The sequence below is a fragment of the Ahaetulla prasina genome, chromosome 11, assembly GCF_028640845.1.
Source record: "Ahaetulla prasina isolate Xishuangbanna chromosome 11, ASM2864084v1, whole genome shotgun sequence".
Classification (NCBI taxonomy): Eukaryota; Metazoa; Chordata; class Lepidosauria; order Squamata; family Colubridae; genus Ahaetulla; species Ahaetulla prasina.
The window spans coordinates 4,548,230-4,618,618 of record NC_080549.1 but is presented as its reverse complement, the minus strand read 5'-3'; the positions used below and the strand labels follow the sequence as shown (position 1 = coordinate 4,618,618).

Genomic DNA, 70,389 nt, shown 5'->3' with positions numbered 1-70,389 from the left:
GATGAATAATGAGGAAAAGAGAGAAGGAGAGGAACAGAGGAAGAAGAAGCTGCAAGCAAGAAACATAAGATCACGTAACTTCTAAGAATCTTCCAGAGCGAACAGGTTGCTGGGCTGGAAGATATTAACCTCCCCCCATTTCCGATCTTTTTCCCAAGTGCCTATCTAGTGTACCGACCCCTCACCCCAACCACCTTCTTAAAACCCCTCTTGATTCCCCCCCCCCTGAAAATACGAACCGAGATGCTGGATGCTAAAAGAAGCTCTCCCCTTTCTGAACTCCCCCCCCGAACTCCCCCATAAAAATCAGCCCAGCTCGCTTGAGTCGCTCCAAAAGCCTCAGAATAAAGAAAAAAGAAAAAAAAAGGAAGAAAAACCCACCAGGATTCTTATTAGCAAGTCATATGGAAATCCAGGCGCCCAGAAATGGATCCATTTATTCAGCCTAATCAGCCAATTCCTGAGCTGCGTGTCTAGTTTTATAATAAATCTCATTATCTGCCAACGTGAAGAGTCTGGAGTTTATATTATATATTGTATGATGCGGTTCTTGCAGTCGGCCGCTTTGAACACTTACAGGAAATGCGGGGGGGGGGATATTTACTATTCTAAATATGTACATCACTGCCACGCATCTGTATTTAGGAGGAATGAGAAAACTGTAAATGGATATGTTTAGCACCGAAGGCTCCTTTATTTAAACAAAAAACAAAAAACCAGCAAGCCACTGCAGGAAATTAGCACCCATCCTTTCTCCTAGAAAAATGAAATATTCTAGGAAACATTAAAAAGGCAGAATATTATACCTCCCTGGATGAGAAACATGTTTTTTTGGAGGCAGGAAGCAGGCTCACTCTTAATGGCCCGCACCCTCCTCAACATCCCACATGCAGATGTCAGCACTTAAAAGAGATAAAGAGATAGCTAGGTCTATTCATAAGCCAAGGCCCTCACCCAAGAGCCAACGAAGATAGGATTAGCTCTCTACCCATCTAGCAACAGAACTCACCTGGGGAGATTGCATCACCCGGCAAGGCTCAACCAAACCTGGGACTTAAAAGACAATTTACAGAGTTATCCCTGCATGGCCCCATGGGAGTCTGACAACCAATCAGAATGCAAGCTCAAATTCAAAGCCTCCCCCCTCTCTCTCTCCCTCTCTCTCCATCCTTCTCTCTCTCCCTCCCTCTCTCCGACCCTCTCTCTCTCTCCCCCACCTCCAATCCCAGATAAAACGTTCATCCAGGTTTAATAGTTTGATAAAACCTAATCACCTTTCCCCAAATCCACCATTTAAATCTTTTAAAAATCTTTTTTAATAGAGGAGGAGGAGGAGGAGAAGGAGGAGGAGGAGGAGGAGGAGGAGGAGAAGGAGGAGGAGGAGGAGGAGGAGGAGGAGGAGGAAGAAAGTAAAAAGCCTGATGTTAAAAAGAAAGGTGGGAAGATAGGGGGTCAAAGATCCCATCGCCTGCAACCCACTGACCGACGCTGTCGGCCTCGATACTATTCCAGTCTCATCTTCATCTCTTGGATGTTCCAAGAGCCAAGCAGATGCTAAGCTATCGTATCACGCAGACCGAGGCTGAGAAGGAGAGACAGCTGTGTCACTCCACAATGTTCCTCACAATAATCGCAAGAATACAAACACTCAACTCCTCAGCCCCTTTGAGTGGAGCTGACAATGGCAACAATGACAGGATTCTTACAATGCTGAGAACACCCTGCTGGATTTAAGAGTTTACCAACATAGAAGATGGATCCTTATCTGAATCTAAATGAATTGGAAGGGAAAAGAATAGCATCGCATCGCATCGCATCGCATCGAGTAGAGTAGAATAGAATAGAGTAGAATAGAATAGAATAGAATAGAATAGAATAGAATAGAATAGAGTAGAATAGAATAGAGTAGAATAGAATAGAATAGAATAGAATAGAATAGAATATGAAAGTAAAGAATAGAATAGAATAGAATAGAATAGAATAGAATAGAATAGAATAGAATAGAAATTGGAATAAATAGAGAATAGAGTAGAGTAGAGTAGAATAGAATAGAATAGAATAGAATTAGAATAGAATAGAAATAAAATTAATAGAAATAGACGGTAGAATAGAATAGAATAGAATAGATGGTAGAATAGAATAGAATAGAATAGAAATTGGAATAAATAGAGAATAGAGTAGAGTAGAATAGAATAGAATAGAATAGAATATGAAAGTAAAGAATAGAATAGAATAGAATAGAATAGAAATTGGAATAAATAGAGAGTAGAGTAGAGTAGAGTGTAGAGTAGAGTAGAGTAGAGTAGAATAGAACAGAACAGAACAGAACAGAACAGAATAGAATAGAATAGAATAGAATAGAAATAGAATTAATAGAAATAGACGGTAGAATAGAATAGAATAGAATAGAATAGATGGTAGAATAGAATAGAATAGAATAGAATAGAATAGAATAGAATAGCAGAGCTGGGAGGGCCCTTGGAGGTCATCTAGCCCAACCCCCCTGCTGAAGCAGGAGACCCTTCACCACTTCAGACGAATGGTTGTCCAACCTCTTCTTAAAAACTTCCAGTGTTGGAGCATTGATAACTTCTGGAGGCAAGTAGTTCCACTGATTAATTGTTCTAACTGTCAGGAAATTCGTCCTTAGTTTTAAGTTGCTTCTCTCCTTGATGAGTTTCCATCTGTTACTTCTTGTCCTGCCCTGAGTGGGAAAAGTAAAAGCAAAAAGAGACACAAACTGAGATTGTTAGAGGGATCGCGTTTTCACCCTCCCCAGGCTCCGGATGCTTTCTGTGAGCCTCCAGGAGGGCGAAAACAGACTCCCCTGGGCTCCGGCTGGGGAATTCTGGGAGTTGAAGTCCTCCAGGCTTAAAGTTGCCAAGGTTGGAGACCCCAGCTTTGGAGGCCGGAAACAGACCTGATTCCAGACTTCTGAAACTTCCGGGCGGCCTGTTTTTCGCCCTCCCAGAGCCTCCACGCGGGCCCTGCGCTTACCTGGCATCCAAAATGGACCGCGTGGAGACTCCTGGGAGGGGACGGGTGGGTGGGGCCAGCCAATCCTTGCAACTACCGGTTCAACGAACCAGGTGTAAAATTAGCATCCGGTTCGCCTGAACCGGTCAGAACTGGCTGAATCCCTCCAGTTTGTAGTTCTCTATGATTCTTCATTTTGGTTCTCTATGGTTCTTCATCTCATGTAACAAGCATATTTGCCCCAAATCTGGAAACTAGCAAATTGTTTTCATTATATACAATGATTAGAGCAGTGATTCCCAAACTGTGAGCCGCGGCTCCCCAGGGAGCCGCGCTATCGTCATGGGGGCGCCGCGGAATATCTGCGCCCGCTGGGTCCGGCGCTGATGCGCCATTTCTGGGGCGTCTGGTGCGCATGCGCAGTTGCAGGTCGGATTTCCGGGGAGCCGCGGGCGCGTCTGGTGCGCATGCGCAGTTGCAGGTCAGATTTCCGGGGGAGCCGCGGGCGAAAAAGATTGGGAACCTCTGGATTAGAGGAACAGTAAGCCAGGATGCAAACTAATCTGTAGTCTCTTGTAAACGAGTCTGGTATCTCACACTTGCGGTCACTGAAAAGGAAGGTGTGCATTTCACATCCTTAGTTCACTTGTTCCCAGTAATGTGAGGGTGGTGCCCTAATGAGTAGAGCTGAGCAGCTTTTCGGGAACGGAGGAGAAGAAGCTGAGCGGTTGAAGGACAAGCCAGATAGGAGACCTCTAGGCTTAAATCCCAACCAAAAAGTACAGCTAACAGAAGGGCACCATCTAATGGTTTGAGACTTTAACTGCAGGACCGGGAACCAAGTCAAATTGCTTTAAGACCCTGTTCCTAAGGATTGGCAGACTAGAGATTTTCCTTTTGGCTTTCTGAAATGGGAAAAAAAAATCATCTCTATAATCTTATTTGTGGTGATGATGATGATGATGATGTTATCCGTTCAGTTGTGTCTTGATTCTGTGGTCAAGGTCCACCCACATCTTTCGATCTTCCAATAGAATAGAATAAAATAGAATGGAATGGAATGGAATAGAGTAGAGTAGAGTAGAGTAGAATAGAATAGAATAGAATAGAATAGAATAGAATAGGATAGGAATAGGAATAGGAACAGGACAGGACAGGACAGGACAGGAATAGGAATAGGAATAGGAATAGAAATAGAAATAGAAATAGAAATAGAAATAGAAATAGAAATAGAATTAATGCAAATAGTGGGTGGAATTGAATGGAATGGAATTAGAAATAGAAATAGAAATAATAGAAATAATAGAAATAGAGGGTAGAACGGAACGGAACAGAACAGAATAACAGAGTTGGAAGGGACCGTGGAGGTCTTCTAGTCCAACCCCCTGCTTAAGCAGGAAACTCTACATCACTTCAGACAAATGGTTATAGATGGGGGCGCCGCCAGTCAGAGGTGGTATTTATCGGTTCTCCGAACTACTCAAAATTTCTGCTACAGGTTTTCCGGAACTGGTCAGAACCTGCTGAAACCCACTTCTGTGGCACAGTCACTTAACGGCAAGGAGAAAGGCTTAAAATCTCCCCGTTGCTCTTGACCCATCACTTTAATCTTCATCATCCACCTTACTGCTTCCGTCCACCAGCTGCTACTCCAAGTAGCAGCGCAACAGTGAATCAAAACTCAAATATTGAAAGGTAGTCATATCTGCGGCCTTAAAACCATCTATATCTCCAAACAAGGTACCCAGAAGGAAAAAATAATAACTGTTTTAAAACCAAAATAAAGAAAATGTGCGCACAAGGTGGGAAGATTACTGTTTTGTGCCTTCTTTTGAAGGCTTCAGTGACTAACGCTAACATTAAGTTGTCAATAATCCAGCAGGCCTTCCAAAGAGGCGACATGTTTGTGAGCAAACACATTTTCCTCTTACAGAATGTGAGGGTTGGCCTGAAGAGATTCAAAAAAACAGGCAAATTTCATGTTTATTATGACTGTGGTAGACCTGTGTTCCGAATAGAATGTAGTAGAACAGAATAGAATAGGAATTGTAATAAATAAAGGATAGGATAGGATAGGATAGGATAGGATAGGATAGGATAGGATAGGATAGGATAGGATAGGATAGGATAGGACAGGATAGGATAGGATAGGATATAAATTGGAACAAATATAGAATAAAATAAAATAGAACAGAACAGAATAGAAATTGGAATAAAGACTAGATTAGACTAGACTAGACTAGACTAGACTAGACTAGACTAGACTAGACTAGACTAAACTAGAATAGAATAGAATAGAATAGAATAGATATTGGAATGGAGACTAGAGTAGAGTAGAGTAGAGTAGAATAGAATAGAATAGAATAGAATAGAATAGAATAGAATAGAATAGAATAGAATAGAATAGAATTCTTTATTGGCCAAGTGTGATTGGACACACAAGGAATTTGTCTTAGGTGTATATGTTGTCAGTGTACATAAGGAGAATAAACAAAATTTAGATTTTTAGATTAGATTAGATTAGATTCTTAGATGTTTCTCTCTTAGATTCAATGTTCAATTCAGCTGGGAAAGGAGGAATAGAATTTACCAGTTAGAGGAATAAAAAGGGAAATTTTTTTTAGCAGAGATTAGAAGGTCCCACTGCAAGTCCATTTTAAGTTTTCCAAGGTCTCACCTTACTTTATGCAATCCTGTTTATTGATGGAGCTAAATTTTAACTCCCCTTTCATCCAGGAGATATAAATTTGCCCAGATGTTGGCTTTTTGGTGGCATCTGAGCTTAGTTATTTTCCTGCAGATATTTCACCACCAGGTTAATATGAACATCATTAATACAATCGTCCTAGATACCTCTATGGACTTTTGTCTGAATGGGCAGGATTCTCTTGAAACTGAATACCATCATCTATGGTATCTATCACTTCTGTTTCCTGGATAAATGTGTGTGATGCGATCTAGATAAAAATACAAGAAGTCCCAGATTCAAGACTCATCCAAACCCATCGTCTTTCTCCAATGACGGTCAACCAAAGATCTCAGAAAGTCCTCAAGAAGAACATGTGTAACCATCTTCTATTTGGCTTCCTGGACAGTGGTACTGAAAGATTTACTGTCTCCAACAGGAGAAATATTATTTTAGAACTACAACTAATGGTAGCCACATCCTCACCAATGAATCTGATCTTTTGAAGTCATTCAAGTTAGTAACCTTCATTAATTCTTGGTGGATGGAACAGTTGCTCCATAAAATATACTTTCTTCTCCATCCCGAATTCAGTTCTTAATCTCTTGTAGCATTGGATGGACACCTTCTTAAATTTGAGTGAAAATTAGCAGCGCCACAGATTTTCCAAAATGTATTTAAGAACATCACTTAAAAGTCAAACTTTAACGGCAACATGTGGAAAGAATGAGCAATTTTTGCCCTGTAACGTACATTGGATTATATTACTATATAAAAAAGAACTAACACTTTAAGCTTAACTATTCAGAGGTTATACTGTATTGAATTCAATAGGGCTTATTCTCAAGTCAGTATCATACGACATATCGCAAGGCAAAACTAGTTTACATTTGCTCATCTATTCATTTAGCTAAATAATTACCAATTACCATTTAGCTAAATAATATACCATTCCTGGGGGGAAAAATTACATATTTTGCACAAAAGGATCAAAGAGGTATTCGGTTCAAAAAACGCAACCCAGATTGAAATGTGGGTTGGGCCCAAAATGTGGCTGTTTTTTTTTTGTTTTTTTTTAAGAAGCAAGGTTTGGATTACATGGCCTTAATAAACCACTTACAATCTGTCTTCCCTTTGCTTGTATCTAAAATGTAAAATCAATTAAGGGCTAGTTGAATAAGGAGCGACGTTTCCTCTAGGTTAACAGCCCTCCTCCGTCATAACCTAAGATGAAGAGAAAAAGATATACAATAACCTTTTTAAAAAAATAGGTTTTGTAATGTGGCTCTCTATATCATAGAGTTACGATTCGGTATATGTTTCAACCGAAATCCCCAATAAACAAAAAACATTATTACAACCTATGCTGCGGTTTTAATATATTCCATCTTGCCCCCCGAGGAAGAGTTCCTTTGAGGATGCAGTAACACAAAGTGGAGAATATGGTTACTATGAGTGGTTATTACAAGTCCTAACCAAACAAAGGAACTTCAGAAAATATCTTGTTTCCTACTTGCATAAGAATACTATTGTACATTCATAATGCTGACAATGTATTCCAGATTTCTTAAGAGACAGACAGAAGATCAGTATGGATAAAAATGGTTGTTGTTGTGTTGTTGTTTTTTTGTCTCACCAAGAATGTAATCTTTGAAATATAGTACTTTATATTATGCTGGTGAGATCAAACTTGGAATAGTTCACAGTCCACCACGATAAACAAAAGTTGTTGAGGGGCTAGGAAGGGTGCAGAGAAGAGCAACAAAGATGAATAATAGAATAGAATAGAATTTTTTTTTTATTGGCCAAGTGTGATTGGACAAACAAGGAATTTGTCTTTGGTGCATATGCTCTCAGTGTACATAAAAGAAAAGATACCTTCATCAAGAATCATAAGGTACAACACTTGATGATAGTCATAGGGTACAAATAAGCAATCAGGAAATAATATCAATATCAATATAAATTGTAAGGATACAAGCAACAAAGTTACAGTCATACAGTCATAAGTGGAAGGAGATGGGTGACGGGAACGATGAGAAGATTAATAGTAGTGTAGATTTAGTAAATAGTTTGACAGTGTTGAGGGAATTATTTGTTTAGCAGAGTGATGGCGTTCTGGAAAAAACTATTCTTGTGTCTAGTTCGGAAAGAAACTGTCCTTGTGGGGGAAGGATACTGCAAAATCCCCATCCCCACCCCATCCCTGGGGGAAGGATATTGCAAAATCTCCATTCCCATCCCACCTCTGCGGGAAGGATATTGCAAAATCTCCATTCCTATCCCACTTTGAAGCCAGCCAGAGGTGTTATTTTCCAGTTCTCCAAACTACTCAAAATTTCCGCTACAGGTTCTCCAGAAACCTGCTGGATTTCACCCCTGATATAGGGCTTCCTGCTTGAGCAGGGGTTCGACTAGAAGACCACCCAAGGTCCCTCCCAATACGACCGTGTTTCCCCCGAAAATAAGATCCTGCCTTATATTTTTTTGAACCCTGAAATAAGTGCTTGGCCTTATTGCCATGCACTCAGAAGCCTGATTGGGGTTTATTATCAGGGGATGTCTTATTTGGGGGGAAATTCTATATTCTGTATTTGGAATAGCCCCCAGAGTAAGAACTGCATCTGGAAGGTGCCCAGATAGTGGTGTTGACTCTAAAAAGATTTATCTAACATGAAGGAACCCCTTTCTCCAAACGCTCTGATAATATCTGCCCCCAGCTCAAAAATAGGATAAACAATCATCTACTAAACTGCCAGGATTCTCTTAGGAATTTGCGTCTTTGCAACAGAGAAATAAGTTTATTAGGTTTCTTTGGCCCTGAGGAATTTGTCATTAGAATTCAAAAGAATCCCATTGCTTTTAACATGCGTAAAGAAAAGTGTTGTTGAACGGTATTGGCATTTGCATCTACTAATACTGTAGACACTTACAAGCTGTAGCAGGAAGTATGCTAATGTAATACATGTTTAAACCGGTGCGATTTTAATTATGGATGAATTGCATTTTGTTTGTACGTTGATTTGCAAAGGACGCACTCTCTCTTTCTTTCAGTGTTAGTAATTTTTAAAAAGCTTGCCTTGAGATTTGGTACAGATCAGTGGGGAAATCCAAATTTTTTTACTACCGGTTCTGTGGGCGTGGTGTGGCTTGGTGGGCATGGCAGGGGAAGGATATTGCAAAATCCCCACTCCTGGGGGAAGGATATTGCAAAATCTCCATTCCTACCCCACTTTGGGGCCAGCCAGAGGTGGTATTTGCCAGTTCTCCGAACTGCCCAAAATCAGAATCCGCTGGATTCCACCCCTGGTACAAATATGGAACAAGACAATGAAGGATGTACATAAAAAAGATACGTTTATGAAGAATCATAAGGTACAACACTTAATGATAGTCATAGCATACAAATAAGCAATCAGGAGACAATATCAATATAAATCGTAAGGATACAAGTAACAAAGTTATAGTCATACAGTCATAAGTGGGAGAAGATGGGTGATGGGAACGGTGAGAAGATTAATAGTAACACAGAGTTAGTGAATAGTTTGACAGTGTTGAGGGAATTATTTGTTTAGCAGAGTGATGGCCTTCGGGAAAAAGCTGTTCTTGTGTCTAGTTGTTCTGGTGTGCAGCGCTCTGTAGTGTCGTTTTGAGGGTAGGAGTTGAAACAGTTTATGTCCAGGATGCGAGGGGTCTGTAAATATATTTGAAGTACCTAACATTTAGAGATTTGCTCTTTGCGTGTGTGTGTGTTTGTCATTCCACAAAAGCAAACCCTTTCTGAAAATGTCAAGTGCCCGTTGGTGCAAAAACAGAAAACTAGAAAAGAAAAGAAAAAGACGTTTGCGAAAATGTGTGTACATACAATGAGTTTTGAGATCTAGTTTAAATGGACATTTTCGGAGCGGGGGGGGGGAGTCGCTTTGCTAATCCTCTACCGACCCTCAACCCCTATTTGAAAGAATATCCTAGGTGGCTCAGTGGCTCTGAGCTTGTCGATCAGAAAGGTCGGCGGTTCGGCGGTTCGAATCCCTAGTACAGGTCTCCTGCGTGAGCAGGGGATTGGATTAGATGATCTCCAAGGTCTCTTCGAACTCACTGCTATTGAACCCAAGCCACCTGAACCGTAACCGTTTCCTGGCCCTCTTATCTGCCTATGTAAATGGATTCCCCATGATTAAAAAATCTCGCGCTCGGCCATGGTTATTGCGCGCACACAAGTATACATTACACACCCTGTCACAGCAGGCTGTCATTATGCAGTCGGAGGCTAGGAAAAATAAATGCCTCATTGAACAAGGTGGAAGGCAGAGATTTTTCACTGGCTGGGCGGAAAAACAACCAGAGACCAGAGAAAAGGTTGGCTCGCCGCGACCCTGTTCCTTTTTAAATTCCCTGTTTCCAGAATATTTACAGAGGGAGAAAAATAGAATAGATTTTTTTTTTTTTAGAATAGAATAGAATTTTTATTGGCCAAGTGTGATTGGACACACAAGGAATTTGTCTTGGTGCATATGCTCTTAGTGTACATAAAAAAATAAATACTTTAGGGCAGGGGTGAAATGTAAAATTTGTTACTACCAGTTCTGTGGGCATGGCTTGGTGGGGGTGGGGTAATGTGACTGGTGGGCGTAGCCAACTTTTTTTTTTTTTTACTTGTAAAAGCATTTTTTCTACAACACCCGTCAAAAGAAAACTTTCCCACCTTCCGCGAAGTTGAAGGACATCTTCAAGATCAACCGACATTTCTAATTCCTGTACATGTATTGTACGCAGGTCTCATGACACGAGAACAATGCTTCTCTCTACCCGCCCCCCCACCCCCTGACAATACAATATGATAAATAGAATTAATAACGTTGCTAAAATAAGATCCAGCCCAACAGGGCTAAAAATACAATCTCTTGCCATAAAATGTTCTTGGCTCCCGAACAATGTGGAGCAACGGAGTACAAATTGAAATGGTTTATTTGTGTCTATTCAGAGACGTTCCTGCCATCACAAATGGGTTTGTCAAACGTCATTAGCTTTGCCCTTTCAATCCAAAAGCAATAAAACTTGTATTTGATTCAGTGGCCGTATATTCTTGGACGCTCACGAAAGCACACTTGTCGAACAGAGTTACGAGAAGTGGTGGGTTTCAAAACTTTTTGCTACAGGTTCTGTGGCTGTGACTTGGTGGGTGTGGCGTGGCTTTGTGGGCGTGGCTTTGTGGGCGTGGTAATGGAAGGATACTGTAAAATCTCCATTCCCACCCCACTCCAGGGGAAGGAGACTGCAAAATCCCCATTTCCTCCCGATCAGCTGGGACTTGGGAGGCAGAGGGAGTGGGGCCAGTCAGAATTTTTACTACCGGTTCTCCAAACTACTCAAAATTTCCACTATTGGTTCTCTAGAATTGGTCCGAACCTGCTGAAACCCACTTCTGGTTACGAGTTTTTCGGAAATTGCCGTTTGGATATTATTACGGTTTCCTTGTGTTTGTCTCTCCTGATGTTGACCAGGGTCTCCATATTGGACAACTTTAAGACTTGTGGACTTCAACTCCCAGAATTCCTCAGCCGGCTTGGGGAGTTCTAGGAGTTGAAGTCCACAAGTCTTAAAGTCACCAACGTTGGAGATTCCTACTTTATGGTCATCGATGGTCCAGCTCCTTGTTGATGAGCCGGCATTCCATCTACAAACTTAGATCCCAAGATTGAGGCCTTTCTTCAGGATGTGTCCATACAGACAGCCCTGGACTTACGACCGCAATTCGGCCCAAACTTCATGTTGCTAAGCAAGACGGTCGTTAAGTGAGTTTTGCTCCGCTTCACAGTTGTTAAGTGAATCACTGAGGGTATTAAGTTAGTAAGGCGATTGTTAAGTGAAACCTGGCTTCATCCTTTGGTTTTGCTTGTCAGAAGGTCGCAAAAGGGAATCACATGACTCCGGGACACTGTGACCATCATAAATACGAGTCAATTGCCAAGCGTTTTGAATTTTGATCATGTGACCATGGGGATGCTGCAACGGTCGTAAGTATGAAAAAGGGTCATAAGCAGTGGTGGGATTCAGCCAGTTCGCACCACTTCGGGAGAACCGGTTGTTAACTTTCTGGGCAGTTTGGCAACCTGGTTGTTGGAAGAAAACATTAGGGCAGAGAACCGGTTGTTAAATTACTTGAATCCCACCCCTGGTCGTAAGTCACTTTTTTCAGGGCTATTGTAATTTCAGACGGTCACTAAACAAACTGTTGTAGGCCGAGGACTAAAGTCAGGATGGTTCCCCCAATGGGATGATCAAAGTTCCTTCCGTTTTGCATCTGTACCTTTTGATCACTCCAGTAAAGAGACATCATTCTTTGGCTTCTGTGCGAAATCTCAAAAGTGCTTTTTTATTATTATTATTATTCTCCAACATACCAGAGATAATTTCCCCCCCTTTTTCTTTTCAAAGAACAAGTTTATCTGTTTAACACAAACAGATACAACAGGGAGTAAGTTAATCCTATTAGTCCTGAAGATTGCCAGCTACAATGGAAGATTAGGGCTAATCTTGGTGATTGGCACTAATGTTATTGTTTTATTGTATTGGCTTTTATGCCTATCTTTTACATCTGTCTATTTTGTATGTATCTTCTTTCTTTCTTTCTTTCTTTCTTTCTTTCTTTCTTTCTTTCTTTCTTTTCTTTCTTTCTTTTCTTTCTTTCTATCTATCTATCTATCTATCTATCTATCTATCTATCTATCTATCTATCTATCTATCTATCATCTCTTTCTCTCTGTGTCTCTATTTATCTATCTATCATCTATCATCATCTATCTATCTATCTATCTATCTATCTATCTATCTATCTATCATCTATCTATATCTATCATCACTTTCTCTCTGTGTGTCTCTGTCTATTTATCTATCATTTATCTATCCATCCATCCATCTCTCTCTCTCTCTCTCTCTATCTATCTATCTCTATCTATCTATTTCTCTATCTATATAGCTATCTCTCTCTCTCTACCTATCTACCTACCTACCTACCTACCTACCTATCTATCTATCATCTATCTATATCTATCATCACTTTCTCTGTGTGTGTCTCTGTCTATTTATCTATCATCTATCTATCCATCCATCCATCCATCTCTCTCTCTCTCTATCTATATAGCTATCTATTTCTATCTCTATCTATCTATCTATCTATCTATCTATCTATCTATCTATCTATCTATCTATCTATCTATCTATCTCTATCTCTATATATCATCTCTTTTTCTCTGTGTCTGTCTGTCTGTCTGTCTGTCTGTCTGTCTGTCTATCTATCTATCTATCTATCTATCTATCTATCTATCTATCTATCTATCTATCTCTATCCTTGACTTACAATCATTCGTTTAGTGTCCATTCGAAGTTACAACAGCACTGAAAAAAGGTGATTTAAGGACAACCGCCTCAGCATCCCCATGGTCACGTGATCAAAATTTGGGCAACAACAGTTGCCGTATCCAGGAGTCACATGATCACCATTTGTGACCTTCCCAGCTTCAGGCAATCAAAGTCCACGGAGGGAAGTCCACCACATTGGCTGGGGAATTCTGGGAGCCGAAGTCTCCAGGCTGCAAAGTTAGAAAATCTGTGTTTAAACAACGAAGCGGAGCGCCATTAATTTTTGACTTAAGACCTTTCCCCCTTCCCCCACCAAAAAAAAATACTTTAAAGCATCTTTACTTTCTTTCAAGCCCAGAATTTCAACATCCAGATCCCATTCGTAGGATTCTCACAGAGGTTTTATGCTCCACGTGTTTTTTTTTTTTTCCAAGGATACATCACCCGTTATCCTCTCTCTCGGCAGATGAAGTCCTGCTGTGGATCCTTTCATGTGCTCACCAATCCTCTGCAGGCCTTTTGCCCGGAGGAAAGGTAAAAAGTTCACCTGCCAGCTCTGCTTTTTTTGCATCGGCAAGCAGCTTTTCAGCTACCGAAGGTGGTGAATCTTTCTCGGGGCAGGTCAGCAACAGAAATCTTCCCAGAGAAAGTGGGATGGGGGATGAGGGTGTATGTATTTTTAAAAGATAAGAACGTGGCTGGACGGATGGAGAATTTAGTCGTCTGCCCAGTGTAAACTTCAAGTGCAGCCCAGTGGTTTGTTCTTTCTCCAAAGGTTACGGCTGAGACGACGACCTTGAAGGGCAACACTAATGTAATCAATATAAAAAGGAGGAGGAGGAAGAGGAGGAGGAGAAGAGGGTGGAGGAAGAGGAGGTGGGCCTTTTGTGGCTCAACAGGCTAATGCAGTCTGTTATTAACACAGCTGCCCGCAATTACAATTACTGCAGGTTCGAGTCCCACCAGGCCCAAGGTTGACTCAGCCTTCCAGCCTTTATAAGGTAGGTAAAATGAGGACCCAGATTGTTGGGGGCAATAAAAGTTGACTTTGTATATAATATACAAATGGATGAAGACTATTGCTTAACATAGTGTAAGCCGCCCTGAGTCTTTGGAGAAGGGCGGGATATAAATTCAAATAAAAAAAAAAAAGAGGAGGAGGAGGAGGAGGGAGGCGGAGGAGGCAAAGGAGTGGGAGAAGAAGGAGGAGGAGGAAGAAGAAGAGGAGGAGGAATAGGAGGTGGGAGAGGAGGAGGAGGAGGGAGGTGGAGGAGGAGAAGGAGAGGGAGAAGAAGAAGGAAGAAGAAGAAGAGGAGGAGAAGAAGGGGAGGGAGGGAGGGAGAGGAGATGGGAGAGGAGGAGGAGATGGAGGAAGAGGAGGAAAGGAGAGGGAGAAAAGGAGGAGGAAGAAGAAGAGGAGAAGGGAGGAGGAGGAGGAAGAGGAGGAGAAGGAGAAGGAGGAGGAGGAAGAAGAAGAGGAGGAGGGAGGTGGAGGAAGAGGAGGAGAAGGAGAGGAAGAAGAAGAAGGAGGAGGAAGAAAAAGAGGAGGAGAAGGGGAGGGAGGAGGAGGAGGAGAAGGAGATAACATGGATAGATTCCATCAGAGGGGGCGATGGGGATGTTACTGGAAGGCCTGAAGGACCAAGCTAGTGGAGATTGTCCTGGGGAGGGAAAAATATCTAGATGGCTGACACTGACTTGATGGCACAAAACCAACCGTTCTTTCCCCTTTCTGAAAAGCACTTAATCAAAATACAATTATGCCCATCTTCAAAGCAAGTGCAAACACCACCGCTTCTGTCCAAAGATGATGGAGAGGAATTCGGCCGTTCAAAATAAGGAGGATCTTCGCACTAAGTTTGCACAACTGATCCCCTGATAATATCGAAATATATATATATTTTTGGTCCCTTTGATGTGGAAAATAGTTCATTTAGTATCTGAGTGCAGAATGACACCCCTGTTGTTTGCAAATAAAATAAAATGAAATAAAATAAAATAAAATAAAATAATCTTCCACTGGAAATGCAATCTACCAAAATGTAAAAAAAAAAAGGAAAGAAAAGAAGGGTGGGAAAGACAGAGTGAGAGAGAGAAAAACATAAAATCTTTTTGCTGGGGCTGCCTGAGGCATATTTTAGTATTTGGTTGGTTGCCAAGCTCAATTTATTTCACTGTTTCACTTTTAATCGCTCACTTAGTTGAAGGTAAGTAAAAACACTCACAGTGTTTGTTTTCTGGGTAGTTTCTTTGCCACTGCTTTAGTCTAAATATATTGCCAACAGCCTCAAAAGCTGTAATAATTTGCTTTGTATTTTGCAGGAGCGAAAAAAAAAATATTCCTTGTTCATTTTCAAAGAACCGGGGTACCACAGTGTGGCTCAGAATTACAGCCTAAGACAAGTTTTATTTCTATGAAACAAGAACAACAACAACAATAATAATAATCAACCGAAGTATACAATTAATTGATATTGCGGTACCAGGAGATGCCAGAATTGAAGAAAAAGAACTGGAAAAAATCATGAAATATCGCAACTTGGCCATCGAAACTCCACGGCTATGGATGAAACATGTAACAGTGATACCCATTGTCATCGGGGCACTTGGTACCATGTCCAAGAATTTTATAAGATACATCAACAAATTGCAGCTTCCTGCAATAAACACCAGCGGAACTGCAAAAACCTGCACTACTTGGAACATCGTACATCTTAAGAAGGTACTTGGTTGATACCTAGGACGCTGGCAGAATAGAATAGAATAGAATTTTTTATTGGCCAAGTGTGATTGGACACACAAGGAATTTGTCTTGGTGCATATGCTCTCAGTGTACATAAAAGAAAAGATACGTTCATCAAGGTAACAACATTTACAACACAAATGATGGTCAATATATCAATATAAATCATAAGGATTGCCAGCAACAAAGTCACAGTCATACAGTCATAAGTGGAAAGAGATGGGTGATGGGAACTATGAGAAGATTAATAGTAGTGCAGATTTAGTAAATACTTTGACAGTGTTGATGGAATTACTTGTTTAGCAGAGTGATGGCCTTCGGGAAAAAACTGTTCTTGTGTCTAGTTGTTCTGGTGTGCAGTGCTCTATAGTGTCGTTTTGAGGGTAGGAGTTGAAACAGTTTATGTCCAGGATGTGAGGGATCTGTAAATATTTTCACGGCCCTCTTTTTGACTCGTGCAGTATACAGGTCTTCAAAGCAACCCGTATCAACCATTAGCACCAGTCAATGGTATTTATGATGCCTTTTTGAATGTTCAGTTGACCGAGTTTCACGTTTAATGAATCAAATAAATAATAATAATAATAATAATAATTCGGGCAAATCTATGCCTAGGCAGCGGGAGGACGGGAGTTCTAGTTCTGCCTTAGCCATGAAAGATGTCTGGGGGACCTTGAGCTGGTCATTCTCTCTCAGCCCAACTCACCTCACAGGGTTGTTGTTGCGTGGGGGGAGTGGGAAATGGGAGGAGGAAGGCGTATTAGAGATGTTCGCTGCCTTTAGCTATTTGCAAAAAATAAATAAATAGATAGGTAGATAGATAGATAGATAGATAGATAGAATGGATAGATGATGATAGATAGATAGATAGATAGATAGATAGATAGATAGATAGATGATAGATAGATAAGATAGAATGGATAGATGATAGATAGATAGATAGATAGATAGATAGATAGATAGATAGATAGATAGATAGATAGATAGATAGATAGATAGATAGATAGATAGAAAGAAAAATAGATAGATAGATAGATAGAAAGATAGATAGATAGATAGATAGATAGATAGATAGATAGATAGATAGATAGATGCGAAGGTCAATTGGAAAAGGGGTTTCTCCTCTTTTTAAAAAAGATGTTTGCAAAGCACTTCCAAGCCTTTTTTTCCCTCCGTCTCTCTCTCTCTCTCTCTCTCTCTCTCTCTCTCATGGTCTGCCTTGCAGGGTGGGCGTTCTGTTTTGCCTTCCCTTCCATAGGCAGATTGCTGGAAGGAGGAAGAAAGGGGAGGGCCCCTTCTGTCTTCCTCAGCCTGCTTGCATGGGACGACGGCCAGTCCCATCCTCCTCCACCTGGCGCAGCATTGATGCTCCGCGAAGGACCAGGCGGGGAGGAAAAAAGGGTGGTTCGCCCGGCGGAGCTTTCGAAACTACAACTCCCGGCATGCCGCCGTGTCGACGTCCTGCGACGCAAAGGTTTCTGGGAGTTGTAGTTCGCGTGCAAGCTGGAGGCCGCCCGCAGGACGGGAAGACGGGAAGGATCTTCTTCTGGCTTCTTTTCAAGGTAGACTGCCTCTAAGTCAAACGGGAAGGATCACGTTAAGTCACTTTGACTAGGTGGCTCAGTGGCTAAGACGCTGGGCTTTGTCGCTCAGCAAAAGGTCGGCAGTTCGGCGGTTCGAATCCCTAGCACGGGTCTCTCCTGCGTGAGCAAGGGGGTTGGGCTAGATGACCTCCAAGGTTCCCCTTCCAGTGCTGTCGCTGTTAAAGCTCCTCTTTGGCATTTCGAGCCTCTTGCTTTTTGCAAAACAATGCAAATCGCCTTCCTTTCTCTGCCCGCCCCCCAAAATGGCTTTTTGGGTTTTTTTTTGCTTGTTGCAGGGACGGAAACATTTAATAGGAATTTTTTTCCCCATCAGGAAAGGACCCCACCTCCCACCCCAAGAGACCTGTGGGACGTGGCAAACTACTATTTTATTATTATTATTATTTATTATTATTATTATTATTATTTTGCATCTGGTAAAAAGACTCGGGATATACTGGACGGCTGAGAGCAAAATAGAGCAAGTAAATTGTAAATCTCTCTTATCATCTGTGATTTTATTTTATTTTATTTATTTTGCAAGGATGTGGCCTTGCATCTCTCCTTTTGTAGATTTGGTGTCCGGAGTTGTATTTAGGCTGGGTTGTGGTGGGCCTGGAATACAGAAGCGGAAAGGGTCAGATAGATTGCTAAAAAAAAAAAAAAAATGGAAACTGAGCGATACAATGCAAAAAAATGGAATCTAATAAGGTTCTAATGGATTTTATTTGCAAAGGAAACCGCTTTTTTGCCTCCCTAAAGTGATCAATGTATCAATAAGTTACAAACCGTGCTGGACATCCAATTGATTTTAATGTTTTGGGTTTTGTTGCTATTACCCATCTTCCTTCTACTTAGGACTGAAACTTTGTTGCTTGTATCTTTTGCGATTTATGTAGTTTTATTCAGTTTCCTAGTATGATTTCATTGCTTATTTAGAATCCTATGACTATCACTAAGTGTTGTGTCTCATGGTTCTTGAGGAATGTATTTTTTATGTACACTTATGTCCATATTCTTATTTCTATTTCTATTATTATTTTATGCTATGCTATGCTAATTCCATTCCATTCCATGTGACGCAGTGGTTAGAGTGCAGTACTGCAAGATACTTCTGGTGACTGCTGGCTGCTTGTAAATTGGCAGATCAAATCTCACCAGGCTCAAGGCTGACTCAGCCTTCCGTCCTTCCGAAGTTGGTAAAATGAGGACCCAGATTGTTGAGGCAAGAAGTTGACTCTGTAAACCGCTTAGAGAGGGGCTGTAATGCACTGTAAAGCGGTATAGAAGTCTAAGTGCTATTGCTACTTAATTCTACTTTTATTCTCTTTGGGTTTATGTAGCAGATGACAGGAGAGGAGAGGTTATCGGGAGAGGATAACCCCGCAGGAAAATGAAGTTCGCCTGCCTCTCCTTCCGACAACCGTACGCCGGGCTGGTATTAAACAACGTCAAGACCATCGAGAGCCGTTGGCGTCCAGTGCTGGCCAACCACCAAGATGGGACTCTTGCTGTCCACATCGCTTATAGAGACTGGGAAGATGACAGCTGGAGAGACGTTCTCTTGAACAGACTCGGTTGGACTTCGGCTCAGGTTGAAGATCTGTTAGCGGAGGGAGAGAAGTTTGGCCGAGGGGTGGTTGCTGGTAAGTCTAAACGAGACCTGTTTCTTAAGCCAGCAGCCCCCACAAACCTTTGGGCACCAGGAACCGGTTCCGTGGGAAGAGGTTTTTTTCCATGGACTGGAGAGTGTGTGGTTTTGTGGGCTGCCTGCATCCCACGGATGAAGTTTTGCTTGTTTGCATGGCCCGGTTGCTGGTGTGCTGCATGTTGTGGCCCACCAGACGATGAGGAGGCTGGAGAAGAACTTGGGCCAGTTCTGGAGCCTGGGGAAGGTTCTGATGGATGCGCAGCGTCAGACACAGAGACAGAGCCAGGATGTCCAGCTAGAGAGCCAGCTGCCTTTGGAATCAGAGATGAGTGAGGAGGGGGAGAAGGAACAGCTGGGGCCTGTTCCAGATGCATGTATTTGCAGAGTAGATAGGAGAGGTGAACAACGGAGGACAATGAGCCAGCTCTCAGGAAGCAAAACAAACTTGGACGCTCACTGACCCCTTTCCTGGCTGGAGAATAAATAGGAGGAAAAGGGAGTGGTTTGGGTTGTCGTAGGAGACAACCGTTCGTATTTCTGGAAAGTTTGCTCCCGGTGTGTTTTGTGCAACAAAGACTGCCTTGACAGAACTGAGGTTTGCCTATTTCTCTGTTTGAACTGAACTAATTTCTGTTGGTGAAGGCAGTTAATTCCCAAGGGTGTAAATAAAGAGGATTTTTTTTCTCTGCGGGGGAGTTTCTTGTGGGGGGGTGGAATTAAATTCATGACTTTGGCTCTTCAAATACAGGTCTCATCGACATCGGAGAAACTTTTCAGTGTGCTGACCGTTTGCCTCCTGAAGACGTTTTACAGTTGGAAAATAAAGCTGTTCTCCGGGATCTGGAAGGAAAATACTTGACGGTGGTTTCCAATCCCAGATGGCTGCAGAGACCTATTCCTGCACGAGGACACAAGGACATCTGGGAGGTGGACATCCCAGAAGATCTGATTCCCGCCCGTTAAATCCGATCAAACGTTTTCCTTCGAACTCGCTCCCCTGCTTGAGATGGGATTGAACAGAACAACAGTTTCGATCCCAGCAGATTTAACTCTACCTTCAGAACTGCTTGTGTGATTCCTCATCATTGGACTTGGGATAAATTCAGTCTCCAGGGAATTCCGAACTATTCCAAAGGCGTTATGATTAGATGACTATAAAGCTGAAGTTCATTTAAATTAGAAGCAGTAATTTATTTTTTTATTTTAAAGCATCTTTTCTCGCGTACATTATACAGTTAACTTACATCTCGTAACATAAATGAGCGGCTCAGCTTTGAAGCGTTTGTTACCCACATTTTAGACTTCAAATCATTAGTGCACAATGTTATTAAAGGATGTCCCAAAGTTCCTTTTTTAAGGAAGCAACTGGACTTTCTTGGTTTTCCTTTGAAGACGTTTCACTTCCCACCCAAGAAGCTTCTTTAAGTTCCGAGAGAAGCTGAAGAAGCTTCTGAGAGTAGCTGAAAAAGTTTTTTGGATAGGAAGTGAAATGTCTTCAAAGAAAAACCAGAAAGTCCAGTTGCCTCTTAGGACAACCAGGACCTGGATGACCAAGAATCTCCATACATATTACTACAGGATTTCCTTTGCCCAATTTAATGGTCCTTGACTTAAGACCAATCCCTGAGCAATGTTACGACGGATCCGCCTCAAAAAGATATTTACCATCCAATTCTGAAGTTCTGAAGCTTGCCTTGCCAGAGAAACCTACAAACCAAATCACATTTTTTTTTCAAAAAAAGTTTTTATTTTTGTTTCTCATAAACATATTTAAATGCACATTCTTTTTTACTGTAAAAATGTACATAAATGATGAAATAATACATTGAAATGAGAATAGATGTAAATAGAAAATCGGGGCTGCTCAAATACCATTCCAGATGGAGTTGAAAAGGGAAACAACAAAGGAGAAGCAAAGGAGTAGAGAGAGAGGAAGGGAGAAGAGAAGAGAGGGAGAGATAGAAGAGAGGGAAAAGGAGAGGAAGAAAAGGGAGGGGAAAGAAGAGTAGAAGAGAAGGTAAGAAAGAGGGGAAGAAGAGAGGAGTTGGGGAAGGGAAGGGGAAGTAGGAAAGAGAAGGAGAGGAAGAACAAAGAAAGTAGGAAGAGATAGAGGAAGGAAGAGAAGGGGAGGAGAAGAAGAAAAGTTGTGGCAAAATAAAGAAGGGTAAATGGTAAAAGAGCAGTCCCGAACAATTAAAAATAAAAATGAAAGTTAAAAGATAAGACAAATGGAAATGATGGAAACCTTCCTCAAGGAGGAGGAATGTGTTGCCTTTCAGAATTGTTGACATTCCAACTCTTCAGGCTACATCATCTGGGAAGTCAAGTTCCCCACCATTGGTCCTAGGCACATTTAGGATAGAAGAGTCAATTTTTTTCCCCATACATTAAGACAAGCAATGGAGTCTCCAAAACTTATGGAATTAATGCTGTTCGTGTACTATTTTTTTTTATCTAATGGAACTCTATTCTTCAAAATGCTAGGTGTTTAAATATCTTTCTTTCTCTCTCCATCCCTCCGTCTCTCTCTCTCTCTCTCTCTCTGCGATTTCATGTCCTATTTTTAATCCAAACTTCTATAGTGTCTATGTAAACACTTGAAAGCAATGGGAGAATTTGGCAGCGCTGAGGGAATTCTTCAAGTCTGAACAAATTAGTCTGAACCCACACTTTTTAAAATATTCCCCCCAGTGCCTTAAATTACAGTGCTCTGCAGCTCTCAAATCGGTGAGCTAGAAAGGAAGTTTCAGCAAGTTAAGCAATTCAAATGTAAATATGATCATTTGACTCTTCCCCCCCCCCTCCTTAGAACTTGTGAAGGATTTAGCAGAACAATGGTTCTCAATTTAGATCACGATAAATTGAAAGGGCGCATTTAGGCTGTGACTCATCATTGGACGTGAAATAAATACGGTTATCCAGGGAATTCTGGGGGGGGAAAAAAGAAGCTTTAGATGGCATAAAGCTGAAGTTCATTTAATTAAAAGCACCGATTTATTAATTTTTTAAAAAAATTCAAAACATATTTTTTCTTCCTCCGTGCGTACATTATCCACTATCCTACATTCTTGTAACATTGGTTGGGTCATCTGCTTGGAAGCATTTCTTTATTCACATTTTAGATTTCAAATCATCAGCACAATATTGCTACAGGATTCTTTTTTTGTCAAATCTAATATTATTAGCCACCATGTCAAGTAAAAGCAAATATTTTTACTGCTGATAAAATGAACTCCTGCTTTATTAATACGTAGCTGAAAAATTCTGAAAGTAAGTTGAAGTCATGTCTCTTTTAAGGGGACAAATGTTAATTGGAGAATGGCCCCATAGTTTATAAATAAAGCGTCCGAGGTGACTTCCCATCCAAACTAAATATTTGCTAGGATTACACTCTTTGCTCACAGCCTGCAACTCTTGATATTAATTTTTGCCTAGCATTTTTATTAAAGAAGGTTTAATTTTGTAATATCCATGGATATCGAAAGAAATGCGTTTCAGGGAAAGCAAACTAAACTCAGAATCTTTTTAAATGTTCTATTTAAATGTTAAATACATTTAAAGTGTGCTTCTGGCTGCTCAAAATATTAATTTGCTGTATTAAAAAAATAAAGAAACCACCCCACCCCAGTAAACTGAATAGAAAAAAAAAGGATGAGCATTATTAAAATCAATCACTACTTCAGCCAAGAAGTAATTTGTCCTGTTTGACTTCACCAGATCTTCAAACATAATTAAGCCCAGATCCAAGCTGAGAATTTATAAATTCTGTACAGGAAGGTCACAATAGCAACAAGTTAAAATATATTGAGAAATTCACTGTTGGCGCTTTGACTGCCTATCTGCCCACTGTCTTGTACTTCACCAGATGTTCTGATCTAGGCTTCCTTAGAAATTAAACAGCACAAACTTAGTCCCGGCAAACCTCTTTAATTCATACGGCTGTAAATTACTTTCATCTACACTCTGCAAGGCTTGATAAACAGTCTTTCAGAGGAAGACCCACCTATCTCTCACGGAATGCTGCCAAAGAGCTAATTTCCAGATGCAGGGCAAGGCCAAACTTGGCACAGAGTCACAAACAGAAGTTTCAAATCTTGAATCGGCCAGATGAACTAATTGCTTCCTGCAAAAGCTCACGTCCTGTTCGCTTCTCTTTTATGTCTTATGGGAGAGGCCAACCATCTCCAAGCCTTACTCCTAAGTCGACCCTCTTTCCTTAATTGTTCCTATCTCCTGGCAGCTCTGCGCATGCGCACACTGGGAACAGGCTCCAGCTGTTCTTCTGCCTCACTAATGTCAGACTCTGGAAACCCTGGAGGCAGCAAAAAACTACCAGATGGTCTTGGCCCCTTCTCTGCCTCCAACTCAGAGCCCTCATCTGAGCCTTCCCCAGACTCCAGGACTGGCCCACCTTCCTCCCCAACCTCCTCACTATCTGAATCTGTTGCCAGCTCTGCTGGGCCGCTGGCGAGCCACACCACCAGATTCAATAAACTTTCCCCCCACCACCTTTTAGAAAATGTGAACAAGATCTAGGTACACAGTAAAAATCTCACAATTAAGCCAATGTTTCATTTAACAAATCACTCTCCCTTAAGCATTGAATTATACCATTATAATAATAGGTGTATTATAATAATAACCTTAAGGTAAAAATCTATTCTGGTGATTGTTTTATCGTTCCATAAACCCATCCGATCTCAGTAGATTGAAAAGATTCGTAGTAAGAACTTAGGAAGTGGTTAATGTGTTTCTTCTCAACCTTGGGCACTTGAAGATATGTGGACTTCAATATCCAGAATTCCCCAGCCACAGAGAATACTGGAAGTTGAAGTCCACATGTCTTCAAGTGGCCAAGATTGAGAAATACTGTTTTCTTCCCTAGGATACTTACCTTGAGAATCAGGAGGGCAATGTTCCCCCAACAAACAACAATGCCAACACACAGGTAATTGTGATTCAACCACCATAACATCAAGTCACATATTGTTCCCAGAATCATCCTTTGCAAGTATCCTTCACATTTCTTTCCAAGTTCTGATGATGCTGCCAATTCTCTACATTTTATAACCGGTCAAATTATTAATGGATCTCATCGCAGATTTTTAAAACCTTTGGTGGCTGGGAGCTATTTTACATCTAATGTACCTAAACCACAATCGGCCAACTTGAAAATGCTGCCTGCACAGGCCAGGAACTCTGAAATGAAATGAAATGAAATGAATAGAATAGAATAGAATAGAATAGAATAGAATAGAATAACAGAGTTGGAAGGGACCTTGGAGGTCTTCTAGTCCAACCCCCTGCTTAGGCAGGAAACCCTACACCACTTCAAGCAAATGACTATCCAACATTTTCTTAACACCTTCCAGTGTTGGAGGATTCACAACTTCTGGAGGCAAGTTGTTCCACTGATTAATTGTTCTCACTGTCAGGAAATTTCTCCTTAGTTCTAGGTTGCTTCTCTCCTTAATTAGTTTCCACCCCAAAAAAAATAAATATGTTTTTTGTTTAGACTGCAGCTTTTAAAAACAAAACAAAACCCATGGCAACAACAGAAGTGGAAACCTATCAATGCAATTCCTTCCCCGGGTATTTTCCCCTCAATTTATACATTTAAAACAAGGAAACGCTTGAGGCGGTGGGGGAGGGGAAGCATCTCTCCTGTGTTATCCGGGATGAAAGAAATACAAAGAAGTCCACCTAGGTAAACCAGACAGGTAGAACAAAAGTTTATTCTTCAGCCCATGCCGTGATTAGATTCCCTTATTTTAAGCAGATGCAAAACGTCTCCAGGAAATTTCTCCTGTCCTTTCTATCGATGGTACCCGGCATAGTCTGCCGTTTTGGGTCCTCCGGCTCCTTTGGAAGCGGACGGAGGGTTGGACGTACAGTTGCAGTTAGGACAATGGTGGTAGGAAGGAGTTCGGTGGTGATGGGAAGATCTGGACATAGAAATCGCCGAAGCGGCCGCTATCATCGGCATGGAGAACCACGGGTTGCAGAAGGGAAGGATGCTGGCCCAATGAGCTTGCATGGCGGATAAGTCTGGATACATGGTTGGGAAGGGGGGCAGCCCCATCATTGGCGCAAAGGGGCTGTTGGGGACGGGAGGTATGACGTGATACAACGAGGTAGCTGAAGTGGTGGTCGTGGAATCGATCTCGTGGGTGTTGACTCGAGGATGGCTGGGGTGCTGGGGCAAGTGGAAAGGCGCCAGCTGGTTGATCTTGTTCTCCGTGTCCTCAGGCGGCCCCTGGTCTGAAGACCTCAAAGGGGTTGGAGAAGGCGCGAAGCCACTTCTGAGGCGGCCTACCGTTCCAGCAAGGCCTTTGGTCACCGGTGGCTTCCGGAGACCAAGTTTGTGCATCTTATCTTTGGGAGAAGTGGTCAGGAAGCTATTTTCTCTGGAAGAAGATCCCAGAGAGGGTGGACCTTCGGGGCTTCCGGATCTGCTCTTCAAACAGATTTCGCCAAAATCTTCCTCTAGCGAGAAAGCAACCGGCGGCATGTTTTTGATCCCGACTCTTCGCTTGCACCTCGCGAGAAGGTGAGGGCATCCTCTCTTAAAATTGGGGTTATGATAGAACTGGAGCTAGAGACCGGGGGGGGGGGGGAGGGAGAAAAAAAAAAGTAACAGGAGTTGGTTAATTCTTCTGAGGAGGAATCGAAAGCTGAAAGAACTAAAAGTTTCCGTCAGCCCCGGAGCCGTCTTCCCTTGGCGTCTTCAAGGCTGCCACAGCAGTGGGTGGGCCGACTGTGGGAACGGGAAGAGGGAGGCATAGATAACGAGGGTATTGTAATTCTTTCCCCTGGGAAGTAATGATGTTCTCACCAGGTGCTGGGGAGGCGTGGACGGAGATCAACTGGAGTTGGGACGGTGAGCTGATTGGATCATGTGACCAGGGATGGGATTCAGCCAGTTTGGGTGAACCTGGTACTAATTTTACATCTGGTTTGCTGAACTGGTAGTTGCAAGGACTGGCTAGCCCCGCCCCACCCACCCCTCCGTGGAATCTCCACGTGGCCTGTTTTGGATAAGTGCAGCGCCTGCACGGACACTCTGGGAGGACGAAAAATGGGCCTCCTGGAAGTCCAGAAATGGGTGGTGTTTCCGGCCTCTGGCGAGCCTTCAGAGCCTGGGGAGGCTGTTTTCGCCCTCTCTGAAGCTCGAGGAAAGCCTCTGGAGCATGGGGAGGGCGAAAATGCCTCCCCCCCCAGGGCATGGTGCAGGAGGTTGAGTAGGCCATGCCCACCATGGCCACGCCCACCCAGCAACTTGGCAGAGAACCTGTTGCTAAAATTTTTGAATTCCACCCCTGCATGTGACAGACATGTGGATTGTGGGAGAAAGAACTTTTGACTTTAATTTAGGTGGGGAAAATGCTGGACTTTCAGAATTGGGTTTTCCCCCCAGGTGTGCCAATATGACATTCCTAATAAATCTATATTTCAAGGGATATGCCTGAGTTTTGATTCTGTTGGGGAGGGTGTTACTTGGAACCCTGACAATTTCCTTTTGGTTCATCATGTCTCAATTTTTTACTTCCGGCCCCGAATAGAGGACATTTTTTTTGTCAATCCCCAATGTAAATTGCTTTGGTTCTGCATTCAGAGGAACGTGTAAATTCAGAATTCATGGACCCTGGCCATTGAAATTTAACGACCCAGGTTTCTAAGGTTTCATGAAAAACAAATGGTAAACATCAGCCTTAGATGGACATATTTTTAGAAGATATAAATCATATATCTTAAGAGGACCCCATCTTAAGTGCAGAGTCTAGAACATGGATGGCTAAACTGATGACATACGTGTCAAAGGCGCCACACCACAAAATTTTGGGGAACATGCTAGCATTCAACAACTATTCTTGAAAACACACCCTGTTCTTGTACGATTTTTGGAGGCTGTGAGGGCCACCCGAGAATGGGTTGTGTTCACTCCAGGCTTACTGGAAGTCCGTGAGAAGTCCATAGTCCTGCACAGTCTCTGCGTAAACAAGTTTTACTTGTATGTGATTTTTGTAATCATTTGATGTTTCTTTATATACTACATAGCACCACATGATTGGACTGCATTTTTTTAAAAAAATCAGTGAATATAGAAAGAATTGTTTCTCTTTTGTTCACTGGGTGGGATGGGCAGTGACACGCTAACGGAATCAAGTCAGACATTTTGCAAATTTATGAGAACACTGAGCCCCAAAGTTTTGCCATCTAGGTTCCAGAAGGAGCCAAGTGGTTTACATGTAATTTTCCTGATTTATAATGCTCGATTTACAGTCCTTTTCATGAATACAGAGGAGTATTGCAGCCTACAGAATAACATGAGCCTAAAATTAGTGGGACGCGGTGGCTCAGTGGCTAAAATGCTGAGCATGTCAATCGAAAGGTCGGCAGTTCAGCGGTTCGAATCCCTAGTGCCGCGTAACGGGGTGAGCTCCCGTTACTTATCCCAGCTTCTGCCAACCTAGCAGTTTGAAAGCAGGTAAAAAATGCAAGTAGAAAAATAGGGACCACCTTTGGTGGGAAGGGAACAGCGTTCCATGCGACTTTGGTGTTGAGTTATGCCGGCCACAGGATCACGGAGACATCTTTGGACAGTGCTGGCTCTTCGGCTTTGAAACGGAGATAAGCACCGCTCCCTAGAGTTGGGAACAACTAGCACATATGTGCGAGGGGAACCTTTTTACCTTTTAAAGTTAGTGGCGTTGGCCAAATGTTAGGCGAATAGCTCGTAATATTAAAAGATAAGGCAAATTCTCCTTACAGAATGGAGGATTTTGGGAGGGCAGCTAAAAGCCACTGAATTATCTGCTAGATGGGAAATTATGCACTTAGGCGACATAAGCCATTTCAAAAATGAGATATCCAGAACAAGACAAGAAGGCACAGGCCCCGATGTTGCCCTCGTCTAGTGTCCTGTATCAATAATAATAATAATTATGCTCCAGAATATTGAACACTGAAGATGGATGATCATTGCAGCGCGATATAAAACTGCATTGTTTTAATGTTCACTGTACAAGCTGTAAATGCGAGTGTGCCGGGAGTACACTTGTCCAACTAACTTGAGCAAAACCAGCACCCAGCAGTTGTCTTAGCAGAATGGGCCCCTGCTTTACTGATATAAAGCATCTTTATAGTGGTTCAATGCAGTGGTGGGATTCAGTTTTTTTTTATTACTGGTTCTGTGGGGCATGGCTTAGTGGGTTGGCAGGGAAGGATACTGCAAAATCCCCATTTCCTACCGATCAGCTGGGACTCAGGAGGCAGAGAATAGATGGGGGCGGGGCCAGTCAGAATTTTCACTACCGGTTCTCCGAACTACTCAAAATATCCGCTACCGGTTCTCCAGAACTGGTCAGAACCTGCTGAAACCCACCTCTGGGTCAGTGGTAATGATTCACAGGCTGGAGTAATCTAGCCCTTAGGACACTTACCTTTAGAAAAATGCTGTAGAAGTCTGGGTTCACATGACCTACTGACCTACCTTGCATGAATTTAGCCACGATCAAGACACATCTAGTAGGTTGTAACAAACCTATCCTGCATTCAGTGAGCCCTTTGCCCATCCCTCGTTGAAACGAGTCTTCAATTTATGGGCACAGGTTTTAGGAGAACACCAGGAAACATCACGTTCCTTTGTCAATTAATTCCGTGTACATACTGGATGTTTTTGAGTCATGTCCACTCGCAATGACCATTCTTTTCGCCAGGAACTGATGGCATTCTGTACCCATGGAAAGAAGGAAGGTGACGGTGTGGGCCCAGTGTGGTGGATACGAGAAGTAGAACCATTACTGGTTTTGCAAATGACAGTGTGAGCCCAACGTGGTGGATACAGAAGATGGAGTCACCGTTACTGGTTTGTTAAAAGACGTGAGCCCATCGTGGTGGATACAAGAGGTGGAATCACCATTACTGGTTTCCCGAACGATGGCGTAAGCCCAGTGTGATGGATACAGCAAGGCAGAACCACCGTTACTGGTTTGGCAAAAGACGGGAGCCCATCGTGGTGGATACAAGAGTTGGACCCACCATTACTGGTTTGCCAAATGATGGCATAAGCCCAGTGTGGTGGATACAGCAAGGTAGAATCACTGTTACTGGTTTTGCAAATGGCCTTACCTTGCTGAATGCGTAAGCAGCCTTTTCTTCTGCTAAAAACTCAACCAGGGAGGCCGACCGTTGGAAGTTCTGCCTCATCTTGCTAAAGCCATAGAGGTTCAGCTGGCGGATGAAGCTTTTCATGCAGTCCGTCTCGAAGATGCGCATGGGCCCTTTGCGCTCCAGCACCTCCTTCTTGAACAGCTCTTCGTCGATCACCACGCAGCTGCCCTCGTCGTCCCACCAGAGAGACTTAAACTGATCACTCTCCACGATCTTCCACAGCTTCTTCGGGAAAGTGAGCGAGAGGAAATCGTTGTCTTCCAAACCAGCTTCCTCGCAGAGCGACAGCCGGGGACGTTTCGCCCAGGGCCCATCGCTCAAAGCTTGGAAGGCGTTCTCTTCGATCATCGACCGCAGGGCAAAGTCACCGGCGGCAGTTTTGTTGTGCATGGGGGCCGAGGGGAGGGGAATTGCAGGAGGCGCCGCCTCATCTTCTTCTGAAACGGGCTGAGTCTGCACGGTGGGGAGAGCGGCGTCCAATTCCCTGTGATCGCCCAGGTAACTTTCAGCGGTCGCCATTATTATGCTGTTTGTCGAACCATGCCGGAGAAAAGTGCCGGCAGGTCTATTAAAAATAAAAAGAGAGAGGCTAGCTAGCAGGAGCTTCAGGAAAGAGTTCTAGAACGTCACAATGCTTTTATCTGGGGACGGGGTGTGACATCACACAATGAATGCTGGTTTCCTAGCAAACGAGATCATAATGTCAGGATGACTTATTTGCAGCTGTGCTGGAAGAGAAGAGAGGATTTGGGGGCTGAGAGGAAGAGAGAGGAGGTGGATTACACAGCTTGCCTCAAAGTAGCCATTAAAAAACAACAGTAAAAACCAACCAGCACCATATAAATTGTAGAAGAGTGGAGACGTGGCAAGATCCCACACTGGGGATTCTTCTACGCATGGTGGATCTTGAAAACAACCATTAACCAATGTAACAGGTTGCCTTCGGAAGTTGTGGCGGCATCATTGTTGAAAGCTTTCAAGAGACTAGACGCTAAAAAAAAGCTTCATCACTGGAGGCTTTCGAGAAGAGATTGGTCTGTCATCTTTCAGAAATGGTGTAGGGTCTCCTGCTTGGGTGGGGGGTTGGATTAGGTGACCTACAAGGTCCTTTCCGACTCTGTTAATGTGTTACCGTATATACTCGAATATAAGCCGATCCGAGTATAAGCCGAGGTCCCCAATTTTACCCCAAAAACTGGGGTAAACTGGGGACTCGAGTATAAGCCGAGGGTGGGAAATGAGGCACCTACCGGTTGGGGAAACCCTCCCTCCCTCAGCTGAGAAGGCTGGCGGCTCCCCCGCCCCGCCCTCTCACTGCACCGGCAGGGCTTCCCCGCGCCGTCCGGTAAAATGTGAAAAAAAGAAAAAAAAAACTCGAGTATAAGCCGTATATACTCGAGTATAAGCCGAGGGGCTTAAAAAAAAACAAACAAACTCGAGTATAAGCCGTATAGACCCGAGTATAAGCCGAGGGGACGTTTTCCAGCACAAAAAACGTGCTGAAAAACTCGGCTTATACTCGAGTATATACGGTAAATGTCCTTTCGCATTCTCCTCACGTTATGTTCGTGTTTTTGATCCCGATAAAAAGTTCTACCAAACTCTCACGGCAGTAAAGTCCTCCTTCAATCGATCTTACCGGACCCCTTCCATCCCGGGGTATTTGAGGTGGTTAAGAGTTTGCTCACGCTTGCAAACCCATTCCAGGCTGACGTTTTTCACCGTTTGCAAGAAAGCAGGCTTGCAAAAATCCTGCAGGTGGGTAAGCTTGACACAAAAACACAGCACTCAAAAAACTTGGGGGATGCTTTATTGAACAGGCCAAAAAGCGAGGCTGTGAGAAATCAAGTCTTTTTGCCCAAATATGTAGCGTTAACAAAAGTGGGAATTTTCTGAAGAGCTGGCAGCCTCTCCGCCGCAGATGGTACAAAGATTTGAGGCTATTTACAGGAAAAATTTACATACCTCTTCCAAGCCAATTTAATCCAGAATGAAAAGTGTTAACAGTCCTAGGCGAAGACTCATGTCTGAATAAGTAGTAAGGTTCATGGTTTGGGGGGGAGGGAGGGGAGGAAATTCGAAATGTGCGAACAACTTCGGCTAAGGTACTTCAAACCGAAATAGAAGCCGAGAGGAACATGCAAGGGGGGGGGGCACGCACCAGAAATTACTCATTTCATACATCCTTTTAAAAAATACTTTTACATACATATTTATAATGTACAGACTCGTGTTTGTTTTTTCCCCCCCTCCCAATATATTACATTGCCAAAAGTTCATATAAATACTATGTACAGGAAAACATGACTTCCATCAAAGAGGAAGGTTCGGACGCCAGAAACCTCCTTTTTTGGTTTCTCCAAGATACACACCCATCCACCGTAGGATGATGTGAGTGCAGAGCCCTTTGTGGGCCTTTGTCCAGGGGGAACTGTGGAGGGGAAAAACTCGGGGGGGGGGGGGAAGGAGTGGTTAGGGGACTGTGAAACTGTATTAGCAGTGGCAAACTATGACTTTGATGCTGAGATCTGAACTCAAATATAAGGCTGTCTTTCTATGAACAGAGACTCAACCGTTCCCGCTGCTGAACCTGGCCGGACTTACTGAACTCTTCTTGCTTTTACTGGGGTGATATTTTGACACCCTAAGATGGACACTTGTTAAGGGAACGTCATGAATGCAAATCCAATCCCTAACCATCAACAAACTAAAACAAAGGCATGAATTAAAATAAGAATAAGAAGAATAAGGCTTGGCTGAGGATACCCGGTGGTGATATCACGGGGAAACATTAGTCCTTTGCAAAAAATAAATCGTTTTTAATCCGGCATGTCGATATTCAGTTTGGGCGGCGGGATGACGTACTTTCCGGGGCTCTGCGTAATGACCACCCCGGCTTTCTTGCGAAACATCGGAGCGATTTTGGGCGCTTCCGGAACCGGCGTTTCTTCTGTTTCCTCATTATCTTCGTGATGCAGGTCGTAAGAGATGTTGCCGTATTCTCTCAGGAATGGGAAGATCTCGAGCAGGAACTGGCAGAAGTCTTTGCGAATGCCGAACCACCCTGAACGAAAGGAAGTTGTTGGCAAAAGTCACTCGCCTGTCCAACTTGGGGAGTCCCGCCTCTTCTCCCTCTTTGGAAAAGGTCCTTTGGTGCTCTCTTGAGCTTGGTTTGTTTTCTTGCAGACGTTTCATGACATCATCAGCGCTAGTAAGGGATGGGGTTTTGCCCTTGAGTTTATATTCTGGTGGCTTGCCCTGCCAGTGTTGGTAGGGCTGGTCTTGGAGGTTTTTTTAGTTGGGTTGTTTATGGACAAGACACTAGAACAGTGATGGCGAACCTATGGCATGCGTGCAACAGGTGGCATGCAAGTGTTGCCCTAGCTCAGCTCCAATCTGCATGTGTGTGAAGGCCAGCTGATTTTTGGGCCTTCCGGGGTCACCGGAGGGGTGGGGAAGACTGTTTTTGCCCTCCCCAGGCTCCAAGAAAATCTCTGGAGCCTGACAAGGGCAAAAAATGGGCCTACCGGTAACCTTTTTGCCATCGTGTGCCAAAAGCGGGGGCAGTGGGGGGGGTCGCATATGCATGTGCAAGGGAGGCATTGAATTATGGGTGTGGGTTCATGCTCGTGTGACACACCCCCCCCACTGCCCCCGTTTTTGGCATGCAATGGCAAAAAGCTTAGCCATCGCTGCACTAGAATATAAACTGAGAGCAAACCCTACTCCTTACTAGCACTGATGAGGTTACTTAGACTACATGGGTAATGAAACATCGGCAAGAAAACCACCAAGCTCAGAGAGCACCAAGGACCCTACTTCTTCTCTCTGCAAACCCCACTTCCTTTTAGCACTGATGATATTACCTAATTGGGTGATAAACGTCTGCAAGAAAACCAAGCTCAGAGAGCACCAAGGGCCCTACAGTCCTCCTCCTCTCTGCAAATCCCACTTCCTTCTAGCACTGATGATGTTACCTAGGTGGGTCATGAAACGTCTGCAAGAAAACCACCAAGCTCAGAGCGCTCCAAGGACCCCACAGTATTCTCCCCTCCTCTCTAAGCACCTCACTCCTTCTAGCGCTGATGAAGTTACCTAGCTGGGTCATGAAACAGCTACAAGAAAACCACCAAGGACCCCACAGCTCAAGCCCGAGTACAAATATTCTCCTCTGTTCTTCCCCTTTCTCTGCACTTGAATCACCGTCGGTGGAAGGAGACTGAGTTCTGCCGTTGCATACTTACAATGATTGCCTCCTTTCTGGCCAAAGGTGGTTGCCATCAAAGTTATCAGCGAAAGCCACAGAGGAACGAACACGGGGATGTAGGAGAAGGAGTTATGCCCATCCAGCCTGTGCACCAGCAGGATCTAAAGAGACAAATCGGACAGCTTCAGTAATCTGGAGAGAACAGAAGCCCAGCTAGTATTAAACCCTTGCAGCCATAGATCTAACAGGGCAGCTTTTGAGAAAAGGAACTGTGAACAATATTCACAAGATAAATATCTATATCTATATCTATATCTATCTATCTATTTATTTATTTATTTATTAGATTTCTATACCGCCCTTCTCCCGAAGGACTCAGGGCGGTGTACAGCCAAAATAAAAACAAACAATACAATGTACAATTAAAACAAGAATTAAAAAACTTATTACACCATTGGCCTAAAACTTTAAAAAACATTTAAAATTCTAAAAATCCATTAAAATTCATAATATAAATTTAAAACCAATAAAATTTAAGCCAGCCCCGCGCGAATAAATAAATGTGTTTTCAATTCGCAGCGGAAGGTCTGAAGGTCAGGTATTTGGCGTAAACCAGGGGGAAGTTCGTTCCAGAGGGTAGGAGCCCCCACAGAGAAGGATCTTCCCCTGGGGGCCGCCAGCTGACATTGTTTGGCGGACGGCACCCTGAGAAGTCCCTCTCTGTGTGAGCGTACGGGTCGGTGGGAGGCATGAGGTAACAGCAGGCGGTCCCGTAAGTACCCAGGCCCCAAGCCATGGAGCGCTTTAAAGGTAGTAACCAGAACCTTGAAGTGCACCTGAAAGACCACAGGTAGCCAGTGCAGTCTGCGCAGGAGTGGTGTTACAAGGGAGCTACGTGGAGCTCATCTATATCTATGTCTTTGGTTATTCGGGTTTTCTCCCGCGTAAAATTGGAAGTGTCTTGGCGACGTTTCGACGAAATCCCATACATACATACAAACACCCGCGAAAACCTCAGAAAACAAATAAATATATATATATATATATATGGTTCAACCTACTTCAAAGGTGAGCAACGGAACCACAATGGTCATCCAACTGACGGCCATCGTAATATGTGTTCTTCTCTGTTCGGCAATCACGTCCATCGAACGTAGGAACAAGACTGACCAGACGATATAATACAGCACAACCAAACAGAGAAAGGACATCAGGATCCACAGAGGGACACAAACAACCTAGAAATTAAAACGGGGTGGGGTGGGGAGGTGAGGAGAAGAGAAGAGAGTCAGTCACCTGTCACTCAAAAGGACCACTACATTTCCATTCTAGGCATCCAACGTTTGAAAATCTAGGCTCTAACAACGAGTATGAATATGTTTTGAAATATTTAGGTGGAGTCCCTTCTAGCACTGATGACGTTACGTAGTTGGGTCACGAAAACGTCTGCAAGGTAACAACCGAGCTCAGGGAGCACCAAGGACCTCACAGTCATTATTCTCCTCCACTCTGCAAATCCTACTTCTTTCTAACACTGATGATGCTACCTAGTTGGGTCATGAAACATCTAACAACCAAGCTCAGAGAGCACCAAAAACCCCACAGTTCAACTTTGAGCTACAAACATTATTTTCTATTGAAGTGTTTATTCTGAGCGGCAGGCAAGGATTATTATTTTTTAATCTAATTTCACAAAATGGTCCAGTCTCACCTACAGACTGGAATTTCCTAGAGAAATATCATTCAAGTCACTCATTAGATCTTACCCTGCTTAAGTTGTTCAGGCGACGATGCCGATTTAAAGTCATTAAGTTCCCCACTCCACTCCAAAGGATTCCTCTGCAACTACGTCACAGTGTCAAAATCTCTATATATATATATTTATTTATTTACATTTATATCCCGCCCTTCTGCGAAGACTCAGGGCGGCTTACAGTGTGTAAGGCAATAGTCTCATTCTATTTGTATATTTACAAAGTCAACTTATTGTCCCCCCAACAATCTGGGTCCTACCTTATAAAGGATGGAAGGCTGAGTCAACCTTGGGCCTGGTGGGGCTTGAACCTGCAGTAATTGCAGGCTGCTGTGTTTTAATAACAGGCTTCTTACAGCCTGAGCCACCACGGCCCTTTGGGGCTTGTTTTGTAGCAGCTGGCTTATTTGGTTTATGGCTTATTTTGGCATGCCAGCTGCTACTGGCCTAACAACCCTTACATTCTGAAAAGCAGGGTGGATTTGATTTAAATCACAATTTAAATCATGATTATTATTTTTTATTTGAATTTATATCCCGCCCTTCTCCGAAGACTCAGGGCAGCTTACATTGTGTTAAGCAATAGTCTTCATCCATTTGTATATTTAAATAATTTAAATCACTATTAAAAAGGCTTCAACTTGATTTAAATCAAGTTCATTTAAATCATAATTTTACAAGAGCAACTGCCATCTGTCCCGCAATGGCTCCTCCTCTGACCCGCTGCTGACTCACCAACAGTCCCAATATCGCAGAATATGGTACATGCTACATAACTAAGCTCCATTTCATGCTGAATAAACTAAATTATTAATGTATCTTAAATAGAAAACGATCTTTAAATAGAGTTTTACTCCAAATAAATTTGATAAAAATAAATTTGATAAAAATTGAAAAAATCCGATTTAAATTTTAAAAAATCCATTTTTTTAATTATTATTTTTTAAAAAATCAATTTTTATCCACTCTGCTGAAAAGAGAACGAGGCGTAATCGCAGTTTACGTACAAGCCACGGCCACTTGATGATTTCGTCCAATCGGAGGGCAATAAATATGAACTGGAGTATATTGACGGAGCACAGGATTTCCAGCTAGGAGAGAACCAAAGCAAACGTATTAGAGCCAAAATGGATTTTGCTGCAACCAGCAACGAGTATCTTGCTTGAGGTAGCAAAGCTACAAGTTACGAAGTACCTGGCAAATTAATACAGGTAGTCCTCGACTTACGACCACAACAATCCCAAAATTTATGTTGCCGAGTAACAAATTTGTCAGGGGAATTTTGACCTGTTTTATGACTTTTCTTGCCACATTTGTTAAGTGAATGGGTTAAGCGGTTGTTAAATTAGCAACAAGTTTTGAAACAGGCTCTTGCCAGACTAAAGTAACTATTTGCATAATTAGTGATACTCTGGTACGAGGTAGGGAAGAGACGTTTTAACCCTCCTTCCCGCTGCCCGAATTTTCCAAGCTCCACTGTCTTTCTACCCTTTTGGAAACAGCCCCTCTTTCCTGGGAATCCAGACTACATTCCACCCCAACTGTCGCCCGATACTTCTAAAGGTGTCACACTGTCCCAAAGGCACACAGAGCCAATCGATCATGCGTGCCTACAAAACAAAGAACCTTTCAAAACTTCACTAAAATTCGGGACTAGCTTTGAATGATGACTCATTCCTCAAATCTTTCTAACGTGGACCTCCTCACCTCCAGAGATCTGTCATGCCGGAAGCCCCACACACAAGCAGCCACCGACACCGGAGACACGAAGAAGAGGGGCATGAAGACCAGCAGCCAGAAACGGGTCCCTCGCTCGATTCCGTCACAAACCAGAACTTCAAACATCAGCAGGAGGAGATGGATGCCGACGGCGATTAACATGGCTTTGAACTCCACACACGTTTCCCCTTCTGCTCTAGAGTAAAAAAAAATTCAGTTCCGTTAGTTCACCTGTACTATAAGTTTAACCCAAATGTTTCCTGATATTGGGCTGAGCTTCATCTCTGGAAAATGATCCATTTCCAAGGTGAAGATGCTAAGCAGGCGAAACAACAATGCAATTCTTACGTCTACATATAGTAGTGGCCAAAATTGTGGAAACCTTTTGGGAAAAGTGTAGTTTTCGAAGTTTGATGGCTAATAACACCACTTTTTTGGGGGGCAGTTTCAAAATAATCCCATTCCACTGCTGGAGTGGCCTGGGAATAGCTCAGACCTTCACCCAATTGAAAATCTATGGAGCTGACTAAAGAAACTTGTTAGTCAGAAGCGACCCAGCAATTAAACCCAGTTAAGAGAAGCCATTTGTTCAATCTTGGTTTCACATTATAACAGCTGCAGAACTAAAAGACTTGGTTCACTCCATGGGAAGAGGTTGTAAGGCTGTAATTCATGCTAAAGGTTACCCAACTAAGGATTCACTGACATGGTGATAATTTTAGTATATCTCGTTTTTTCTACACGCTTCACTTTTCTTCTTAATATTGTAACTGATATTGTAATAGCAAATCCTTCATAAAAGTTATTGCATTGCATTCTTGATTAATTATCTTTCCATTGATATATAATGCTGTTGCAACTTCAAACGGTCACTAAACCAACTGTCGTAAGTCGAGGACGACCTGACCAGAAAATAAGCCCTAGCATGATTTTTTAGGATGCTTGTAATATAAGCCCTACCCCCAAAATAAGCCTCAGTTAAGATCGTCAACCAGATGGAAGTGTTTAGTACGGTATTTTTCCCCCAAATAAGACCTAACTAGAAAATAAGCCATGATGTGTCTTTTGGAGCAAAAAATAATATAAGACCCGGTCTTATTTTGGGGGAAAAACAGTACCTGAATTTTTAAAAGATGATTTGCAAAAAAAAAAAAAAAAGACTCGTGAAATACATTTGCAAAGCAGATACGTGTCCCTCTTACCGATATTGTGGGTTCCGGGCCCATACTCCGGTCCCTACGGAGGCACCCACTATAACCATTAACTTCCACAGCCATATTGGAGCAAACACGGCCCAGTAACTCCATTCGATCTTGTCATCCAGCCGGAGAGACAGCAAAATTGAGAAGAGCAGCAGGCAGGCATAAATAAGAAATTTGCTATGGAAGAAGGAAAAAATAAAAATGGAGGGAAGATCAACTTATGACATCATCGCCTTCACAATCATTGTGTGTTAGCTTGTATTTGAAAAACAGTAAGTCATTAAGAAGAGGTGAACAAAAGGAGACAACGAAAGTTCCTAATAACCCCCTGGAACTTCTGATTTTAAATCCCTTATGGCAGCTTCCAGAGCACTTTTAAACCCGAAGATATGTTGTTTTTAGACCATAGTTTCTCAACCGTAGCTACTTAAAAGATATCTGGACTTCAGTTCCCAGAATTCCCCAGCCAGCATCAATAAATAAGACTGGATTCATGCTAGGCACCGCAGCCTAACTGGAAACGGAGTTTGGCAGTTGGTTATTCAGCCCAGTGGTGGGATTCAGCCAATTCGCACCACTTCGGGAGAACCGGTTGTTAACCTTCTGAGTAGTTTGGCAAACTGGTTGTTGGAAGAAATCATTAGGGCAGAGAACCGGTTGTTAAATTACTTGAATCCCACCACTGATTCAGCCTGTAACGAGAATCCAAGCATTCTTAAAACATTGTGCCAACCTGGCTGTCGTGTCCATCCACGATTCATTTTCTACGTTACGACTGTGGTCGTAAGTCGAGGGCTGCAATTATTTCACGGGACACCAAAATGTAGACCTTGGCTCCGCAAATGGACTTGGTGGGCTCCTACCCAAGATCCGAGTGGTAAAAATCTTTCTTTGCCAGAAGTTGTTAAGTGAATCACTGCAGCTGTTAAGTTAGTAATACTGTTGTTAAGTGAATCTGGATTCCCCACTGACTTTGCTTGCCGGAAGGTTGGCAAAAGGGGATCAGGTGACCCTGGGACACAGTGATGGTTGTAAGTATGAACCAGTTGCCAAGCAGCTGAATTTCGATTGTGTGGCCACGGGGAAGCTGCAAGGGTCACAAGGGAAAGATGGCAATAAATGGTGGTAAAATTGGACAGCAGGTACCAATGAATCTCCTTTTAGATTAGAACTGGCCAAGTGTGATTGGACACACAAGGAATTTGTCTTTGGTGCATAGGCTCTCAGTGTACATAAAAAGAAAAGATACAAATAGAATAGAATAGAATAGAATAGAATAGAATAGAATAGAATAGAATAGAATAGAATAGAATAGAATTCTTTATTGGCCAAGTGTGATTGGACACACAAGGAATTTGTCTTTGGTGCATAAGCTCTCAGTGTACATAAAAGAAAAGATACATTCGTCAAGAATCATAAGGTCCAACACTTAATGATAGTCATAGGGTACAAATAAGCAATCAAATCATAAAATAGAATAGTATAGAACAGAACAGAACAGAGAATGGAATGGAGTAAAGAGGAGAATTAGAATTAGAATTAGAATAGAATAGAATAGAATAGAATAGAACTTTTTATTGGCCAAGTGTGATTGGACACACAAGGAATTTGTCTTTGGTGCAAATGCTCTCAGTGTACATAAAAAGACAAGATACCTTCATCAAGGATCCTAAGGTACAACACTTAATGATAGTCATAGGGTACAAATAAGCAATCAGGAAACAATATCAATATAAATCGTAAGGATATAAGCAACAAAGTTACAGTCATACAGTCATAAGTGGAAAGAGATGGGTGTTGGGATTGATGAGAAGATTTATAGTAGTGCAGATTTAGTAAATAGTTCGACAGTGTTGAGGGAATTATTTGTTTAGCAGGGTGATGGCGTTCTGGGGAAAAACTCTTCTTTTTTTTTTATTTGAATTTATATCCTGCCCTTCTCCGAAGACTCAGGGCGGCTTACAATGTGTTAAGCAATAGTCTTCATCCATTTGTATATTATATACAAAGTCAACTTATTGCTCCCAACAATCTGGGTCCTCATTTTACCTACCTTATAAAGGATGGAAGGCTGAGTCAACCTTGGGCCTGGTGGGACTTGAACTTGCAGTAATTGCAAGCAGCTGTGTTAATAACAGACAGACTTAGTCCGTTGAGCCACCAGAGGCTCGTGTCTAGTGGTTCTGGTGTGCAGTGTTTTAATGCCGCGTTTGCCTTCCTCGGCATTTGGAAAAAATAAATAAAGACAATTCCATTAGCAGGGAACACAACGGGCTGCCTTCCAATGCCTCCCACCAGCAAGCTGATTCACAACACAGCAGCTGCCTTCAAACTGTCATTATTCAGTCAACACAAAAGAAGGGAAGATGACGAGTTAGGAAGCCCAGACAGACAAGCTCTGATTCGGCGGCAATTACAGATGTGCGAAAAGCAAGAGGGCTGTGCGCGAGCAATAACGCGACAGCGAAGTGATCGAAAACATTTGTGATGGATTTTTGAGGTGCTTTGCTCAGCTGCTGCAGGTCCCTCATGATTTTAAGGGAACGTTTTTTTTGTTTTGTTTTTCAGGTGATTGCCACCTCTTGCAATTATGTATTTATTGTCGTTTTGTACAAGTCAAAGATGGGAGGTTTCTGGATGACTTAATGTCTGGAGGACAATGAGTAAAGCTGGAGATGTCCTTCGAGGGCAGTAAGGCAGGCTGGTAATTTTTTGGGGAGGGCCAGATGTGTCATCGGCTGAAACCTCAGGGGCCTGTTGGGCCTCTGGTGGCTCAACAGGCTAATGCAGTCTGTTATTAACAGCAGCTGCTTGCAATTACTGCAGGTTCAAGTCCCACCAGGCCCAAGGTTGACTCAGCCTTCCATCCTTTATAAGGTAGGTAAAATGAGGACCCAGATTGTTGGGGGCAATAAAAGTTGACTTTGTATATAATATACAAATGGATGAAGACTATTGTTTGACATAGTGTAAGCCGCCCTGAGTCTTCGGAGAAGGGCGGGATATAAATGCAAATTAAAACAAAAACAAAAACGAGAGAGACGGCGGTTAATGGATCGGTGTAAATTCTTTAGGGCTACGGCAGAGGCGGAGCCCTTGGTGCTCTCTGCAGCTTGGTGAAATGTAAAATTTGTTACTACCGGTTCTGTGGGCGTGGCTTGGTGGGGGGGGGGTGTTAATGTGATTGGGTGGGAATGGCCACCTTTTTTTTTTTCTTTTAAAAGCATTTTTTTCTACAACCTCTCCAGCCGTAAAAAAATGCCTTTAAAAGCCTCTGATGATCAGGCAACTCAGCTGAGATCGCTAGAGGGAAAAAAGCTTTTAAAGGGTTCTGATGACCCCAGCTGAGTTGCCTGATCGCCAGAACCTTTTAAAAGCATTTTGTCTACAACCTCTTCAGCTAAAGAGGTTGTAAAAAAAATGCCTTTAAAAAGTTCTGGCAATCAGGCAACTTAGCTGGGATCGCCAGAGGAGCCTTTTAAAAGCTTCTTCTTTTAAAAGCATTTTTTTCTACAACCTCTCCAGCCGTAAAAAAATGCCTTTAAAAGCCTCTGATGATCAGGCAACTCAGCTGAGATCGCTAGAGGGAAAAAAGCTTTTAAAGGGTTCTGATGACCCCAGCTGAGTTGCCTGATCGCCAGAACCTTTTAAAAGCATTTTGTCTACAACCTCTTCAGCTAAAGAGGTTGTAAAAAAAATGCCTTTAAAAAGTTCTGGCAATCAGGCAACTTAGCTGGGATCGCCAGAGGAGCCTTTTAAAAGCTTTTTTTATTTTTACAACCTCTTCGGCTGAAGAGATTGTAGAAAAAATGCTTTTAAAGGGTTCTGACGGTCCCAGCTGAGCCGTGCGATCATGAGGCATTTTTTTTACTTTTAAAAGCATTTTTTTTGGCCGAAGAAAAAATGCTTTTAAAAGTAAAAAAAAAAAATCTCTGATGATTGCGTGACTCAGCTGGGATGAGGGGAGGGATTCTTGCTATCGGTTCCCCGAACCAACCACCGCCATCGCTACCGATTCGAGCGATCCGGTCTGAACTGGGAGCATTTCACCCCTGGTTGTAAGTCATGAACTATCTAAACAGGGCATCTCTACAATAGCATTCTACTCTCTTTCCCAACATGCTATATGATGTGGAAGGTGAATTATTTGCACTAAGGAATTTCCACAGCCAGTATGTCGCTCTCTTTCAAATAGCTGAAGAAATTCTGTGCACATAAGAAACCGAGTGTCTCGGAGCAGGAATTGCTAAGCTGCCTCTTCTGTGCCATCATATAATAAAAATAAGAACAGAATAAGAAATGAATAGAATAGAATAGAACAGAATAAGGAATAGAATAGAACAGAATAGGAAATGAATAGAACAGAATAAAATAGAATAGAATAAAATAGAATAGAATAGGGAATAGAATAGGAAATGAATAGAATAAGAAATGAAAAGAACAGGGAGTTTAGAATAGAATAGAATAGAATTCTTTATTAGCTAAGTGTGATTGGACACACAAGGAATTTGTCTTTGGTGCATAAACTCACATTCACCATAAATCGTAAGATACAACACTTAGTGACAGTCATAGGATTAAAATAGAATTAGGGTTTCAATAAAATTCAAAAAAAGAGAAAATCTTCCCGATGAAAAGCAATAATTTGCATCGACGGCCTCCCCTCTGCCTTGTTCGGTTCCCACAGAGCTATGGCAGTGACACAACTGGGAAACTTTCCCCATTGTTTAATCGGGCCAAGCTGACTCCGAAGGCTCAATTTGTATTCCTTGACTGAGCTGTTTGTGTAAAAAGCAGCTTTAATGCAACAGCCTGTTCTTTTTTTTTTTTTCCCCTTCAGAAAGCTGCAGAGGCCAGGAATGACTCTTAAGGAGTGAAAATGAAGAAGGGTGGAAGGTGTGCAGGATGTAAAGAGAAAAAGATTTTTACAATATCCAGTATTTTCTGAGAAAAGCAAGAAGGCATAAGCAGAAATGCTTTTTCCCCATGTGGGAAACCACCACTTCTGAAAGCTGCTCCCTGTTTAATTGTTTTATTTACATCGCTTCTTCTATCTCAGACTCAGTGTCAAGTTTTACAACTACTTGTGGATACTACAGTTTTATTCTGTAAAAAAGGCAGCCTATGCTCTACTCAATGTTTGAGATTCCCCCAAATCCTACAAGCATGACCAAAATTCGTGTTACTATTCTGACACCAGAAGCATTGTTTTAAAATAAGTTTTTAAATGCAGTGTATTATTTTTAGATGATTTTCTTGGTGCGATTGGCATACTCTATATTCCAATAGGTAAGAGAAAAAAAAACTGGCTGTGCCTTATGGGTATTATAATTCAGACTGACCCCAATGGGATGGATCTCTTCCCTCCCCCCCCAGCCCAAATACTGGCTGTGCCTTATGGGGATTATAATCCAGACCTACCCCAATGGGATGGATTTCTTCCCTCCCCTCCCCAGCCCAAATACTGGCTTTGCCTTATGGGGATTATAATCCAGACCTACCCCAATGGGATAGATCTCTTTCCCCCCCAGCCCCAAATACTAATCCATACCTACCCCAATGGGATGGATCACTTCCCTCCCCCCCAGCCCCTAATACTGGCTGTGGTTTATGGGGATTATAATCCAGATCTATACCCCACAGGGGTGGATCTTTCTACTCCAATCCTAAATACTGGCTGTGATTTATGGGTATTATAATCCAGACTGACCCCAAAGGGATGGCTCTCTTCCCTCCCCCCCAGCCCCAAATACTGGCTGTGCCTTATGGGGATTATAATCCAGACCTACCCCAATGGGATAGATCTCTTCCCTCCCCCCCCAGCCCCAAATACTGGCTGTGCCTTATGGGTATTATAATCCTGACTGACCCCAATGGGATAGATCTCTTCCCTCCCCCCCAGCCCCAAATACTGGCTGTGCCTTATGGGGATTATAATCCAGACCTACCCCAATGGGATAGATCTCTTCCCTCCCCCCCCAGCCCCAAATACTGGCTGTGCCTTATGGGGATTATAATCCAGACCTACCCCAATGGGATAGATCTCTTCCCTCCCCCCCAGCCCCAAATACTGGCTGTGCCTTATGGGTACTATAATCCATAGCTACCCCAATGGGATAGATCTCTTCCCTCCCTCCCAGCACCAAATACAGTCTTGCACTGCAAGGTCGCCTTTCCACCCATCCCCACCCCCGATTGCCGCCCCATCCAAGGCCTCCCCTCCCCGGCCCCGCCCCTTCCTCCAGGCCCCGCCCATTTCCGGCCTGCCTCACCTCGGGTTGAAATCTTGAAACAGGCCCCTCAGGTTCATGGCGCTCCCCCTCCCACCTTCGCCGGTCCCGCCGCTCGGTCACCACGGCCACATGGCGGCTCCGGCCCGAAGCCTCCCGGCGAAGAAAAAAAAAAACAACCCGGCTCCCGCCTCAGCTCTGCCGACCATCCGCCGCCTCTCCTTGTCTCCGCGGCTGGGTCGCACTGCGGCTGCGCCGCGGCCGGACCGCGCACGCGCGGGGCACCTCCGAAGAAGCGGGAGGCCCCGCCCACCCCGACCTCTGAAGCGCCGAGTCTTTCCTTCCGCGCCTCCGCCCCCTCACGTGACGTAAGACGCAGCGAAGCCGTGCCCTCTTATGGGCGTGGCGGGCGGAAGCCCCTGCAGGGATGCCTGCATTCTGTGCCAGGATGGGTTTAAAGGCAGATTCTGACAAGCGGCCAAATACGTGTCTGAAGGGATGCTATTTGATGCTGGGCAGCTGAGGAGGAATGCATTTTGTTTACTGCAGAGGGGAAGCATAGAAATTAAAAGAAAGAGAACTGAGACGCCTTGACTTCCTGGATGAAAAGAAGGATATAAATGCATCAGGGAAATTATAAAATAATTAGATTGCAGAACATGGTGGGGGAAAATCCAGACAACGGAGGTGCCAAAGAGGAAAGACCCTGATTTTATCTGAGTGAGTTTGATTGCATTTATACGCTGACTTTTATCTGATATGCAAACCTTGTCATTTAATCTGCCTTTTAAATTCTCTTCTTTATTTTAATTTGCCCATGACAGCTATAAGTATCAGGTTGCTGTATGTGCTTATTGATTTGCGGGGGGGGGGGGGGGAAAGGGAGAGCAAATGCACGAAATCCATCCAATGCCAACACTTCTGAGCCTCAACCTTCTGAACAGGGCTGGTTCTTGGGAGATGAGGGCCACCTGGTGATCCCCTGTTAGAAGGACCAATAGAAAAATAGAATAGAATAGAATAAAATAAAATGTAGAATAGAATAGAATATAGAATAAAATATAGAATAGAATAGAATAGGAAAGGAATAGAAAATAGAATAGAATAGAATAAAATAAAATAAAATATAGAATAGAATAGAACAGAATAGAATAGAATTCTTTATTGGCCAATAAAGAATGATTGGGCACACAAGGAATTTGTCTTTGGTGCATACGCTCTCAGTGTACATAAAGAAAAAATAAAATATATTGATCAAGAATCATAAGATACAACACTTAGGGATAGTCATAGGATACTAATAAGCAATCAATAGAATAGAATAGAATTTTTATTGGCCAAGTGTGATTGGACACACAAGGAATTTGTCTTATTTTATTATTATTTGCATTTATATCCCGCCCTTCTCCGAAGACTTGGTGCATATGCTCTCAGTGTACATAAAAGAAAAGATATCTTCATCAAGGTACAACATTTACAACACAATTGATGGTCGGTATATCAATATAAATAATAAGGATTGCCAGCAACAAAGTTACAGTCATACAGTCATAAGTGGGAGGAGATGGGTGATGGGAACGATGAGAAGATTCATAGTAGTGCAGACTTAGTAAATAGTCTGACAGTGTTGAGGGAATTATTTGTTTAGCAGAGTGATGGCCTTCGGGAAAAACTGTTCTTGTGTCTAGTTGTTCTGGTGTGCAGTGCTCTATAGTGTCGTTTTGAAGGTAGGAGTTGAAACAGTTTATGTCCTGTTTCAAATCATACTATCATTTCAATATGATATTCCTGTTTCAAAATTCCTGTTTCAAATCATACTAGGAAACAATAAAAACAATATACATTGTAAAGATACAAGCAACATGGATATAGCCATAAGCGGGAAGAGAGATGAGCACTACAATCTTAGTAGTTAATTTGACAGCGTTGTGGGAATCAGTTGTTTAGCAGAGTGATGGCATTGGTAGGGGGGACTGTCCTTGTGTCTTGTTGTTCTGGTGTGCAGAGCCCTACAGTGTCGTTTTGAGGGTAGACAAGCATCTGATTCACTGATGATGTTACCTAGTTTGGTCACGAAAAGCCTGCAAAGAAAACAAGCAAGCTCAAGGGAACCCCCTCATTTTTAACCCTGAGCTACAAATATTCTCCTTGGTTGGCAACCACAATTGGAGGAGGAGGAAGAAGAAGAAGAGGAGGAGGAGGAGGAGGAGGAGGAGGAGAAGAAGAAGAAGAAGAAGAAGAAGAAGAAGAAGAAGAAGAAGAAGAAGAAGAAGAAGAAGAAGAAGAAGAAGAACCAAGCTGATGCAAAAAAGAAAGAAAGAAAGAAAGACAGACAGAAAGAAAGGAAGGAAGGAAGGAAGACGGGAGCTATACAAGCCAAAGAACACCGGTCCGATACATCGGGGATGGAGAACCGGAGCGCGTGGGAAGCATCTTTTCTAATGCGGGTCTAAGGGTCGTCCGAAAGAGCGGGGGGGAAGCCAAGCCCGACACGCGCGTTTGGCTCGGGACGCGCGGTTCCCACCAAAGGCTTGCAGAATCGGCGCTTCGGCGAAGCTTCGGCGCTTGGTTGCGCTCAGCCTTGCAAGGCTCAGCCGCCGCCCAGCGCTCGGGGTGGCGCTTGGGAAGCCCTGCCCGCCGCCGTTGCCTCCTCCTCCTCCTCTTCCTCCTCCTCCTCCTCCTCCGGAGCCTGGCTGATCGGGCGAAGAAGAAGCCCTTTCCCCGGCGAGGCTAGCTATGGCACCGGCGGGGATCCAGCGAGCGGCTTCGCTCTGGTTCTTTCTGGGCGCCTCCTGGGTCTGGCTGGGTTTCCCGATGGGCGCAGCAGGTGATGCGCTCCCGGATCCCTCTGTCCGTTGGGTGGGTGGGTGGAGAAAGCCTGTGACCCCCCCTCTCCCTCCAGAGGAGGTGCAGACGACCCTCTGGGAGCCCCCCCCACCTCTCTGCAACCGGGAATCTGGGGGTGGGTGGGAGATGCAGTCTGGGAGGGGTGGGGAGAGAAAGAAAGAGGGAGGGAGGGCTAGAAAAACCTTCCACTCTTACCTGGAGCCTTACCTGGGCAAAATTAGGGCATGAGGGGTGGTGGTTAGTGGTGTACCATCAACTGGAAAGAACAGATGAACAGAGTTGGAAAGAGACCTTGTAGGTCATCTAATCCAACCCCCTTTGCCCAAGCAGGAGACCCTACACCAGGGGTGTCCAAACTCCAAATGCATGAACCCGCTGATCGTGTTACCTAGTCGGGTTAGGAAACGTCTGCAAGAAAACCACCAAGCTCAGAGAGCACCAAGGACCCCAAGGGCCTTCTCCTCCTTCTCTCCTCATCTGTTCCACAAATCCCCACTCCCTTCTAGCACTGATGATGTTACCTAGTTGGGTAATTGAACATCTGCAAGAAAACAACCAAGCTATCAGAGAACACCAAGGACCCCCCACAGTTCAGTCCCGAGCTACAAATATTCTCTTCTGTTGACATTTCGAAAGTCCATCAGATTCTTTCTTTTATTGTATTTTATACGTAAGCAGGAACACTGCAAGATAGTTCGTGGTTGAGGAGGTATAAGAGACAGATCCAAATTCAATTCATTTGCTTTGTGGTTAAGAGAGCCTTGAATCCAAGTCCTCCTGAATCCAGAAGTCGACTAACAATTTAACCTCTGTGGGTGACTGTGAGCAGCTGGTCTCAACCGCAGCTAAATAACTCGTTTTGTCAGCTATTAAAACCAAATCAATCTTTTGTTGTTGTTCCATTTCAACGTTCAAAGCCACTGACCTTCAGAATTTTTTTTTTCCCAGTGGTCTTCCGTTACTGCTACACTTTTAATCAGTGTGTTTATGAAATTCTCTCTCCTCCCACAAGAGTGCTTAAAAATGTGGGGATGATTCATAATAACATGATAAAACCATTTAAACCGGAAATTGTACAGGAGCTGCTAAAAATTTCCCTGTGTTAAATGCTCTTGCAGTGTCTCTAAAGCAGAAGCGAAGATTTTGGGGAATTGTAGCCTCTCGTCTTCTGAGTAGTTTTCCTTTCCTTTCCTTTCCTTTCCTTTCCTTTCCTTTCCTTTCCTTTCCTTTCCTTTCCTTTCCTTTCCTTTCCTTTCCTTTCCTTTCCTTTCCTTTCCTTTCCTTCCCTTCCCTTCCCTTCCCTTCCTTTCCCTTCCCTTCTCAATAGTCTCCCTTTCTTTCCTTCCTTTCCTTTCTCCCTTCTTTCCTTTCCTTTCCTTTCCTTTTCCTTTCCTTTCCTTTCCTTTCCTTTCCTTTCCTTCCCTTCCCTTCCTTCCTTTCCTTCCCTTCTCAATAGTCTCCCTTTCCTTTCCTTTCCTCCCCCTCTGCTTCTTTCCTTTCCTTTCCTTTCCTTTCCTTTCCTTTCCTTTCCTTTCCTTTCCTTTCCTTTCCTTTCCTTCCTTCCTTCCCTTCCCTTCCCTTCCTTCCTTTCCTTCCCTTCTCAATAGTCTCCTTTCCTTCCTTCTTTCCTCCCTTCTTTCCTTTCCTTTCCTTTCCTTTCCTTTCCTTTCCTTTCCTTTCCTTTCCTTTCCTTTCCTTTCCTTTCCTTTCCTTCCCTTCCCTTCCCTTCCCTTCCCTTCCCTTCCCTTCCCTTCTCAATAGTCTCCCTTTCCTTCCTTTCCTTTCTCCCTCCTTTCCTTTCCTTTCCTTTCCTTTCCTTCCCTTCCCTTCCCTTCCCTTCCCTTCCCTTCCCTTCTGCAATTAGATGAAGTAATTAAAATATCAAAATCCAATCCGATTAACTCTGTGCATTACCCCCTTTGAAGTACATTGTTTATTCTTGCCATTCATAGAACCTGCTAACTGAAGTTTAGTAGGGAATTGATCTTTGAAAGCATTCTCTATATACGGTACTAAACTACGGCTATCTTTAAAAAACAACAACAACAATAAAGAGCTAACCAGCTTAAAATTTATTCCACCATGTTCCTTCTTTCCCCCTTAGGATTGGCTGATGGTGCTCAGAGGCCTGTCGGTGATGTTGATCATCAAGGCTTCAATATTCTCTTCGTGATTGCGGATGACTTGCGTCCCGTCTTGGGGTCTTACGGGGACTCCCTGGTGAGATCACCCAACATTGATCAGCTGGCCTCCAGGAGTGTGGTGTTCCAGAATGCTTTTGCGCAGGTAATTGACGTCATCTTCATTATTATTTTTTAAAAAAAAATACACTTTGTTAAACTTTTATTACATTAAAAACATAAAAAAATTATATCATTCAACAGCAGCTATTTGTGGTGTTTTCCTCTGTCTCCCTCCCTCCCTCCCTCTTTCTGTCTCTGTCTCTCTTACTTACCCCCCTCTCTTTCTGTCTCTCTCTCTCTCTGTCTTTCTGTCTCTCCCTTCCTCCCTCTCTCTGTCTCTGTCTCTCTGTCTGTTTCTGTCTCCCTCCCTCCCTCTCTTTTTCTCTCTCCCTCCCTCTTTCTCCCTCTCTCTCTCTGTCTACCTGTCTCTCTCTCCCTCCCTCTTTCTCTCTGTCTCTCTCTCTCTCTATCTGTCTCTCCCTCCCTCCTTTCTGTCTCTCTCTCTCTCTCTGTCTCTCTCTCCTTCCCTCTTTCTCTTTGTCTCTCTCTCTCTATCTGTCTCTCCCTCCCTCTTTCTGTCTGTCTGTCTGTCTCTATCTATCTATCTGTCTCTCTCGCCTTCTCTCTTTCTCTCTCTCTCTCTCTCTGTCTCTCCCTCCCTCCCTCCCTCTTTCTGTCTCTCTCTCTCTCTCTATCTGTCTCTCCCTCCCTCTTTCTGTCTGTCTGTCTCTGCCTGCCTGCCTCTCTCTCTCTCTCTCTTTCTTTTTTTGCCTCCAGCAAGCTGTCTGTGCCCCAAGCAGGGTCTCCTTCCTCACAGGCCGCAGACCTGATTCCACCAGGCTGTACGACTTTAACTCGTACTGGCGAACCCACGCAGGAAACTACACCACCTTGCCGCAGTACTTCAAGGAGAACGGCTACATCACCGTGTCCATTGGGAAGATTTTTCACCCAGGTGAGGTTTCTCACGGCTTCCCAAGACCTGGCGGGGGCCCTAGGAAAGCATTCGAGATCCCAAGGATTGAGTCCAGAACTTTACCTGTGTTTCGGCTTTCTGTTTCTCAGGCATCTCCTCCAACCACAGTGACGATTATCCGTACAGTTGGTCTTTTCCAGCTTTCCATCCATCTTCTGAAAAATACGAAAACACGAAGGTAGACGGGCATTACAGTTTGTTTGTTTTTAATTTGCATTTATATCCCGCCCTTTTCCGAAGACTCAGGGCGGCTTTCTCCTGCTCTTTAGGGTTTCTAAGCTTGCCCTCTCTTCTGTTGTGGTCCACCGGCGGCCCGAAGAGCTGGCAGCAGAGTCGAACAGTGAGGAGGTTGGGGAGGAACATGGGCCAGTCCTGGAGTCTGGGGAAGGCTCGGGCGAGGGCTCTGCATCGGAGGCAGAGATGGGGCCAGGGCCATCTGGGAGTTATGTGCTGACTCTGGAGCCTCCAGAGTCGGACATCAGTGATGCAGAGGAACAGGGGGAGCCTGTGCTGAGTCGCGCATGCGCAAAGCTGCCAGAAGGCAAGAACAGTTAAGACAAAAGGAACGACTCAGGAGTAAGGCTTGGAGATGATTGGCCGCTTCCATAAGACATAAAGGAGGAGGAAGCAACTTTGTTCGTGCTGGTTGGTTTAAATGCTGAAACTCTGTTTTGACTCTGTGGTCCGTGTGGCCTTGCAAAGCTAATTGCCCATTAGGTCTTTGGCAACCTGTCAAGGGAGCTGAAGGTGGGTGCTTATTAGCCTTATTACGAAGGACTGTGGCAGACCTCTGTTGGACTCTTTACAAACTATTTGTGACTCATTACGGGCTGTGAATGAACGTAATTCACAGCCGTTGAAATAGAAAGAGGATTTTTGGGACTAATCGTGTTCTTTTTACTGTCTCAGGAAGCCTGGGTCGGAACACCTTCCCACGGCCAGATTCTGTTTTATGACGGTCGCTGTTTGCCTTCCAGGTTTGCAAAGGCAAAGACGGAAAGCTCCATGCTGACTTGATCTGCCCTGTGGATGTTGCCGAGATGCCCGAGGCGACTTTGCCAGATATCCAGAGCACCGAGGAGGCCATCCGTTGGTTGAAGACTCTGAAAAGAATCAAGAGGAAGTTTTTTCTGGCTGTCGGCTATCATAAGCCCCACATCCCGTTCAGATTCCCTCGGGTAAAACGGCTTCTCTGCAGGGGAGAAAAGAGAAGGGGAGGTCTGCCCTGGAAGAGACCTCAAGAAGGTCTCTCCTAGAAGGGTATATCAATGGAATAGAAATAGAAATAGAGAAATAAGAATGGAGTGGATTGGAGTGGAGTGGAGTGGAGTAGAATGGAATAGAATAGAATAAAAATAGATATAGATATAGATATAGATATAGATAGAAATAGAAATAGAAATAAGAATAGAGGGGTGGAGTGGAGTGGAGTGGAGTGGAGTGGAACGGGACAGAACAGAATAATAATAATAATAATAATAATAATAATAATAATAATAATAATAATAATAATAATAATAATAGAAATAGAAATAAGAATGGGATGGGATGGGATGGGATGGGATGGAATAGAATAGAATAGAATAGAATAGAATAGAATAGAATAGAATAGAATAGAATAGAATAGAATAGAATAGAATAGAATTAGAATTAGAAATAGAAATAGAAATAGAAATAGAAATAGAAATAGAAATGAGTAGAGTAAGTAGAAAAGAAAAGAAATTGGAATAAATAGAGAATAGAACAGAACAGAACAGAATAAATATTGGAATGAAGAATAGAATAGAATAGAATAGAATAGAATACAATACAATACAATACAATACAATAATAATAATAGAAATAGAAATAGAAATAAGAATGGAGTGGAATGGAATGGAACGGAATGGAATAGAAATAGAAATAGAAATAGAAATAATAGAAATAGAAATAGAAATAGAAATAGAAATAAAAATAGAGTAGAGTAGAAAAGAAATTGGAATAAATACAGAACAGAATAGAACAGAACAGAACAGAACAGAACAAAATAAATATTGAAATGAAGAATAGAATATCCAATTCTTTTGAGCATTATCTCTCCCGTCGTGTCCTCCGCAATTAGGAAAAATGGAAATTGGGTGAGATTTCACGAGCAGGGCTGTTGGCTGAACTGCCCAAGTGGGAGGATGAACTAAAGGGTAGAGTCGGATGCAGGAAAATACTTTTGGGCTTGGAAAATACTTATTTATGGTCAAAGCAACTGAGCCCGTCCTGAGTGATAGACACTCGTTAGAAAGCCCATTTGGATAATCTCTTCTCTCCAGAAATTTCTCAAATTGTACCCGTTGGAGAATGTCACCTTGGCTCCCGATCCAGCAGTTCCTAAAAAACTTCCTTCCGTCGCTTACAATCCCTGGATGGACCTGCGGAAGAGAGAGGACGTTGTGGCTTTGAACCTCAGTTTCCCTTACGGGCCTGTTCCAGAACACTTCCAGGTAGGGTTTCCTTTATGGGTCCATTCGGTCACGTTTCCATTAGATGATGGTCTGGTTCAGGGGTGAAATCTACAAATTTTCCCTACCGGTTCTGTGGGCGTGGTTTAATTGATGGGTGTGACTTGGTGGTTAGATGACTGGGTGGGCGTGGCCAATAACAATAAATAATAAAAATAATAAACAAAGTATACAAAACAATAAGAGGTACCCAAAACCAAGGCTTGCTCTAGTCTAGCAGAGCCATACTGGTCTTCTTGCCTTTTTTGGGAGCGCACCGGTCTACTTCTTTAAAAATAGAGGCACCGGTCTACTAATTGCCTTTTTTTGGGAGGCACCGGTCTACCTTCTTTAAAAATAGAGGCACCAGTCTACTAATTGTCTTTTTTTGGGAGGCACCGGTCTACCTTCTTTAAAAATAGAGGCACCAGTCTGCTAATTCTTTTTTTGGGAGGCACCGGTCTACCTTCTTTAAAAATAGAGGCACCGGTCTACTAATAGCTTTTTTTTGGGAGGCACCGGTCTACCTTCTTTAAAAATAGAGGCACCGGTCTACTAATTGCCTTTTTTTGGGAGGCACCGGTCTACGTTCTTTAAAAATAGAGGCACCGGTCTACTAATAGCTTTTTTTTGGGAGGCGCCGGTCTACCTTCTTTAAAAATAGAGGCACCAGTCTACTAGCTGCCTACAGCGTTGATCAGCTATAGTGCGGCTGTTTGAAGCGCCACAGCAGTCATTTAAGGCCGTTTGCAGCTATATCACCACCGAGAGCTTCAGGGACAGAGAATCGGAATAGCGAGGTGTGGGTGGGGGGGGAGCAGGGATTTTTGCTACCGGTTCTCCGAACTACCCGCCCCCATCGCTACCGGATCGCACGATCCGGTCCGAACCGGAAGCATTTCACCCCTGGTCTGGTTGTAGTCTGAAAGACGCTGGTGAGATAGGGAGTTGGATGGCTAGTCTCCAGGTTGTCCTTGACTTACAACAAGTTCATTCAGCGACCTTTTGAAGTTACAACGACACTGAAAAAAGTGACTTAGACCAGTGCTGGGATTCAAATAATTTAATAACCGGTTCTCTGCCCTAATGACTGGCTTGGTGGGTGTGGCCATGGTGGGCGTGGCCAAGGGTGTGTGACAGACAGCACTCGGCCTCCTGCACCCCCCCGGGAGCACAAATGGGACGCAGGGGGGATGCAGCGTCCACGTGCCCCATTTTGGGCCTAGGAGGCCTCCCTGCACTTACCTGGGAGCCAAAATGGGGTGCGTGGGGACTTCTGGAAAGGGAGGGGAGGGGAGAGGCAGAGCCATCCAGCAATTTAGCTACCAGTTCGCCCGAACCGACTCGAACCGGCTGAATCCAACCACTGCTTATGACCGTTTTTCATACTTATGACCCTTGCAGCATCCCCATGGTCATGCGATCAAAATTCGGACACTTGGAAACTGGCATGTACTTGTGACTGTTGCAGCGTCCCGGAGTCACCTTCTCATTTTGTTGGCAATGAACAAAGGCAACGGGGGATGTGCCACATTCACTTAACAGCCGTGATACTATCTGAATAACTGTAACGATTCGCTTAACAACGATGGCAAGAAAAAGTTGTAAAACTCACTTCACGTGGTCTTGCTTAGCCACAGAAATTTTGGACTTGTCAGGGTTCCGACGGATGCCCTAATTGTGCCCAAGCTTCAAACGAAATCCAGTTATTTATTAGGAGCTTCATGTCGGTACACTCCAAGTGAAGCCAACTCTGACCCCACGTAATTTATGTCCCCATCTTGACCCTGTTTCCTCCTCCCTCCCCCCCTGGTGTGTCACCAGTCACATTTGCCAACAGAGCAATTTCGCGGGTTGTAGAGATCACTCCCCTCCAGCCGCTGTGGGTAACCTTGGGAGATAGCCTTTAGAGAGAGATATCTGGAATGTGCTTTCATTTTTGGCTGTCATGTTGCTTTGCCGGTTTCCAATCCCCCCTTGCCTATGGTAATTTGAGAGCAGACCCGGGATGATTTGCGAGTTGACAGGCTCAACTGTGGTCATAAGTCATGGACTAACTGTACTAATTGGGGAGACAGGTGCGTTACAAACAAATTACGTCCTGAAAGACCTTCCAACCCTCTCAGGGGCTGCTTCGATTGACAGGGTAGCAGCCACAACTCACTTTTTGTCCCCTTTTGCAAACTTTCTTTTGTAGCGGAAAATTCGCCAGAGTTATTTTGCCTCCATTTCCTATGTCGATACGCTGGTGGGAAAGTTGCTGAATGCCCTGGATGAGACACAGCTATCTCACAACACAGTGGTGGTTTTCACCGCAGATCACGGTAAGATTTCCGTCAGGCTTGGAGTCAGTTGCAAACTACACAGCTTCCTTTTCTGGAGGAGATTGTTGGACGTTATGAATTTTAGCTCTTGCGTCTGGATCAGCGTGTTGAATAAACTAGCTTCTACACAATGGCTTATATACAGTGGTGGCCCAAATTGTGGAAACCTTTTGGGAAAAGTGTATTTCTTCTTCTTTTTTCTTTTTCTGGATGGATCCACAGGATTGCTCTCAATGCCGTCTCCCCTTCGTGGTTCTTGATTTCATTTAGGCTGGTCGCTGGGCGAACATGGCGAGTGGGCGAAATACAGCAACTTCGACGTAGCTACACGAGTGCCGTTGATGTTCTACGTGCCAGGAGTGACAACTCCGATCTCTGATCCGGGACAGAAAGTTTTCCCATTCATGGATCCCTTCGCTCAAGATTCCTGCTCTGGGCTCCAAGGTACAAATCCAGCATTAACAGTGGCAAAAATTAAAAGTCCAACCTTTTATTGTTAATCCGATTAGGTCTTCCCTGTTAGCTTTAGACGTGCTGATGCTTCTCTTCTTAGATTTTATTTAATGCCAATGCACCGTACTTTTTGGAGTATCAGACGCACTATTTCCCCCCCTAAAAGAGGGTGGAAATGATGGTGCGCCTTATACACCGAATACAGCCATTTTTGGCCTCCCAAAACCCCACCTGTGCATCCCGTTTTCGCCAAAAACAGGGCCGTTTTTCACAAAAACAGGGCGCGTAGAGGGTTTGGGAGGCCTGAGTGCTCTTGGGGACTGGGGAGGGCAAAAACGTGACATGGGAGGGGGGGTGGGAGGGCAAAAACAGGCCTGCTTTTTGTAAAAACGGGCGTTTTTGCCCTCCCCAGCCCCCAAGAGCACTCCGCAGGCCTTCCAAACCCTCTGGGCACCCCATTTTTGTGAAAAATGGTCCCCTTTTTGTGAAAAACGGCCCCCTTTTTGGCCTCCTGAAGCCCCCATGCATTGCACTTTTGCCCTCCCCAGCCCCCAGGAGCACTCTGCAGGCCTCCCAAACCCCCTGCGTGCCTTGTTTTTGCAAAAAGCCGGCCAATTTTTCACAAAAACGGGATGCGTAGAGGGTTTGGGAGGCCTGTAGAGTGGTCCTTGGGGCCAGGGGAGGGCAAAAACTTTTTTTTTCTTGTTTATCTCTTCAAAATCTTGGTGCGTCTTATACTCTGGTGCGTCTTATAGTCCGAAAAATACGGTATATTTTAAAAGCGTGAAAATTCTGCTAGGCTGTTTTTGCAAGCCATTCTGGAAAAAAAAACAGTGAAATCTTTAAAAGTAAGTCGATGCCTCCCCCCCCCCCCCGGTTTCCTGGTTTCAGTTCATTTATAATTTTGCAAAGGCACAGAATGGCTCTGCTTACCAAGGTAGGGCATCCATGGAACTCGCATTGTATTTGGTCCGTGGCCAATAAGGCCCCCCTAATTCATGATCTTATCCAGGGGGGCGCCGCGGACCTTATGGGCGTTACGGAGACCTGGTTGGGTGCAGAAGGGGGCGTGCCCCTTGTTGAGATGTGCCCACCGGGCTTCCGTGCATTCCATCAGCCGAGGGCTCAGGGTAGGGGTGGGGGGGTGGCGGTTGTGATTAGAGAGAGTCTGGAGCCGAGGGAGACCACTGTACCTCAGATTGCCGGGTGCGAATCCCTCTTGGTGAGATGGGGTCATAGGTGTCAGATGGGCTTGCTGGTCGCGTACCTGGCTCCTTGCTGCGTGACAGCTGCCCTGCCCGAGCTCCTGGAGGTGCTGGCCGGGGTGGCAGTTGAGACCCCCAGACTTTTAGTCATGGGGGACTTTAACTTGCCATCTTCCGGCTCGTCATCAACAGCAGCTCGGGAGTTCATGGCTTCCATGACGGCCTTGGACCTGACCCAAGTAGTTGATGGCCCTACTCACATTGGGGGTGGCACTCTGGACCTGATTTTTGTCTCTGGTCAGTGGTCGAGAGATCTGGACTTAAAGGAAATAGTCACTGAACCTTTGTCATGGTCAGATCACACTCTCCTTCGTCTGGACTTTCTGACCGCCATTCACCACCGCGGGAGGCGGAGCCGATCGTTGGTTCCGTCCCAGGCGCCTGATGGACCCGGAGGGTTCCGGACGGAGCTTGGGCCATTTCCTGAGGGTCTGGCTCACGGCTCGGCTGAGGAACTTGTTGCGGCCTGGGAGCGGGCGCGGCGGGGCCTTAGACCGTGTCGTGCCTTTGCGGCCTCTGACCCGGCGCAGGTCCCAACCGGCTCCTTGGTTCTCCGAGGAGCTGAGAGGGATGAAGCGCCGGAGAAGACACCTAGAGAGTTCCTGGAGGTCCAGCCGTTCAGAAGCTGATCGGACACTAGTGAAGTCCTATACTAGGGCTTACCTAGTGGCATTGAGGAAGCGGCGTAGCTCGCCTCCTCCCTCATTGCGCCGGCAGATAACCGCCCAGCTGCCCTGTTTCGGGTGACCCGCTCCCTCCTACACCAGGGGGAGCGGGATGACCCGTTGCAGGGACGTGCTGAGGAGTTTAACGGTTATCTATACGATAAAATCGTTCAGCTTCGGGATGGTTTGGACCAAGATTGCGGTGATACGGGTGAGACGACCGAGGGCGGTCTTGGTGACATTTTATGGGATGAGTTTGACCCTGTCGCTCCCGAGGACATGGACAGGCTGTTGGGGAGGCTGAATGCCACCACGTGTTTACTGGACCCGTGCCCCTCCTGGTTGGTGCTGGCCACGCAGGAGGTGACACGAGGCTGGCTCCAGGCGATTACGGCGCTTCCTTGGTGGAGGTGTCTTTCCGGCCGCCTTGAAAGAGGCGGTGGTGAGGCCCTCCTCAAGAAGCCTTCCTGACCCGCTGTTTTAGGTAATTATCGTCGTCTCCAACCCGCTCGGCGAAGGTTGTAGAGAGTATGGTGGCATATCAGTTTCCTTGCACCTGGATGAAACTGTCTATCTAGACCTGCTCCAGTCCGGTTTCCGCCCGGTTACAGCACGGAGGCGGCTTTGGTCGCGTTGGTGGATGATCTCTGGAGGGCCAGGGATAGGGGTTGTTCCTCTGCCCTGGTCCTATTAGACCTCTCAGCGGCTTTTGATACCATCGACCATGGTATCCTGCTGCGCGGTTGGAGGGATTGGGAGTGGGAGGCACCGTTTATCGGTGGTTCTCCTCCTATCTCTCCGACCGGTCGCAGTCGGTGTTGACAGGGGCAGAGGTCGGCCCCGAGGCGCCTCACTTGTGGGGTGCCGCGGGATCGATCCTCTCGCCTTCTGTTCAACATCTACATGAAGCCGCTGGGTGAGATCATCAGTGGGTTCGGTGTGAGGTACCAGCTGTATGCGGATGACACCCAGCTGTACTTTTCACACGGACCACCCCAATGAAGCCATCAAGTGCTGTCCCGGTGTCTGGAGGCCGACGGGTCTGGATGGGGAGAAACAGGCTCAAGCTCAATCCCTCCAAGACAGAGTGGCTGTGGATGCGGCATCCCGGTACAGTCAGCTAAATCAGCGGCTGACCATCGGTGGCGAGTCATTGGCCCCGATGGAGAGGGTGCGCAACAGCGTCCTCCTGGATGAGCGGCTGTCTCTAGAAGATCATTTGACGGCCGTCTCCAGGAGGCGTTCTACCAGGTTCGCCTGGTGCGCCAGTTGCGCCTTTCTGGACCGGGAGGCCCTATGCACGGTCACTCACGCTCTCGTGACGTCTCGCCTGGATTACTGCGCTCTCTACATGGGGCTTCCTTGAAGGGCATCCGGAGGCTACAGTTAGTCAGAATGCGGCTGCGGGTGATAGATGGAGCCCTCGTGGCTCCCGCATAACACCCATCCTGCGCAGGCTGCACTGGCTACCTGTGGCCTTCGGGTGCGCTTCAAGGTTTTGGTGACCACCTTTAAAGCGCTCCATGGCATAGGGCGGGTTATCTACGGGACCGCCTACTGCGACCAGATACCTCTCACCGACCCGTGCGCTCTCACAGAGAGGGACTCCTCAGGGTGCCGTCAGCTAGGCAGTGTCGTCTGGCGGCGCCCAGGGGAAGGGCCTTCTCTGTGGGGGCTCCCACCCTCTGGAACGAACTCCCCCCAGGACTCCGTCAACTTCCAGATCTTCGAACCTTCCGTCGCGAGCTCAAGACTCATTTATTCATCTGTGCAGGACTGGCTTAGACTTTTAAATTTAGAGGGGTTTTAAATTGATTTTAATATTTATATTTCTATTTTTAAAAATTGGTATTATTAATTATTGGCATTAGAATAAGTCTTTTAATGATTATTTTAATTTGTATATTGATGTTTTTTATATGCCTGTAAACCGCCCTGAGTCCTTTGGGAGATAGGGCGGTATATAAGTTTAAATAATAAATAAATAAATAAATAAATAAATAAATTTGTCATAAAACACACGGTACGGGACACAGAAGAATGGATGTAGGTCGTAGGAAGGCCAATTCTGATGGAATGTTGGGAGTGAAACAAGTCTTTCACAATAAAGGCAATTTGACAATGGAACCAATTTCCCAGAGAGATAGTAGCAACGGGCAATGGCTGGCGTGCCTGTAGAGATGACTTTGCGTGCCACAGGTTCATGATCACGGGCTTAGATAGTTTGGTAGGGAGGAAGAGAGTTAAAAAGGCTCCTCCTTAACTATCCTCAGAGAGTATCTTTGATGATGTGAATAGTTTCTTTAAGTTTGGCACAATTTCTGTCTATGGCTGAGGAACAACAAAAGATAGAAGTAATTCCAGGTATTGTTTCTGGGTCTGACACTCCCTACCCTAATTTTTCTCCTATCCCGCTCCAGGAAAACCCAAAGAAATGGTTGAGTTGGTGTCCCTCTTCCCAACGCTTGCAGAACTGGCTGGACTGACCATTCCTCCTGCTTGCCCTCAGCCTTCCTTTCACGTCCCTCTTTGTAGTGAAGGAAAGAGCTTGGTTCGGTACTTCCGGTCCTCCGGTGGAGGGATGGAGAACCATGGTTCCAAACGAAAAGAAACCCCCGTTGCCTTCAGCCAGTATCCGCGACCCGGTGACACCCCTGCACCGAATTCTGATTTGCCGTTACTTCAAGATATAAGAGTCATGGGCTATTCCATCCGTACGGCCGATTACAGGTGTACTGTCTGGTTTGGCTTTAATCCCAGCAACTTCACAATCGACGTGAAGGACATCCACGGGGGAGAGCTGTATTTTGAAAAAAGCGATCCCAACGAAGATCATAACCGGTACAACGAAGTCCTGCCTGGATCCCCCGTTCCAAAGCTTTGCCATCTCGTCGATTATTTGAAACTGGGATCCACTTCAATTCAGTGAGCCTCTGCTAAGGAATTGACCTCCACCTGGCTTGTATATACGTCATGCTTTGTGTTATACACAAAGACGCCTCCAAGAATGACCGTTTTTGTATCAAAAGGTTTTAAATGCTGATATTAGAATAAATTTGAAGATGTATGCGCTCCTTAAAAGAAATCTGTCATGTCTGTCAAATAGTTCTATAATATTAGAAAAGAGAGAGAGAAAACAGATCAATATTAAGTGGTTAAGTGACCTGAGTATGCAGGGGTGAAATGCTACCAGTTCGGACCGCTTCTCTAGAACCAGTAGTAAAAAAAATGCTACCGGTTCGGGTGAACCGGTATTTCCAACGATCAGCTGGGTGACGATCAGCTGTTGCACGTGATTTATATTAGCTAGAATTGTCGGATTTCCTGCTTTCCAGCTAATCTAAATCGCGTGGCACAGCGGATTTCCTCCCACTCACTGTTTTACTTACCTTTGTGGACTAAGAAGGATTCAAAATGTTCCTTTTTTAGCGCTGGGAGGGCGTGCCTTAGGCGCACATGCACGTGGAACGCACAATCAGTAGCAGACTCACAGAACCGGTAGCAAATTTCAGAGGATTTCACTGCTCTGAGTATGGTTCTGTGCACGTACTTTTAGAGATGTGGAACACGCTAGCTGGGAATTCTGGCAGGTGTCCCCAAATACCTGGAGGGACCAGGTTGGGAAATCTGAATTGCACCCCCAGGGAGCCAGTGGTTGTCCTTCTTTTTAGGTTTTTGTCGGGTGCAAAGAATCAGGGCCACCTATTAAACTCCAGTTAAGCTGATGTATTGCTTATGTCTGTACAACTAAGAATCTAGTCAACTAACGGTCAACACTAAATTGGCGTTCGATAAAAGTCAATAGAATTCAAGCAGTGTTGGATTGGGAACATTTGTGGACATTCTAGGCATTACATTCTTTTTTTTCCTTTTTTTTAATTGAAAAAGTTTTACAAATTTTTTCCCTCTTTTCCCCCTCCTCCCTCCCTTCACAAACCCCCCTCCCCCACGACTTCCTGGAACAAACACAAGGTATAGTTAAAAATAAAACAAACATATGCTAAAAAAATTTTCCCTCCCAACTCAATTATACTCCTACAATTCTCATCAGTTCCTAACCTCCCCCAAAACAATCAGAAATAATACATCCTAATCATTCAAAGGCAGTCTGATAACTCTTAGTCTGATATCTGCTTTGAATAGAGTCAATCCATTTTTTTCCATTCCTTTAAGTATCTTTCTTGCATATTGTCTTTCAAAAAGGCTGAGATTTTTGCCATCTCAGCCAAATTGGCAACTTTCAATATCCATTCTTCTGTTGTAGGTACTTCTTTTTACTTCCAATACTGTCCTATCAGTAATCTTGCCGCTGTTATTAGATTTAAAATCAATTTAAGAATCTAGTCAACTAACTGTCAACACTAAACTGGCGTTCGATAAAAGTCAATGGAATTCAAGGGGTTTGGAATGGATTTGGAACATTTGTGGACATGTAACGATTCTAGGCATTACATTCTTGATTAAATTATTATTATTGATATATAATTTTATGGTACTATTCCCCCTGAAAAAGTGGTGTTATCGGCTACTTTTAGAAAATACACTTTTCCTAAAAGGTTTCCACAATTTTGGCCACTACTGTACTAATGTGTAAAAGTAAAAAGTTGAGGGTTTTTTTTTTAATTTGCATTTATATCCCGCCCTTCTCCGAAGACTCAGGGCGGCTTACATTGTGTAAGGCAATAGTCTCATCCATTTGTATATTATATACAAAGTCAACTTGTATTGCCCCCCCCAACAATCTGGGTCCTCATTTTACCTACCTTATAAAGGATGGAAGGCTGAGTCAACCTTGGGCCTGGTGGGACTCGAACCTGCAGTAATTGTAATTGCAGGCAGCTGTGTTAATAACAGACTGCATTAGCCTGTTGAGCCACAAGAGCCAACAAGAGGTTGCAATGTTGTTACCTTGTATAGGACCTTGTACCTCATGTTTTCTCCCCCCCTCTTTTTCCTTCCCTTAATTTCCTATTTTTATTTCTCTTTGTATTTTATACATGGAGAAAACAGTGAAATTTATATGTGAGAGAAAATTCGTCACGCAACTACTTGCCCTTAAAATTGTTGCAACATCATGTTATGCAGGTCATGTTTTCAGAATTCAGGATCTTGGCAACTGGAATGTATTTATCACCTTTGCAGTATCTCAGGAACACAGGATCCCCCCCCCCCCTTTGTGACTTTCCCAGCTGACTTTCAACGAGCAAAGTCCATGGGAAAAGAAAGACTTGCTTAAGGACCGTGTGATTCACTTAACAACTGCAGTGATTTGCATAACAATTTGGCCAAAACAGAGAAGTAGGTAAAATTGGATGTGACTTACTCAACAACCATCTTGCTTAGCAACACAGATTGGCTGGGAATTATGGGAGTTAAGGTCCAGAAATACTGGCTGGGGAATTCTGGGAGTTGAAGTCCACACGTCTTAAAAGTTATTAACATTGAGAAACGATGTCTCTGAAAAGTAGCAGGATGTAAATCTAACGTCATCCACTAGAGGTCACTAGGACTATAGAGAAAAATAGCTTTAATCCCAACTCTTCAAAATCCATAATAATAATAATAATAATAATAATAATAATAATAATAATAATAATAATAATAATTATTATTATTATTATTATTATTATTATTATTATTATTATTATTATTATTATTATTATTGGCTCTAACTTAGGCTGGTGGAACATGGACACTAATCTCACAATCGAGACAAAAGTTACGAGGGGTTCAAAGAGTCAGGGAAAAATACATGCTCGGCATCATAAAACCAGACAGGCAGACCTGCACATGGATGAAAGAACAAGCAAAAGTATATGATATCATCAAAAGAATAAAAGAATTGAAATAGAAATGGGCTGGTCACTTAGCAAGAGGAACGGAGGGTGGGTGAACCAAGGCGGTCGTAGAGTGGATCCCACTTGATCAAAAGCGTCCATGAAAGAGATCTAAAACAAGCTGGATGGACGACATCAGCAAGTATCATCATCTTGTAAAGGTAAAGGTTTCCCTCGTACATACGGGCCTCTGTGGCTCAGGCTGCTAATGCAGTCTGTTATTAACAGCAGCTGCTTGCGATTACTGCAGGTTCAAGTCCCACCAGGCCCAAGGTTGACTCAGCCTTCCATCCTTTATAAGGTAGGTAAAATGAGGACCCAGATTGTTGGGGGCAAGAAGTTGACTTTGTATATAAATATACAAATAGAATGAAGACTATTGCTAACATAGTGTAAGCCGCCCTGAGTCTTCAGAGAAGGGCGGGATATAAATGCAAAAAACAAACAAAAACGTGCTAGTCATTCCTGACTCAAGGGGGCGGTGCTCATCCCTGCTTCAAAGCCAAAGAGCCAGCGCTGTCCGAAGACGTTTCTGTGGTCATGTGGCCGGCATGACTCAATGCCAAAGGCGCACGGAATGCTGTTACCTTCCCACCAAAGGTGGTCCCTATTTTTTCTACTTGCATTTTTTACGTGCTTTCGAACTGCTAGGTTGGCAGAAGCTGGGACAAGGAACGGGAGCTCACCTCATTACGTGGCGCTAGGGATTCGAACCGCTGAACTGCTGACCTTTCAATTGACACTTGGATAGAAACCAGCAACTTGGCCCCAGGAATGAAGTCTACAGAGCACTACAAAACATAGTTAGCAGACAATATGTTCAGAGCAAGGAACTGGCAACTGTTAAAGACCTCCAAAATCAAGAGGAGCCATTCTCCCCCACTCTGAATTAGTAATGTTGGGAATAACGGCAGAAATAGGCTAATGTGGAAATGTCATCCTTATTCGTTTCCTAAATTCCTAAAGTCCTCGCCACCGTCTCTCTCTGCCACCGAACTGCAGCCAAGAAACAAAACAGGGAATTTCCAAAAATCCATTCTTCGTTCTTTTTTTCCCAAATGTTCGTGACCGGGTAGATAAATTGTACATTGCAAAAGGTGCACGGTGTTGAATGAACACGGCGCGGCGAAAGATCAACGTGAAAAGCAAGAACGAAAACAGAGCCAAGCTATAGAACAGGCTTTAAGCTTACATTGATGCGGCAGGTTTAATAAAAACCACGTTTTGATAATCCACTGGAAAACACTGGCCGGCTTCCTTCATCATCCCTAGACCATTGTGTCTCAACCTTGCCAGCTTTAAGAGTTGTGGACTTCCGCTCCCAAATTGCAAGGAAGGCTGCGACCGTTGTAAACGCGTCCACTTGCCAAACACCTGAAGTCTGATCACAATTTTCAGTGCTGTTGTAACTTCCTTTGTCCCATGAATGGACTTATATGGATATGAGGATGATTATTCATGCTAATGATTGAATCTGTCCTCTCCCGAGACTTTATAAGATTTTGTTTGTATTATTTTATTTATTTCCTGGCTTTATTATTATTATTGTTTTTTTTATAGAATAGAATAGAATTTTTATTGGCCAAGTGTGATTGGACACACAAGGAATTTGTCTTGGTGCATATGCTCTCAGTGTACATAAAAGAAAAGATATGTTCATCAAGGTACAACATTTACAACACATTTACAACACAATTGATGGTCAATATATCAATATAAATCATAAGGATTGCCAGCAACAAATTATAGTCATACAGTCATAAGTGGAAAGAGATTGGTGATGGGAACTATGAAACGATTAATAGTAGTGCAGATTCAGTAAAGATTCAGTAAATATTTTCACGGCCCTCTTCTTGATTCGTGCAGTATACAGGTCCTCAATGGAAGGCAGGTTGGTAGCAATTATTATTATTTTTTTTAAAAAAAACATAAAATAAAATATAAAAAACATATAAAATAAAATATAAAAAATATAAAAAACATAAAATATAAAAAAATAAACAATCCAAAGCAGAGAACGTATCTAATATTCTTTCTTCTTCCTCCTATTTTTCCCACAATAACAATCCTGTGAGCTGGACTGACACAAAGTCACCCAATTGGCTTTCATGCTGACAGGACTAGAACTCACCATCTCCTGGTGATTGTCCCAAAGTCACCCAGCTGACTTTCAATCCTAATAAGACTAGAACTCACCATCTCCCGGTTTCTAGCCTGGTGCCTTAACCACTAGACTAAACTGGCTCCCTTGATAATATTTCTTCAGATTTTATATCAGCTTCAGATGGGTTGGAGTTACAGAAGCCTCCATAATTGTCTCTAAAGACTTGAGACTGAGACGTTTGAGTGGACATATCGAGATGCGCATAAAATGGAGTAGTGGATCGCAGGTCTTATTAAGTCATCACTCAAGCCTGGTTTTATTATTGATTATGACCGGGGTGGGGCTGCTGGGGGTTCTCGGGGGTTCGGGAGAACCTCTAGCTAAGATTCTGCGCAGTTTGGAGAACCCCCAAATCCCACTCTTGGTTGGCCCCGCCCACCCTGCCCCTCCCCTCCCAGAAATCCCCATGCAGCGCGTTTTGGATGCAGGTAAGTGCAGGGTGCGCACGGAGGCTCAGGGAGGGCAAAAGATGGGCCTACTGGAAGTTTGGGAAGGCTGGAAACGGGCCTCCAGAGGGCCTCCAGAGCCTGGGGAGGCTGTTTTCACCCTCCCGGAGGCTTGAAGAAAGCCTCCGGAACCCAGGGAGGGCAAAAACGCCCCCCACCACCATGGTGTTGGAGGCCGATTAGACCACGCCCAACATGGCCATGCCCACCCAGCAACCAGGCAGAGAACCCCTTGCTAAAAATTTTGAAGCCCCGCCCCCCTGCAATTCTGACCTTCTGACCAATGGAACTTGGCCAGTGAGACAGCGAAGAGCCCTTCCCTACCATCATTTTTCTACATCTGGCCTCACTATAAATATTTGATGGTGCAAACACCCAATAGTTCTTTTATGAAACTCGTCCTCCGCTTTCCTTTGGGTGGTAGATGATGGCTTCCTCATTTGCATTTTGCATTTTGTTTCCCTTCTTTTTTTTTTTTTAAAAAAAAAGAATGGCAAATGTAATTGCATTCCCATCCATCCAAGTGGAAAGCTAAATAATGAAACAGATATTGGATTTTTTCCCAATCAGTGGAAATGATGGTTTTGGGTTGACGGGATCCAGAGAATGTTGTTCGGGGCAGGTTCTTTAAAATCAATAGGATTAATTAGAATTCATTTCAATTTACGTAGCGACCTAGGACTAAAATTTGGATTCAACCGAACTGGGGTTTTTTATTATTATTATTACTGCGTGCTTTATTAGCGAGAAAAAAAAGTCGGTATCGTGAAATCATTTCAGCATGAGCAAGGGGAATAACCATTATGGAAAGATCAATCATATAAACTAACCCACTTGCTTGTCCAATATTTATGCAAAATAACACATCTCAATATGTCATCTCAACCCAGTTAGAAAATATCTCTCTCTAATTTCTCCATCTCTCCTAGTAGTGAAGGGGAAAAAAACCCACCGTTTTTCATTTCCAAGTTTCTAATATATTTCATTCTTCTGTCTATCCTAATCCATATGTCCATTTCAAGCGACTTAATAAAAACAGGTGCTTCATTTGCTAACTAATGGGAATTCCCCTTCCTCCTAAAATCCTGGCTCCATGTTGAATTAGTAACATTCCTTGTCTCAGATCCAGGAATTGTAGCGAGTATCCCTCTATTAATATTTTACGGTTCCAGCGTTGTAACTCTCATTATTATTATTTTTTGCCAATATGATTCCAGTGGGACTTCTTGTGCATTGAATCCATTATTATCTAAACTAGTGTTTTTTCAACCTTGGCAATTGTAAGATGGGTGGACTTCAACTCATAGAATAGAATAGAGTAGAGTAGAGTAATAATAGAGCAGAGTAGAGTAGAGTAGAGTAGAGTAGAATAGGATAGGATAGGATAGGATAGGATAGGATAGGATAGAATAGAACAGAACAGAACAGAGTAGAGTAGAGAGTGGGGTGGGAATGGGGATTTTGCAGTATCCTTCCCCTGCCACGCCCACCAAGCCACACCATGCCCACCGAGCCGTAGTGTGGCCTGAATAAAAAAATGGATTTCACCACTGCTACAGGTTTATTGTTGTTGTGGGAAAAATAGGAGACGGAGTCAAACACATTCAGCACTTTGACTTATTCATAAAAAAAAATAATAAAGTCAAGATAAAAATAATCTAAAATAAAATTAAAAAATTACATTGACGGAGAGCAATTTAAAAACTGGTTTCTTTACCACCTTCTGAAAAACGGCTAAAAACCCTCATTCGTTTTTCGCTTTTGCATTTTTTGGGGAACTTCGCTCTTTCCCGGTCTTTCCATTCCCCCCCCCACTTTTCTCCAAACCACAATTACATATTTTGGTTAATTCTGGGGAAAAGGTTTTCTGTCAGGAGAAGAAGAAAAAACAACACCAACCCTGATAATAAGCCTTAAGTGCCTGCCTCTATTCTTAACAATTTTGCTTCCGATTCCGTGACAAATATAGTTGCACTCAGATAAACACACACACGTCCGTTGTTTTCCTTGTCGTCTCTCCTCTCGCTCGCTGCCAGATAGTCAGCACACACAATAAATATTTAATAGCAATTCCCCTCTGGCATATTTGGATCCTCCCAGCATCTCATTACAATGTCTTGGAAAGGCAGCCTTATTTTTAGTTGCTTAATTACGTTAATGAAGAGCTGAGCTGAGGAGCTGTTGGGATTGCAAAATGATGGTCTTCCTTGATTTTTTCCCCCCTTCAAAATATTTCTTTGGTCAACGCTTTACTGTATTTTGCAAAAAAAACAACCCACCAATCTCCCCCCTCTTTCTCTCTTTTTTCTTTCTTTCCGCTACCTCTTCCCAGCCAACTAATACGGCTAGAAGGAGGAAGGAAATGTGCTTGGAAACTGCATTTTGAGTCATTAAACTCTTAAAAGCAAATGCTCAGTCTTACATATAGGAAAAAAGAACCCAAAAACTAAATACATACTAGAATAGAATAGAATAGAATTTTATTGGCCAAGTGTGATTGGACACACAAGGAATTTGTCTTGGTGCATATGCTCTCAGTGTACATAAAAGAAAAGATACGTTCATCAAGGTACAACATTTACAACACAATTGATGATCAATATATCAATATAAATCATAAGGATTGCCAGCAACAAGTTATAGTCATACAGTCATAAGTGGAAAGAGATTGGTGATGGGAACTATGAAACAATTAATAGTAGTGCAGATTCAGTAAATAGTCTGACAGTGTTGAGGGAATTATTTGTTTAGCAGAGTGATGGCCTTCGGGAAAAAACTGTTCTTGTGTCTAGTTGTTCTGATGTGCAGTGCTCTATAGCTGCTTTGAGGGTAGGAGTTGAAACAGTTTATGTCCAGGATGCGAGGGATCTGCAAATATTTTCACGGCCCTCTTCTTGATTCGTGCAGTATACAGGTCCTCAATGGAAGGCAAGTTGGTAGCAATTATTTTTCTGCAGTTCTAATTATCCTCTGAAGTCTGTGTTTTCTTGTTGGGTTGCAGAACCGAACCAGACAGTTATAGAGGTGCAAATGACAGACTCAATAATTCCTCTGTAGAATTGGATCAGCAGCTCCTTGGGCAGTTTGAGCTTACTGAGTTGGCGCAGAAAGAACATTCTTTGTTGTCCTTTTTAATGATGTTTTGATGTTAGCTGTCCATTTGAGATCTTGCGATATGATAGAACCCAGAAATTTGAAGGTTTCTACTGTTGATACTGTGTTGTCAAGTATTGTGAGAGGTGGAAGTATGGAAGGGTTTTTCCTAAAGTCTACCACCATTTCTACGGTTTTGAGTGTGTTCAGTTCCAGATTGTTTTGGTTGCACCACAAGGCTAGTCGTTCGACCTCTCGTCTATATGCGGATTCGTCATTGTCTCGAATGAGACCAATCACTGTTGTGTCATCTGCGAACTTCAGTAGCTTAACAAATGGATCATTGGAGATGCAGTCATTGGTATACAGAGAGAAGAGAAGTGGGGAGAGCACACAGCCTTGGGGGCCCCTGTGCTAATTGTACAGGTATTTGATGTGATCTTGCTTAGCTTCACCTGCTGCTTCCTGTTTGTTAGGAAGCTTGTGATCCACTTACAAGTCTGTTCCGGTACCTGTAGCTGGTTTAGCTTAGTTAGAAGAATGTCTGGAATGATGGTATTGAATGCTGAACTAAAGTCTACAAAAAGGACCCTTGCATAGGTCTTTGGAGACTCAAGATGTTGTAGGATGTAGTGCAGAGCCATATTAACAGCATCATCTGTTGATCTATTTGCTCGGTATGCAAATTGCAAGGGGTCTAAGAGCGGATTCGTGATGGTTTTCAGGTAGGAAAGCACTAGCCTTTCAAAGGTTTTCATGACTACAGATGTTAGAGCAACTGGTCTGTAGTCATTCAGTTCCTTGATGGTGGGCTTCTTCGGCACTGGGATGATGGTAGAGCGTTTGAAGCAAGAAGGAACATAGCACATCTCTAGTGATTTATTGAAAATATGGGTGAAGATGGGGGCCAATTGGTCAGCACAGACTGATTGATTATTTTGTTTATTATTAATCTGTGGATTGATTATCCACAGATGGATTGATTATTTACAAAATAGATATCAGATTAAGAGGTATCAGATTGCCTTTGAATAATTAGGATGTATTATTTTAGAATGTTATGGGGGAGGTTAGGAAATGAAAAGACTCGGATGAGGCTAATTGGATTAGAAGGGAAAGTCTATGTTTGGTTTATGTGTAATAATACCTTGTGATTGACCCGGGAAGCCGGGAGGGGGGGTGAAGGGAGGGGAGAATGGGGTTTTGAGGGGGGGAGGGGGGTAAAAAGGGGGAAAATGTTTGTTGGTTTTTTAAAACTTTTTCAATAAAAAAAAGAAGAAGCAAATGGACTTTTTGGTTTTTTTTTCCTTTGAAGATGTTTCGCTTCTCATCCCAGAAGCTTCTTCAGCTCCGACTGGATGGTGGGAAATGGAAGGATTT

At 43.7% G+C, this 70,389-nt stretch overlaps 4 protein-coding genes across 8 annotated transcripts; 2 read left to right on the top strand and 2 right to left on the bottom strand.

Annotated features, from left to right (window-relative positions):
- The first annotated feature begins 17,237 nt into the window (after positions 1 to 17,237).
- Positions 17,238 to 20,351, top strand: LOC131205150 (protein EOLA1-like). Of its 5 annotated transcripts, none has more exons than XM_058197101.1 (3): positions 17,238 to 17,329; positions 18,694 to 18,996; positions 19,750 to 20,341. In XM_058197101.1, exons 2-3 carry the CDS (start codon positions 18,744 to 18,746, stop codon positions 19,962 to 19,964), a joined length of 468 nt encoding a protein of 155 aa, XP_058053084.1. In that variant the 5' UTR covers positions 17,238 to 17,329; positions 18,694 to 18,743; the 3' UTR covers positions 19,965 to 20,341. The 5 variants fall into 5 exon arrangements, with proteins under 5 accessions (XP_058053084.1, XP_058053087.1, XP_058053088.1 ...); XM_058197104.1 differs by having other exon boundaries at positions 17,264 to 17,329; positions 18,697 to 18,996; positions 19,750 to 20,350; XM_058197105.1 differs by lacking the exon at positions 17,238 to 17,329 and adding an exon at positions 17,372 to 17,426 and having other exon boundaries at positions 19,750 to 20,351.
- A 4,462-nt stretch (positions 20,352 to 24,813) lies between these two features.
- On the bottom strand, positions 24,814 to 30,309 carry LOC131205148 (heat shock transcription factor, Y-linked-like). The gene is made up of 2 exons (XM_058197099.1): positions 29,133 to 30,309; positions 24,814 to 25,596 (listed from the first exon to the last, which is right to left on the bottom strand). Exons 1-2 carry the CDS (start codon positions 29,691 to 29,693, stop codon positions 24,817 to 24,819), a joined length of 1,341 nt encoding a protein of 446 aa, XP_058053082.1. The 5' UTR covers positions 29,694 to 30,309; the 3' UTR covers positions 24,814 to 24,816.
- Positions 30,310 to 30,968: 659 nt separating this feature from the next.
- Positions 30,969 to 44,567, bottom strand: TMEM185A (transmembrane protein 185A). Its single transcript, XM_058197100.1, has 7 exons — positions 44,328 to 44,567; positions 38,056 to 38,232; positions 36,842 to 37,049; positions 36,142 to 36,225; positions 34,443 to 34,619; positions 33,419 to 33,542; positions 30,969 to 32,238 (listed from the first exon to the last, which is right to left on the bottom strand). The coding sequence occupies exons 1-7, from the start codon at positions 44,363 to 44,365 to the stop codon at positions 31,994 to 31,996; spliced, it is 1,053 nt and encodes a 350-aa protein (XP_058053083.1). The 5' UTR covers positions 44,366 to 44,567; the 3' UTR covers positions 30,969 to 31,993.
- Positions 44,568 to 46,973: 2,406 nt separating this feature from the next.
- IDS (iduronate 2-sulfatase) lies at positions 46,974 to 60,554 on the top strand. The gene is made up of 9 exons (XM_058197098.1): positions 46,974 to 47,112; positions 49,237 to 49,418; positions 50,093 to 50,270; positions 50,381 to 50,469; positions 51,269 to 51,469; positions 52,595 to 52,765; positions 54,960 to 55,086; positions 55,357 to 55,530; positions 59,890 to 60,554. Exons 1-9 carry the CDS (start codon positions 47,022 to 47,024, stop codon positions 60,396 to 60,398), a joined length of 1,722 nt encoding a protein of 573 aa, XP_058053081.1. The 5' UTR covers positions 46,974 to 47,021; the 3' UTR covers positions 60,399 to 60,554.
- The last annotated feature ends 9,835 nt before the right edge of the window (positions 60,555 to 70,389 follow it).

Coding starts and splice junctions, on each gene's coding strand:
- LOC131205150 (XM_058197105.1), top strand. CDS start 18,744: ATGAAGTTCGCCTGCCTCTCCTTCCGACAACCGTACGCCGGGCTGGTA. Junction 18,997..19,749: donor TGGCCGAGGGGTGGTTGCTG/GTAAGTCTAAAC, acceptor CTTCAAATACAG/GTCTCATCGACATCGGAGAA.
- LOC131205148 (XM_058197099.1), bottom strand. CDS start 29,693: ATGGCGACCGCTGAAAGTTACCTGGGCGATCACAGGGAATTGGACGCC. Junction 25,597..29,132: donor CTGCTTACGCATTCAGCAAG/GTAAGGCCATTT, acceptor CCCGGTCTCTAG/CTCCAGTTCTATCATAACCC.
- TMEM185A (XM_058197100.1), bottom strand. CDS start 44,365: ATGAACCTGAGGGGCCTGTTTCAAGATTTCAACCCGAG. Junction 37,050..38,055: donor GCCCGGAACCCACAATATCG/GTAAGAGGGACA, acceptor TTTTTACTCTAG/AGCAGAAGGGGAAACGTGTG. Junction 32,239..33,418: donor CCAGAAAGGAGGCAATCATT/GTAAGTATGCAA, acceptor CCTTTCGTTCAG/GGTGGTTCGGCATTCGCAAA.
- IDS (XM_058197098.1), top strand. CDS start 47,022: ATGGCACCGGCGGGGATCCAGCGAGCGGCTTCGCTCTGGTTCTTTCTG. Junction 55,087..55,356: donor GGTTTTCACCGCAGATCACG/GTAAGATTTCCG, acceptor GATTTCATTTAG/GCTGGTCGCTGGGCGAACAT. Junction 55,531..59,889: donor TTCCTGCTCTGGGCTCCAAG/GTACAAATCCAG, acceptor ATCCCGCTCCAG/GAAAACCCAAAGAAATGGTT.